At 41.8% G+C, this 69,401-nt stretch overlaps 2 protein-coding genes and 2 long non-coding RNA genes across 23 annotated transcripts; 2 read left to right on the forward strand and 2 right to left on the reverse strand.

Annotated features, from left to right (window-relative positions):
• Nucleotides 1-119: 119 nt before the first annotated feature.
• LOC146375365 (uncharacterized) lies at nucleotides 120-9,923 on the forward strand. Of its 11 annotated transcripts, none has more exons than XR_014801979.1 (6): nucleotides 343-609; nucleotides 2,449-3,221; nucleotides 3,708-3,838; nucleotides 5,885-8,960; nucleotides 9,058-9,179; nucleotides 9,322-9,923. XR_014801979.1 is itself a non-coding variant. In XM_084948792.1 (5 exons), exon 4 carries the CDS (start codon nucleotides 4,190-4,192, stop codon nucleotides 5,693-5,695), a length of 1,506 nt encoding a protein of 501 aa, XP_084804918.1. In that variant the 5' UTR covers nucleotides 120-236; nucleotides 530-609; nucleotides 2,449-3,221; nucleotides 3,708-4,189; the 3' UTR covers nucleotides 5,696-9,179; nucleotides 9,322-9,923. The 11 variants fall into 11 exon arrangements, 9 of the variants coding, with proteins under 9 accessions (XP_084804918.1, XP_084804925.1, XP_084804926.1 ...); XR_014801980.1 differs by having other exon boundaries at nucleotides 366-609; nucleotides 5,885-7,792; XM_084948792.1 differs by adding an exon at nucleotides 120-236 and having other exon boundaries at nucleotides 530-609; nucleotides 3,708-9,179.
• Nucleotides 9,924-18,550: 8,627 nt separating this feature from the next.
• On the reverse strand, nucleotides 18,551-22,799 carry LOC146375366 (uncharacterized). Of its 3 annotated transcripts, XR_014802112.1 has the most exons (5): nucleotides 22,549-22,799; nucleotides 21,363-21,474; nucleotides 20,479-20,636; nucleotides 19,988-20,045; nucleotides 18,551-19,038 (listed from the first exon to the last, which is right to left on the reverse strand). It is a non-coding gene; the product is annotated as an uncharacterized LOC146375366 (long non-coding RNA). The 3 variants fall into 3 exon arrangements; XR_014802113.1 differs by having other exon boundaries at nucleotides 18,551-20,045; nucleotides 21,370-21,474; XR_014802111.1 differs by having other exon boundaries at nucleotides 18,551-20,045.
• Nucleotides 22,800-36,977: 14,178 nt separating this feature from the next.
• Nucleotides 36,978-46,857, forward strand: LOC146375367 (uncharacterized). 7 transcript variants are annotated; one of them, XM_084948809.1, is made up of 6 exons: nucleotides 36,978-37,548; nucleotides 39,388-39,781; nucleotides 39,936-40,160; nucleotides 40,647-44,731; nucleotides 45,992-46,113; nucleotides 46,256-46,857. In XM_084948809.1, exon 4 carries the CDS (start codon nucleotides 41,129-41,131, stop codon nucleotides 42,632-42,634), a length of 1,506 nt encoding a protein of 501 aa, XP_084804935.1. In that variant the 5' UTR covers nucleotides 36,978-37,548; nucleotides 39,388-39,781; nucleotides 39,936-40,160; nucleotides 40,647-41,128; the 3' UTR covers nucleotides 42,635-44,731; nucleotides 45,992-46,113; nucleotides 46,256-46,857. The 7 variants fall into 7 exon arrangements, with proteins under 7 accessions (XP_084804935.1, XP_084804934.1, XP_084804933.1 ...); XM_084948808.1 differs by having other exon boundaries at nucleotides 36,989-37,548; nucleotides 39,388-39,820; XM_084948806.1 differs by having other exon boundaries at nucleotides 37,013-37,548; nucleotides 39,388-40,160; nucleotides 40,647-40,777; nucleotides 41,030-44,731.
• An 8,638-nt stretch (nucleotides 46,858-55,495) lies between these two features.
• LOC146375368 (uncharacterized) lies at nucleotides 55,496-60,010 on the reverse strand. 2 transcript variants are annotated; one of them, XR_014802060.1, is made up of 5 exons: nucleotides 59,494-60,010; nucleotides 58,315-58,419; nucleotides 57,424-57,581; nucleotides 56,933-56,990; nucleotides 55,496-55,983 (listed from the first exon to the last, which is right to left on the reverse strand). It is a non-coding gene; the product is annotated as an uncharacterized LOC146375368 (long non-coding RNA). The 2 variants fall into 2 exon arrangements; XR_014802059.1 differs by having other exon boundaries at nucleotides 58,308-58,419.
• Nucleotides 60,011-69,401: the final 9,391 nt, after the last annotated feature.

The following is a 69,401-nucleotide window of genomic DNA, read 5'->3' on the forward strand; positions in this document are numbered from 1 at the left end:
ATTGTTCATTTTCATTTACCATGTCAACATGTTTTAGAGCAACGTTTTCTGATTTTGAGCTCTTTTAGGTGTACGTCATCGTCCAACACGTTCTCACTCCCAACTCGTCAAACATGTGACGCATGGTCAGGCTCCCTCTGCTTCGCTTATGGACGCGCAGGGTACCCCCCTCGCGTCGGGAATTGACGTGAAGGCTCCTCCGATTGAAGAGATTGCTGCGGAAGTGCCTGTTGTCGGTATATTTAGACATTTTCCAAATCACATTGTAGTGACGTATACAGAACACAATAAATTATATAATGTAAACAACTACCTGAAAAACAGGTAGAACGATACTTTTCTATCGTTTATTGCATTTATGGAGGGAGTGATGTATGCTGGGTAATGGCACAGCTAGCTACTGGGTGACTTTATTCACCCGCTTCGGCTGTTATCAGTCCATACAATGGGCGTTATTAGCACAAATCAGTCCCATAGATATGGGCCATCTCCTGCTAGATTGTTCAGAAGGTTGTTCTCATCCATCCAGATGGAGGATCACTAACAGGAGCGTGGGAAGACTCCAGAATCCACTCTGGCTGGAATCCGGTGGATATGCAGTGTGTACAGGTAAGACCATTTAAACGGACAGCATTTATAGAATGACTATTAAAAGTCAGCGAGTGTCAGTAATGTTAATGTGGTTATCTTAGTAATACACCGAGTGCTAATATAACAGCTTTAAGATGCATTTGTAGATATTATTACGTGTTTTACCGTCTTTGTGGTGCTAGCTTAAAGTTACGGTGTAAACGTTAGCTTATATTGGAGGAAAGCTGTTACTGGTTAAACGATGTTAGCACAGAAATATTAGCTTCTGTCATGACTGATGAAGGTACTAGTTAATAAAGTTTCCAGTAAAGTGTTTAATCGCAGCCACAGACTGACAGCAAATATGTCGATTAGCTTCAGTGCATCTGTAATAAATATGTGCAAGTTTCAGTGCTTCGTTTAAACTGTATGATACTTATACTGACCCAGGGTCAGTGTAAAATACAATCCTAGCTGTGTGAACAAAGCCTGGCTCCTTTAATCCTGCATGACAAACCTCAGGATGCAGGTTATTATTACTCTTTCCTGCTGGCACACCTGTCACACCTGAGAGTCAGCTAGAAACGTACAGTGACGTGGACATCATGCAAAGACTGCCAGACTCTGTAATACTGCAAATGATCAGTGACTCAAGTTAACACTAAACTTTAAACGGCACCTCTGTGTCTCTGTGTGCTGAACATCTAGGATTGAGTCAGGCTGCATCAGCTGAAGCTGTTATTTGTATATATCAGTATTTTTTATTCAGGTGTGGGGAAAATACGTAAGACTGCAGTGAAGCGATGCACCAGATTAATCCCTGGCCAAAGCTATCGTACTTAAATCAGACTACTGATCCAGCCACATCAGCCTTTTGTGAGGTCTGTTTAAAGTAGACTAAAAGTGAACTGCAGGTTCCTGAGAGGTGGACTGTGAGCACAGAAACACATGTTCATACATACAGCTGCAGCAAACTTACATTAATTTTAAATAGATTTGTTACTCTGATGTCTGTCTCTGTGTTAGTCCTCTGACAGACTGGTGACCTGTCCAGGTGTGCTCTACCTATGACTACTGGGACAGGCTCTAGCCTTTTTAATAGAAATTTTCTGTTATTCTCATTTAAAGTATTTAAGTGCTTATGCATATGCTTAGTTGTGACACTGTTATAGACTGTTCAGTGAAAGTTTCTAAAACTAGATGAACTTACTTCAGCGTCAGCAGTTTGAGAAAACAACTCCCTTTACAGGTGCTGATAAGGCCAAGGGCACAAAACAGCTTAACCATTGATCGGTTAGGTTTCATAGCGAGGCACGTGAAGTGTGGTAGGATCAGTTTGTAACTTCCTCCCTCTTCCTTGGAATGCATAAAGGAGTAGGAGCACCACTTCTGCGGCAGCGCTGACATGACTGAACTGTGATGTTTGATGTGTGTTGGCGCAGTAATAAATAGCTTGATCACAGCTCTTTCTGTGTTGCAGACTTTATTTAAAAGATTCCACGACACCTCCCACCCTCCCACTGTGAACCTGAATTGAATATTCAGAAGACATTTGTTTAAATAGTTCTACAAATCTGAGCTGTTGGTGTGTCCTTGGATTGTGTGGTAATAATATTTGAGCCTGCAATCTTTCTTACTGAATCTCTACTATGAGTCATGTTACCTGAGATTAATTCTATGTTTACCTGTCAGCCTGGACGAATGTGCTGTGTGAAGGAAATTAAATTAAATCAGATCTGAACTGCTTACATTTGAGGAACCTGTTCATATTTAATTGAAATATGAACCAGTGGTTTTTTTGATTGCTGATTCCAAGAGAGTCTTTGTGGAAATCCTGTTTGGCTTTTTGTTATTTTAATTCTCTTCTCTGTTTTCCAGAACAGTTCTCCACAGTCGCTGTCCACATGGGTCAGTGGGACCAAGAAGCACTCTGCTAATGTGTGGACTCTGACCAGCAACATCCAGCAAGACCCAGACAGCGTTTTCTATCTCCCAGCTGGAGGTTTTTGTTTGTCTGTGACTGGAGAGTCAGATTTTTGTTGAGCTTCACACTTGCAGAGGTAAGTCAGTTTGCAGAGATCCCTCCCACCCGGGCTTTTATGTGCTAGATTTCTTATCTGAAAGAGTAATATTTCAGTGACTGCTGCTTATACCACAGGTTAATACACGCTACTGATCCCTGATAGGAGAATCATCAATTTTGGCAACAAAGAAGCCTGGTGGATGTTTGTTTACAGTCTGATGATGGGACATCATGCTCTGCATCTTCAAAGTTTGCCTCCTCATTATTATTCATACCCAGTAATGTGAAGTATGCTTATATCTACTATAACTGAACCAACCTGGTGCTCTTCATTTATGGAGGCTGTTGAGTCTGAATGTTGGATGTTGTGTATCTCGTGTTCTCTGGGCTTTGTTGTCCTCAGTCTTTTCGCAGGATCAGAAAACAAAACCAGGAGGCGCGTAAATGTTTCTTCTCCATGATGTTTCTTCAAATGTTTCTTCTGGATGATGATAAGACTGTGACACGGGATGCCACCTTTGGTCTTGTGATGAAGCAAAGCTCAGGAAGAAGTGTGATTAAATGGTACCCACATGTGTGCTGCTGAGAAGGATGTACAGGGGCACCTGCAGCCAAATCCAAGCTTCAGGTTAGTTGTAGTTGCAGAACGCTATAGGACTGAGACAGCTGAGGCATCAAATGTTTGATTAAACGGATGAAAAAGAGAAGTTTCTTCCCTATAATTATCACTTCTTAAAATCTGTAGCAACTTCAAGTCTGTCAGCATGCTGAGCATGCTCAGAATGTGACAATATATTTTTGTTCAATATTTAATTTCTTTCAGTTGCAATTGTTAAATGAAAAAAAAATAAAAATATATTCTTATAATTTAGCAAACTAATTTATCAAAAAATATATACATATATCTGTATTAGTTTTAATAAATTAATTTGACACCTGTATTGAAAATACCATATTGTATTCATACAGAATCAGTATGGTATCATTGTTTGTCTGCTCACTGATTGCTGAAACTAAGAGCTACTTTGATCTGTTAAGATCTAAAGTATCCAAAGTTGAGCTCTGATGTTTCTTCACCCCTGTGTGTGATATGTGATTTCCTACATGCTGGCAGAGCAGAGCGGCAGTTTGTGCTCACAGATGGTGACGGTGTGGAGAGACGGTGGTGTTTCCTCAGAAGAACCAGCAGAGTCACTTGCTGACTGATGTTCGTCTGCACTGCACAGAGGAAATCAACTGACCAAGGTTTGTCCAGTGACGTGTTATGAAATGTATATTTGTTTTATGCTTACAGTTATGTTTTTCTTGACAGAGGCTCTGCAGAGGTTAGACAAAGCAGAGAAAATATGTGCTTTACATTTTACTGTGATTTATTGAGATATTTGTTGCCTGATGTTCAGCAGGAATGGAGAAATAGAATCAAAGGGAGATGTTTTTGCTGTTTTTGTAATGATGTAAGTAAATCTTCAATATTATTTATTTGCTTGGTTATATTAGGAGTGTTTCTGAGTGAGGGGGAGAGGAGTCATCATCCAGGTAAAGTGACGTAGAGCTACACACAGCATAGTGGCATACGTGAACTCACAAGCATTTAGTATGTCACCACGGGCACAACAGAGATTGAGCAAAGTCTTAGAGGCCCCAAATCTAACATTCACACATGAAGGAGCAAACATGGCAGATTTATTGGGAGCAGGGGAACCCCATGACTGCGTCAGAAGAGCACAGGTTGAAGAAAAAATTAGAGAGGACCTGAAGGCAGAACCTATACCTGGAGCTGAGGACTGGTTCACTGATGGATGTTGCCACAGAGACGAAGAAGGACTGAAAGCAGGATATGCGGTAGTCTGCAGAGTAGGAGAGGAGTATCAGGTCAAAGAAGCAGGAAGAATTGGGGGACAGCAGTCGGCACAGAGAGCTGAAGTGATAGCCCTAGCTCGAGCCTTGAGATTAGCTAAGAATAGGAGAGTGAACATCTACACTGACTCAGCGTATGCATTCGGAGCAGCTCATGTGGAGCTGGCTCAATGGAAAAGAGCAGGATTCAGAACAGCAACCAATGCACCTATCTGCCACAAAAGTGAAATGGAGGAACTGGAAAAGGCCTTGGCTGACCCAGATGAAGTGAGTATCATAAAATGCAAAGCGCACTCACAAGGAACCAGCATGGTGGCAAAAGGAAACCAGAAAGCAGATGAAGCCGCAAAAGAGGCGGCAGACTACAAAGGACGGAAACAAATGATACAGGTAACTGCAGAAGAGGAAGTATCCACTAACATGACGGAGGAAGTCAAACAGGCTCAGGAGGAGGCATCCCCAGAGGAAAAGGGGGTGTGGAAAAACAAAGGAGCCTGGCAGGATGGACACTTGTGGAGGGGGCCAGACGGGCGCCCCGTGTTGACAGCCAAAATGGCAAAACAGAAGGTGGAGGAGGCCCACGGACTTGCCCACGTGGGGGTAGCACAGATGGAGAGAAACTTGTGTCATTGGTGGCATCCTGAGTTGAAAGAAATGATAAGGGAAAAGGCCAGGATGTGTTTAATCTGTGGCGCACACAATCCCAAGCCAGCGGTCAAACCGGAAGTGGGCTTCACACCGTACGAGCTGCAAACTGGGAGACAGTTTCCGGCCCCTTGGACGGTGGGCTCGGTGGGACAGGACACCAGAGGGAACAGGTCTCACGCAGACTATTGGAACGAGTTAAAGGCGCTGGTGTCCAGTTTCACCAAACAGGTGGCTTGTGAAAAGCCCACAGGAGGAGGAGAGGTCCCGGACGCAAAGGCAGTGTGGCTGAAGGTCATCAAACGCAAGTGGAAGGAACCCCGTTGGACTGGTCCATACGAGGTGTCGGCTCGGACAGCTACAGCGGTTCAACTGAGAGGGAAAGGCGACGCCTGGTATCACTGGACGCAGTGCGCAGCGGCGCACGAGGACTTGGTGGGGAGAAATCAATCTCCACCCAACACAGGTGAAACTCAGAGGCAGAATAAACCCTCACACCTGTGCAACGGGCCAACCGGTGGTCTACCCGGGAGGTCGAAGAAAGAAGAGCAGCCTAGGAGGAAGTCGCCGCGCCAGCGAAAGGGAGCGGCACCAAACTGAGCATCTAAAAAGGGCTTTGAACTTTTTGCTACAACATAACTTACACACAACACCATGCCATCACAACAATCAGATACTCGTGACGAGAAAAGAGTTCAAAAGGCTATCACAATGTTCAATAATACCATAGGTTTAATGTCGATGATGTTTTTAATCACAGCTATATGTTTTTTGGTTTATTTTTTGCAGGCCGACAAGGGAAAACTGTCTGAGCACGGAGGTCAGGCCGGCCCGGCGCTGTTTGATACGCCACTTACACCACTCGTGATCCTTAGTGACTTCAGGCCGTGGGCGAGAACGAAGCGCGAGGTCTCTGGTAAAAAGGATGAGTGTCTCAGCACATACGGTGGAGTAGAATTAGATTATGTTAAGGGTTCCACAACTTCTTTCACGTTTGATCTGTGTGATGTTTTTAATTGTCAGGATGTAAGCAGTAGCTGGAGGGGATATAATGTGTGGGTCTGTTGGGACTATTCAGTGAGTACACACTGCGAAAGGGGAAATCGGCCTTATGACAGCTGGTGCCGTAATTGGGATCAGGTAAGGGGTTACACTGGGGAAAATTGGGAACCGCCAGAATTAGGACCAGAAAATGAGCTTAAACTTCAAAGGGACTACAGCCCATCTAAAAATCTGTTAACCTTATCATTAGGTAATTGGCGTCGGGAAAAACCTGTATATCTAATCTTGGGGGTGGAAACAGCTGGGGTTGATCCAAAAGTGTTAATTAAAGTTAATTTTCTAGAAAAGACTAATCCCAGGTCGCCAGGTAGAGAAGAAATGACAACACACGTGATTCCCAATCCAATGAACTCTGTTGCATCTTTTACAGGGCAAGAGGGGAGCGGGTCGTCGGAGGCTGGACCAGAGGAACAGGAACCAAAAGTTAGACAAGTCGTTTCGGTGGACTACAGCACGTTAAAACCTCAAGATCTGATTGAACGCGCCACCGGGTTCAGTGACAGCAACATCTGGCTGGACTGGATGGCCCAAAACGCTAAAGAACAGAAAGTGTCTAACTGTGTAGCTTGTGCTTCCGCAAGGCCGCGCTTATTTACTGAGCCAGCACCGCTGCATCCAGAGGATCAGTGGGGCTATAACTGTATGTTGCGAATGACTAGAGAAGTTGTTAATACGGGGAACTGCACTGTGTTGTCCAGTCTATTTCCCCCTATTGACAAACTCACGCGAGCAGGACCGTTTATGCCCAGAAAAGATAACTATACGTGTTTTACTTTTTCCACAGATAAAGTTAAATATCGACTAGGGGAAATCGATCCAAATTGGTGTTCGGTCACCCGGACGGGTAGGACCACCAACAATGTGAGTGATGCAGCCACCGTAATTGGAACATGGGCTAGAAGCGGGCTGTATTACTATTGCGGGCATAGGACTCTTGTGGTTCGTGTTCCTGTGGGGAGCGTGGGTACATGCGCAATGGTGAGACTAGGGGCGCCACTTATGCTAATTGGAAACCAGGTAAAAGCGATTCCACAACACAACACGCGCACATTGGCAGCTAAACGCAAAAGACACATTTTAATGAAGACAGGCTTTGATGGCACACATGCATACGACCCTAGGTTGAATTCCCCCACCTGGATTGACTCCATTGGAGTGCCCAGGGGAGTTCCAAATGAATTTAAACTCGCTGATCAAGTAGCAGCCGGTTTTGAGAATATTCCAATAATCTCTGCTTTCTTTCCAGTGACCCCAAACAAGAACGTAGATAGGATAAATTATGTTCATTATAATGTGCTGAGACTCTCTAACCTCACCAAAGATGGCATGGAGGGGTTGGCGGAGCAGGTGGGTCCGACCTCGTTAATGGGCGTGCAGAATAGGATGGCCCTTGATATGGTATTGGCAGAAAAAGGGGGCGTCTGTTCCATGTTTGGCGATCAGTGCTGCACCTTCATTCCCAACAACACTGCTCCAGATGGCTCAGTGACTCGGGCTCTGGAGGGCCTAAAGAGCCTTTCTGAAACTATGCATGATCACTCAGGTATTGACAATCCGCTGGAGGGCTGGCTGACCTCAGTGTTCGGACGATGGAAGGGGCTTATTGTGTCGGTCATGCTGGCTTTATCTGTTTTGGTATGTATTATGGTTACCTGTTGTTGTTGTTGTCTCATTCCTTGTGCCAGAAGAGTGTTAGTGATGATGTTTAGGAGGGCAGTGGAGCCTAGAGTTATCACTCCAATGTCCATGATGCCGATGATGTACGTAGGACCTGCTGTGTAGGCCAAGGAGTGACATGACACAACTGTCAGTGTTGTGACCTCTGGATTCTCCAGAGGTCAACAGAGGGAATTGTGGGATAAAAGGGGTGTTCTTTTTCTTTTCTTTTATTATTTTGTTATTTTATCATCGGCATTATTGAAACCTCAGAATCATATAATCATAATCATATAAGAATCATATAAGCAGCCTTTAATTAACCTTTGATTAAAGCTTTTGACATTACATTGACATTTGTATTACAGTGATGGTTATAACCTCAGGTTGATTTTCCATTTACAAGTGCCAGAATAATCATATGCTCTTTCATTGCAGGTGTTACCATGATCATCTCATACATATTGCTGTTTGTTGCTCATTATAGAGTTGTGCTCAAATTAATAAGGGTTAAAAGCTACAGTCAGCGCGAATGTCTGGCTGATCTATGGAAGGGAAAGGCTTTGAGCATAGAAGGCCGCACGCGCTTACACAACACTGATATCATGTTATTCTTTGCGATTCTGTATTCAGTTATATCTTTTGTTATGTTTTAGTAGTGGCAATTGATTAAACAATATTCATTTAATATTACATAATTGATTTAGAGCATTACACACTGATCACCTTAACCAATCTGGAAATCCTTGTAGCTGCAATATTGTGTCTCCGCAGGGGACAGTTGGCTCCAGGAGATAGGCGGGAGTCAGTGCCTGTCCTCGGGAAGGAGAGAATGTTCTTTTTGCTGTGTTAAATAAAATGGTCAACATTGATTGTATTGCACCTGTCATACGCATGAAGGGGCGTTCTAATACCCTGATTTCATAAAACTATTGTGATGTGATTTTTGGGGTGAGATCTGATGCTGTCTGCGTACGGTGTCCATCTCCCACGCGTGTGATCATTAAAATCATCGTTTGACTCAACCCGGCCGGACCAGTGTTGTTATTGTGACTTTTCCTCTTGTATCCATCCCCAATATTTGAATCCGTAACAGTGGATACACTTGTCTCCCCTTTAAAGGAGACAATCCAAGTCATCCTTAAATGTTAGTGCTTTCAAATACACAAACAGGACAAAAATGAACATCCAACTTTGACTGTAATACAAAATAAATCTTTGCATGTGTGTTTTCAAACTCTCAGATGGGCAGCATATCAGTCTTGGACTGTCTAACCTGCCGGAGCAGCACTGAATGACCACCACACATGAGCATGTTCCTGCAACATTCAGCATCTGATCCTTCATCTGTGTGCTTCTGCTTTTGGTAAGTAGAGTTACCCAACTCCAGTAACTCTAAACACATGCCATCCATTTCTAACGGCCTGGTTACTTCCTGTCAGTTACTTTAGAAACCATGTGGTCACCTGACCTAACACTGTTTCTTCTTCTTCCCCTTAATGTTCAAGTGTCACATGTCAAACAGCTGGAGAGGAAACTACACCAGTGTACTGAGATGTTTCACCAACACGTGCCAGATGCTGTTCCTTCATGGTGACATCACCAGAGACAGCCCCACCCACCTCAGGACCTCGCCATTGATCATGATGATTATAATGATGACAGCGAGCGGAACTAAGACTGTAAAAATCCACGACCAGAATTTTTCTTTCTAATTATTAATGAATACTGAGAGCCTCTTTCTGTGTTTTGTCTGTTTTGGGGTTGTTGTTTTTTACCTCATTTGTTACTAACAAAGTTCACCAAACTCACACAGTTTACATTCTGTATGTTTCCATCTTTACCAGCCACACTCTAACTGCATTTAAGAAAATAATCCTTAGAAATCGTCGTTTTTCTCTTTTGTAATTGATGATAATTCAGTGAATATACTGCGCTGCTTCCTTTTATTGCATCACACATTGCTTTAAGTTTTTCAGTGTCCAGTTATTTTTTACTGCTGTTTGAATTCTCTGTATGTTTGACCCTGTAGACTGTTTGATGGACTGCTTGTCTTCCTGTTTGTTACCGCCGCCTGTTTTTTAATAAAGATTTGGATTTGTGACTTCAACACAGCCTCTGCGTGTCCTCCCTTTGTGTCCTCTTCCTCTGTGAATGTGTTGCATGTGTCACAGATTCATTTTATTAACAGCTTTCCCACAGTGAGTTGCATCAGCATTCATTCACAGCACATTTCAGAAGGATTCAGATTAATACAGTGATCTTACAGTCAGAATGATCCTGACAGAGTGCCACTGTAAATCATCTTTCATCAGGTAAATTTTAAAGTTCAGTATTTCAAAGCAGGAGTTATGAAGAATCATATTGGCATTAGGACTAATAATATGTACTTACAAAGTCAAAGTTTTTTTAATTATGCTAGAATATTGGAAGACAATCAACTTTTAGTGTTTTCCGCATATTAATTATTCTGAAATAGAGACGGTGACCCTAACTGTACAGAAGCACTAAACAACTGACAATCTAACAGACATCTTTGGCCTGAGCCGTCATGCACAGTGAGTCTGATCCTTTGCTGTGAGAGTCTGACAAGCATGTTTCTGGTCAGTTTGGAAGAAATAATATTACAATGTTGATCTTTCTTTCCAATATTCCTTCTCTTTTACAACATAAACTGTGATTGTTATGAAGGAAAGGAAGGCTCAGGGTTGAGTAATCAGCATCATGGGCTCATCCGATTAGGATAAGAATAAGCAGTCATCTAATCATTCACAGGGTTCTCCTTTTATTCTCAAATCAATAAAGCAAAGAAGGAAGGAAAGAAAGACACACATGGACTGCCAATGCTGAAAGAAAACAGAGAAGTTACTCATTACCTTAAACAATACATAAAATAAGAAAAACCAGAACAGAACCTCACCTCTGCTGCTGCCCCGTGTGGGAGTGAAGAAGGAGTGAGCCTAAAGTGAATGCAGTCCTTATATAATGTGTGACAGGTGAGTGCAATTAAGGACAAGCACCACACCCAATCAAAGGTGAGAGAACTAAACAAGGTGCATCTGGTGAAGTGAGTGGGTGTGCTGGGATGTGCTAAAAGGTGGGTCTCTACAACAGCCGCCCCCATATTTCTAGTGAGAAATATGTTGATATGATCAGGATCAGTCTTCGTCAGGAAGCGGGGGCAGGGGGATAAGACAGGAGACAGGGCGGATATAGGTTTTATCCTGTGCTAAGACTTCCACGGTTCTGATGCGTTCATCTGGGCTTTTCAGGAGGCGTGTCACTCTGCCTATGGGCCAGAGGGCACGTGGAAGGCGTGAATCCATGATCATTACGACAGAGTTCAGTGTGAGATCTGGGTTCTCCTTCTGCCATTTGTGTCTTCTTTGGAGGGATGGTAGATAGTCCTTTATGAAGTGCCGCCAGAAGTGATCTGCCAATATTTGTGCATGTCGCCATCGTCGTCGACCTAGGAGGTCAGAATCAGAATAGGATACTAAGGGAAGTGACGAATCATGTCGGCCCATAATGAGAAGGTTTGGGGTTATGGGATCAATATCCGCAATGTCTGAGGATACATAGCCTAGGGGTTTTGAGTTAAGAATGCCTTCAATCTCAATTAGGACCGTTCTTAAGACCTCTTCAGTGACCATTTGTGCACCAATGGTTCTCTTCAGAGCATTCTTCACAGAACGTATCTCCCTCTCCCAGGCTCCACCGAAATGGGGTGCATGCGGGGGATTGAATTTGAAATGGATTCTTTTAGTCATCAGGACCGGCTGTAGAGTCGGAGCAAGGTTGTCAAAAGCAGCCCGTAGTTCCTTATCTCCTCCTTTGAAGTTAGTTCCTTGATCACATATAATTTCCAGGGGTGTTCCTCGTCGAGAAATGAATCGTTGGAGGGCCATGAGGAAGGAGTCGGTATCCATGCTGTTTAGGAGGTCAAGATGTATACACTGAGTCGTGAGACATTTGAATATTATTCCCCACCTTTTCTCCGATCTGCGGCCGGTCTTGACCATGTATGGTCCAAAGCAGTCTATTCCTGTGGAGTAGAAAGGTGGTTTGAATAACCTAAGACGAGCAGCAGGCAAGTCGGACATTTTTGGAATGATGGGCTGTGCTCTCCATTTCTGACATGCAACGCAGCTATACTGATGCCTGCGTACGGCTTCCCTTCCTCTGAGAATCCAAAATTTCCGACGTAGTTCAGCAAAAAGTCTTTCTGAACCAGCATGATGCAGTTTGTCATCATAATCTTGTATGATCAGTTTGGTCACTGGATGAGCAGGATCAAGTACTATTGGGTGAATGACATTCAATTCCAAGTCTGGGCTTTGCCGTAGTCGGCCTCCTACATGGATAAGTCCAGAATTCCTGCACAACACTGGTGACAAACACAATAGACGGCTGTCGGATGAGAGGGGTTTGTCTGACTGTAAACGGGCTAAATCTTCACCGAAACTGTCCAGTTGTGCCTGACGAAGGATTTCTTGTTCTGCTGTTAGATAATCAGCTGCAGAAGGAATGTTACCCTTTTGGTTGGAGAGTGAACGAGCCGTGAAATCCAATAGCTCTTGATAGATTCTGAAGCTGGGTGTGTATGTATGGGAGGGTATACTGACAATACCAAAAAAGTAGGATTTCTTTAACTCAGTCTGATCATCATCAGGATGGAGATCTGTAACTGTGGGCCAGTTATTCGGAGGTTCATGCAGAAACGAGGGACCCTCGGTCCACCTGTTTGGGCTAAGGAACTCTTTCAGGGATTTACCTCTTGTAACATCATCAGCAGGATTTGTGGCTGAATTGATGTATCTCCAGTCTTGACTGTTTGTGAGGTTTTGAATTTCTGAGACTCTGGCTCCTACGAATACCTTGAAACGGCAGGAATCTGACTGAAGCCAGTGAAGTACAGTTGTTGAGTCAGTCCAAAGGGTGGTAGTTCTGACTGGTAAGGTGAGTTCTGTTTGTATGAGCTCACAGAGGCGTGCGCCTAGTAGGGCTGCGCATAGCTCCAGTCTGGGTATTGTTAAATTCCGTTTAGGAGCAACACGTGAGCGAGCTAACAAGAAACTCAGTTCCACATGACCTTCAAGATCATCTGATCTCAAATATGCGACAGCACCATATGCTCGCTCCGAAGCGTCACAGAAGATATGAATGTCTCGAACTGTGGTAGAAACATTCATTTCCTTAGAAGTATAGCAACGTGGGATGGCAATTTGTGGAAGATAACAAAGTTCTTCTTCCCAGGACTTCCATGCCTCTAAGAGGTTGTATGGAAGGGAAGGGTCATCCCAATCTCTCTCCTTTCTCCATAGCTCTTGCACCAAGGTTTTGGCGCGTGTTGTGAATGGGAGTAAGTAGCCTAATGGGTCATACAGACGAGCAAGTACTGCATAGATACGACGCATTGTGGTGGGGTGTGAGGCTAGAGTTCTGTATTTATAGGCAAACAAGTCAGTCTCACAATTCCACAATAATCCTAATGTGCGTTCATGTGGGCCAGATGGCTTGTCTTCAGTCAGGCAAAGTTCATTACTTGCCATTCTTACCTCAGATGGTAGATGGCTAATCACAACAGGATTATTGCTGGCCCACTGGCGAAGATCGAAGCCTCCTTCTGATAGATGGTTTCTTAATTTGTCTAGGAGTGTTCGAGCTAACTCTGCTGATGGAAAACTCTGCAAGCAGTTATCAACATAGAAACACTGCATTACTGAAGACTGCACATCTTTGTCAGATTGATATTCCTTCACATGTTTCTGCAGTGCATAGATTGCACAACAAGGGCTGCAGGTCGTACCGAAGGGGAGTACCTGCCACTCATACACTGAAGGGGGAGCTTCTTTGTTCATGTCACGCCACAGGAATCGGAGGAGTGGTTTATCAGGAGGCAGAAGACGGACTTGGTGAAACATGCCTTTGATGTCGCCACTTATTGCCACTGAATGTTGCCTAAAACGCAACAAAACACCGAGAAGTGTTGGCCCAAGGATTGGTCCTGGCAATAGGTACTTATTGAGACACTGACCTTGAAATGTGAAAGAGCAGTCAAAGACTATGCGATCTTTATTGTTGTGACTTGTCATATGATGAGGAATATACCAGGCTTCTTTGCTATTGTGCATCTCCTCCGGGCTAAGTTTAACTACATAGCCTGCTTGCTCCAATTTCAAAATCTGATCCTTGTAAGACATGGCTTTGTCAGGATCTTTAGCTAACCGAGCCTCAGTGTTGCGGAGTCTAGACATGACTACAGTTGGAGGGACATTCAAAGGAGGAAAGTTTGCCATCCGAAGAAGAGGAGTGGCGTAGCGATTAACACCATTGATCTCAACCCTTTTTGTGGCCTGTTCAAGGAGTTCCAGTGCCAGTTGATCTTGCTTTGATCGGATCACAGATTTCTCACTGTATTCAGGTAAAGTGTCTAGTTGCCATAGCTTCTCAACATGATAACGCAGTACGTCTGCAGATGAACTGAGAGATGTGAACAAACACTGCACATGCTCTGTACTGCTCTGGGGCTGAAAATCTGTGATCGGACCTTGAAGTGTCCATCCTAATTGGGTTTTAACTCCTGCAGGAGACCCATATGGTCCCTGTCTAGATGGAGCAGTAGGCGTGATGAGGTGAGTATGATCTGAGCCTATGAGCAGGAGTGGCGCTGCTTTATTAATAATGGGTAATGGGATACCGTGAAGATGCTTGTATCTCCGTTGGAGAGATGATACAGGGTAGGTGTGGTCTGAAAGTGCTAGGTGACTTGCAGTGAAGGCATTATTAATTGTGTAGGTTTTCTCTGGGTGTGCGATGGGTGAGATTTTGAAACTCACGGAAGAACCTTGAATAGTTTCAACTTCTTGACGGACAGTTCTAAGTGATAATCTCTCTGCTTCCCCAGTTAGGTTGAGATGCTGCGCCGCTGATGGTAGAAGAATGGTACGCTGGGAGCCATCATCAAGTACTGCATATGTTTCAAGAGTTCTTTTGCCATTTCGCAGGAGCACTTTCACAACCTTTAAAAGGACACTAGGACAATCACTAGGTCTATCAAAGTACAGTGTCCTCACTACAGGATTAGATTCAGTTGTAGATCTCTTATTTACATCACATAGGATCTGTAGATGTCGTCCCATACAGGTGGCACATGCTTTCCTCAGGTCACACTTTGCGGCCTGATGAGTCCTAGCACAACGCCAACACTGTTTGTTTGCTTTTATCCAGTTTATTTTCTCATCCTTTGTCTTCTGAATGAACTCGGGACACTTACTAATGTGGTGTTCAGGTGAGCGGCAATATGCACATGTTGCCTTAGTTGTTATGATCGGTTGTGCTGCCTGTACAGGATCATCAGATGTATTTGCCCCATGTAATATTGTTGTAAGTGGAGAGGTGTACTTACGGGCAGGTTGTGGCTGGTTGAAGGATGAAACAGGACTGGCCTTTCTGGGTTGACACTTGCATTCCATTTGCAACCAGGATGAGAACAAAGGCAAGGTATACGTTATTTCTCCCTGTTCCCTGTAAACGTGCCGTTTGAAGCGACTGAAATGCTCTGCAGGCAACTTCGCTAACAAGCGATCAACATGGGAGCCACAATCTAGTTCTGCACGTCCTTGTTCTCCCATAGTGCTAAGCAACCCAACTAAAGCCTGTACACGAAGAGCAAAATTATCAAGACTCTGACCATCACCTGCTCTGATAGGAGGCAGTTCCAGTATATTCTTTAGCTCTTTCAATGCCAGCTGTCTTGGTTGCCCATAACGCTCATCAAGGGCTTTGATGGCTTGAGTGTATGGGTCAGGAGCGTAGGAAAAGGCAAGAGCTAATCGTTTAGCTTGGTCTACTTTGAGGTGATCAAGAAGGACATGATATTTGAACTGCTCTGTCTCATGAGGATCAAGAAGGTTTGTAGGGGCCATCCGTAACATCCTGTATTGCATTTCGTCTTCTCTACTAAGGTCTGGAAACGAAGGACCTTCAAGCTTATATACATGTGTTCTCGTGCTAGAGGAGTGACCCGAGCTAGCAGTAACAGGTATCAAAGGTTTCTGTTCATGTGAGGCATTGGATGTAGCTGGTTGCTGCTCTAGAGGAGGGCAATACTTGTGGTCAGATATGCAAATGAGAGGTTGAACAGGGTCTTCAGCTAAAGGAACAGCAGGTTGAACACATGAGACCTGGTGGGGATCCTGCCGTGATAAGGCCAGGAAATCAAAGGGAGTCTCATCTTCTGTAGCAAGGACTGGTCTAGGTAAACCAGTTGAAGGGACTGCAGCATCTAATATTGTTGAATTAGGTAAAGGAGGGCTGGCAGCTGTAACTAAGCCAGACTGACGGCTAATCTGTGGGGGCTGGAAGGGTGATTGACAGGTTGCTGTATCAATCACTGGGAGCTGCTCATGTTGTTGATGTGTTTGAGGACTGGCTCGTAAACTGCATACAGAAGATCTGATTCCATCAGATGAGACAGTGCGAATTGAAGATCTGGAGCTACGAGAATGGGAAGGAGATGATTGAATCATAAATTGCCTAATCTCCCTCATCGTCGTCAGGAGTTCCCTCATGACCTCATCTTGGTTGGTAGGTAAAGGAGCAGGGCGGGTCTCTGGTTGACTTTCTGACTCTCCGACAGGATCCTGCAGCCCATGTGTGTCTTTGTCACTATGCTGGCATTCGGTTTGACTCTGTCTCACATGTAGCTCTTCTACTTCCATGATACTGAACGTCATACTGCTGCAGGTGGGCAGGAGGTCGACTATCACGACTGGATCTTCTCAAACCTTCAGTCAATGGCTGCTTTGAATCCATGACGCTAACACTGCTCCGGCTCGGAGGACCATGTTATGAAGGAAAGGAAGGCTCAGGGTTGAGTAATCAGCATCATGGGCTCATCCGATTAGGATAAGAATAAGCAGTCATCTAATCATTCACAGGGTTCTCCTTTTATTCTCAAATCAATAAAGCAAAGAAGGAAGGAAAGAAAGACACACATGGACTGCCAATGCTGAAAGAAAACAGAGAAGTTACTCATTACCTTAAACAATACATAAAATAAGAAAAACCAGAACAGAACCTCACCTCTGCTGCCGCCCCGTGTGGGAGTGAAGAAGGAGTGAGCCTAAAGTGAATGCAGTCCTTATATAATGTGTGACAGGTGAGTGCAATTAAGGACAAGCACCACACCCAATCAAAGGTGAGAGAACTAAACAAGGTGCATCTGGTGAAGTGAGTGGGTGTGCTGGGATGTGCTAAAAGGTGGGTCTCCACAACTGTGATCAAAGGTACTTATGTTCACAGCGTGTAATAATACTGACAGTCCAGGGCATTGTGGTCTGTTGAGCTAGGGTTAGGGTTAGCAATTCAGACATATGTAATCAATATTAAACGTCTCTGACGTGGGCCACTGTCCGCAGTGTTGGGAAATCCATACCAGGCTGGGACGAGTCAAGGTAGGTGAGCATCCACGAGAAGACACAGCAGATGCATCCTACTAATACTGACAGGACCAGGAGACTCCAGAAACCGAGCATCTTCTCTTCAGTGCCATCCTCTCCTGTCACCCTCTCTGCCCGCAGCTCTTTGAGTATGGGGTAGATAAGGGCGCAGAGAAACCCTTATTACTAATTTGTATTATAATTCAATTTTCATGAAATATTCATATTCAGTATTGGTCCTTATATTAATAACCACGTATCCACCCAGGCTCATGGTGGGGCAGGGCTCTGTCCTGGGATGCTTGAGTACAAGGTAATGTACACCCTGACCAGGTATCCAGTCTGTCAGAATTGTTTTCAATATTTGGTTCAAAAACATGAGTGACAACAAAAATCCAACTAGGATTCTTGCATATGATGAATGAAGTCTGTCTTTGACTGTATTGTCCAGCTGATCCATCAAACCCCCAGCAGGTGAACCTTATTCATGACATAACACGGCAACAATGTAAAAAATGAAACAGCAACAGTCTAAATGTAAAGTGCATTCTAAACTCCTCTTCAATAAATCATATGCAAAGAGTCATTCAGGACTGTAAAACGTGAACTACAGAACCCAGAGTCTTCATCATTAAATCTCTGGTTGCTTCATTTTTCTATCCTATATCAGATACTTTAAGGTTAGGTTAGGTAAACTTGCATTCTCATGGTGAGGCAAAGTGCTTTATGTGTGTGTGTGCGTGTCATGAACGGCTATAAAAGGCCTATAATTAAAGAACAAAGCGGGGTTTGAGTTCGAGTTGCGGCAGACTGTCACTACTTGTAAATGGAACGCAGCCTTCCTACGGCGGACAGCTAATAACAGGAATCGGACGCGGTCCACCCAAGTGCACAGCAACCACCATAGCAACCGCCTAGCATGACCTTAAAAACATATTCTGTCTTCGTAACTATCAAACACGTGAAATGATTTGCAAAGTGTTACAGCTGCAGAGAGCTATGACGGTATCTTTGGAAGCTGTTTACATAGCTAATAATATACGATGTAACCATGGAGACAGTCAGTCACGTGAGCTAGCGGTGCATGTTTACTACAGTGAATAAGGTGACTGCGTGCACAGCGTCCACACGCTGCAGGGGGTAAAGACATTACTTCAATATTGTTTTATATTGATATATATTTGCCTTCTGTTGACCATCACCTCAGGTTCACCATAACAGTTTCAGCATACAGATGCACACTGTCTAAATATGAACACATTCAAAACTCATGTCTCAGAAATAAGCACAGCTGTTCATGTTTGTCATTAGAGTTTTATTTGTAAGAAAATTATGAACTTCATATTGTGCATCAAATAAAAGAACATTTCACAACTCTGAGTCAACAGAAACAGGTAACAGAAATGTCTCTAATGTAGACTTGTACAGTGTAGTGTAAGCATTAAAAGATCATAAAGGAAACACTAACATTTATGTGAAACTAATTGTAATAAAAAAATGAACAGGTGGTTTATAGATGTAAAAGAAAGAATCTGAAAACAACACTTTTTTGGTCTAAGTGATCAAAGTAGAAAACAGAACTGATGTTCAAAAACAAACCGTAGCTGCACTAATATTACACATCTCCATTGTTGTGGTGAACAGACATGTTGCTTTTAAAACCACATGCAGTGTGTGACCGTGACTGTTCACTGAGACCATGAACGCCACTTCGCTGAAGCCTTCGCCTTCTTCTTCTTCTTCTAAATTGGAAGCAGAAGGAGCACGAGCTGCTTTGATCTACTGAAAGGAAAAAGCAGAACATCTGAGCTGAAACCAGTCAGCTGAAATCATTAAGACAGGAACAATCATTCAATGCAGTGTCTCAGGTGGCTTAGCCTGTTACAACTGTTGATACAAGCTAAATACGGTTAACACACAGTGTCAGGGAGCTCCAGTGTGGGAACTAGTGGCTTTAGGTTTGTAGTCATTTAACTTTCATCCATTCATTCATTTAATTCAGGAGGAAGAAATGTCAGGTTGATGCAGGCTGGTTACATGCATTTGGTCCCATGCTGTCTTTAACTAAATGACTTGGTTCATTTTATGGCTGGGCTGTATGTGGGGTTATATCATGTTATTTGGGCAGGAGTACCTGTCCTCTGTTAGACTTAGAAAGTTTCTCCATAAGTAGAGTTTCTAACTCTTATAGCACATCTGTGGCTGACAGCTTTTTGGTGGCTCTTTTTACCCCACACTGGTTGTGAGTGTGTAAATAGCCCCACTAGTTCTTTTGGGTTGCAGTTAACTTGGGAGGAAGAGGTAGGTCTGCCATGACTAGATGAATAACAATGATCTGGGATACATAAATTTCATAATGCATGCATATATCTCTATAAACCTGGCCTGAGGGCTGCCATTTTTTACATTCACTTATTTCTTTGTTGAATCTAAATAATGAATGTGTTACAGTTAAACTGACACTGATCAGTGTAAATGGCTCATTGGGACACAGAAACCTTTAAATTAAACCCTATCACCTGATATCGAGTGTCAAACAATATCAAAGCTGTAAAAGCTGTTTACAGTCAGAATTTATAAAACTATGATTGTAAATGAATTCAAACAAGTGAGCTTTTCTCTTTGTGCTGAATATCAACACTGTGATTTCTTAGACTGTAAGCTTTACTTTAGCACAACCAGTTGTAGAAGCTGCCACTCCAAATGTCTTTTGATAACAAGAAAAAAATACCTTTTCAGTCCACGGCCTGAAGTTCTTCTCTGACATCTTCTGCCATCAGCTTTGTCTGCTGGTTTGAAGACAATAAACCACAAAAAGATGATTTAGTCACTTTGTCTGCGTCATGCAGCTCGAATGTGTCGTGTAACGATGTTGAATAGCCGTCGTTATCCCTCTGCTGTGTCAGTAGGATTGTACTGTGCAGCATCTCATTGATATGTGAGGAATGCTAATGTAACACGATAACAGACGTCTGGTCTTACATCATTAAAACATAAAGGACAGGAGATATTTAGATATTTTTATATTTATATTACATTTTATAGCTGACGGATATTACTAAATAGATAGAATTTACTAAATAGCTGGATGAACATGAAAAATATGTCTATAATAACAAATGACCATGAGAGCCAGTAGAATTAATTCAACTGGACACTCAAAAGACGTCCTTAAATGCTCTTTAAGTGGCAGAACAAACGAACAAACAGTTAATTGCTTACTTGAGATGAAATCTGCTCAGCTACTTTGAAAACAGCTTCTAAGTGGTTCCTCCTTTAACAGGATGACTGCTCAGGGGTAAGGCCATCATGCAGTCCAGCAACCTTTATGGTTCTGCTTTGATTCACCAGGAACTATTAGGGAAACCTTCCAGCGCCTCCTGTGAAAGACACAGGCATAAACACACAAACATTTATTAACATGTTCCACAGTCTTCCAGTTTGATTTTCTCATCCTGTGGACAACAACGTACATGGATGCAGGTTTATTGTTAACTTTTGTAAGGTTTATTTAGTGAACATATCCAGCTGCAGCTCCACTGTGATCCTGAACTGGATAAGCACTTAAGAAAATGTGTCAATAAATGGACATACATCAACTTACTATATTTATCCAAACAGACGGGACCAATAATGCTTCACTGAGTTAGAGACTTTAACAGTCTCTTCTATGTAAGAATGTCTCGTGCTGATATACCTGCAAACTTGACAACAAAGGTTTTTCTGACTGCATGTAGCTGTCCTCTATGTCAGCTCACACATTTACATTCATGTCACACTTATTTCTGCTTTCCCATTTTATAATTATTACTTACATTTTGATTAGATACCTTGAGTTTGTAAATGATCAGATTACATAATTGGAATACAATGTATCCAATTCAGGGTTGCGGGAGGATGAAGCCTATCCCAGCTGATACAGGACAAAGACAGGCTGCCAGTTTATTGCAGGGCTAACACAATATGTGTAACAGAAAATCCACTTAAATGTTTGATATTTCTTATAATAATCATAATTATGACTATTATTTAAAGGTTTCTTTATAAATACATTTTGATTTTTTATAACCTCTAAAATATAAACCTGAGCTGTTTCAGATTCTGACCTCTGACCTCAGTGACCTGGCTGTGTCCTCACTGCAGCTCCCTCTTGGAAGTACGTCTGCTTCTTGTCTACCCCCAGTGTTGACCGCCTGCCCTTGATATCACGTACTGTACCTGAGGAACAAAAAAGGACAAACACTTGCCTTCATTTAAGAAGTACATTCATACAGAGGTAATCTATGGAAACACACTAGTTCAACCTTTGGGAGAAATCAGTTCCTGTGAAACATTTCTGTAAATGAACATCATGTGGAGAATGAATGAAATGAGTTCTTCAGGTGACTCAGCAGTCCCACACTGACAAATGAAATCTAGTTAAACTATTAAGCATATTTGCTCTTCTGAAATCTGTGTTAAACAACAACAAACATAAATTAGTAACAAAAATACAGCTGAGTAGAGGCTTTACAAGCCACCAGCAGCCACAATGCTAAATTTTAATATTCAAATGTTTCTGAGCCGTCTTCAACCTGCTTTTAACACATTAAAGTCCCACAGTCAATGCAGCCTGACTCAATCCTAGATGTTCAGCACACAGAGACACAGAGGTGCCGTTTAAACTTTAGTGTTAACCTGAGTCACTGATCATTTGCAGTATTACAGAGTCTGGCAGTCTTTGCATGATGTCCACGTCACTGTACGTTTCTAGCTGACTCTCAGGTGTGACAGGTGTGCCAGCAGGAAAGAGTAATAATAACCTGCATCCTGAGGTTTGTCATGCAGGATTAAAGGAGCCAGGCTTTGTTCACACAGCTAGGATTGTATTTTACACTGACCCTGGGTCAGTATAAGTATCATACAGTTTAAACGAAGCACTGAAACTTGCACATATTTATTACAGATGCACTGAAGCTAATCGACATATTTGCTGTCAGTCTGTGGCTGCGATTAAACACTTTACTGGAAACTTTATTAACTAGTACCTTCATCAGTCATGACAGAAGCTAATATTTCTGTGCTAACATCGTTTAACCAGTAACAGCTTTCCTCCAATATAAGCTAACGTTTACACCGTAACTTTAAGCTAGCACCACAAAGACGGTAAAACACGTAATAATATCTACAAATGCATCTTAAAGCTGTTATATTAGCACTCGGTGTATTACTAAGATAACCACATTAACATTACTGACACTCGCTGACTTTTAATAGTCATTCTATAAATGCTGTCCGTTTAAATGGTCTTACCTGTACACACTGCATATCCACCGGATTCCAGCCAGAGTGGATTCTGGAGTCTTCCCACGCTCCTGTTAGTGATCCTCCATCTGGATGGATGAGAACAACCTTCTGAACAATCTAGCAGGAGATGGCCCATATCTATGGGACTGATTTGTGCTAATAACGCCCATTGTATGGACTGATAACAGCCGAAGCGGGTGAATAAAGTCACCCAGTAGCTAGCTGTGCCATTACCCAGCATACATCACTCCCTCCATAAATGCAATAAACGATAGAAAAGTATCGTTCTACCTATTTTTCAGGTAGTTGTTTACATTATATAATTTATTGTGTTCCGTATACGTCACTACAATGTGATTTGGAAAATGTCTAAATATACCGACAACAGGCACTTCCGCGGCAATCTCTTCAATCGGAGGAGCCTTCACGTCAATTCCCGACGCGAGGGGGGTACCCTGCGCGTCCATAAGCGAAGCAGAGGGAGCCTGACCATGCGTCACACGTTTGACGAGTTGGGAGTGAGAACGTGTTGAATTAATAGTGAATTTAGACAAAATTAAACATCTGCTACTCTAACAGCCGTCTTTCTATACACACACATCCCTCTTTACAATTTAGTCCCAACAAAAAGTTACTTTGACGAGGTTTAAGCATTAAAAGCTCGCTGGTCAGTCATCTCCATGTGTTCTGTCCTTGGTCTTTCTCCCATTGCTCATCTTCTTAGCTTGGCCTGGATTTACTGAAGGGCTCCTAAATGTGGATTCCATTTATGTAAAATCATACTAACTCTTCACCACAATTACATATTTTAACTGTAGGCAACACTAACTAACTGTCAGAGAGCCTGACAGATGCTTACGGCACATCAGTTGACCAATCTAGTATTTGCCAAAGCTTCACAATGACATGTTTTTGTTCTTTTTGGTTTGTTTGTATAAAAGTCAACCCGACACACTGTTATGTTGATCACTCTGGACGAGTGTTTGTTTAAGCACCACACATATGGCTTTCATGGTTTGCCAACCTGTTCCCCAACTCTCCGGTTGGTCTTCTGCACATGCTCCTGCTCACTCTGGTCTCCGGCTTGACTATATAAAAAGGAAAACCTCGTTAGGAAGATCATCACCACCTGTCCCTGCAGCCTCCCTGGCACCGCCCCCTTGAGCTCACTGCATCACTCCTCCCCTGCGGCTGAGCCAGGGACCACACCTCCACCACAGTTTGGATTTCTAAATAATATTTATTGGGTGTTTATAATTCATGTAACCATTATCAGTTACAATTACCATCAATCTGCATTTTGTTATTATTCAATTCAGAACTGCCCAGACCAGACACAGTGACATTCCACCAGAATCCCTTTGATCTCTGATCTTCTTTATGACATCAGCACACTAAAACCCTTAAAGAGGGGAAAGGTTCTCATTCTTGTCAGTCTTTCAAAGATAGTGGAAGAATTCACTAGGCAGTTAAACTACTCGAAACTTCAGTTTCTGACACAGTTGACCGTATTTTTAAAAAATCTTTTAGTTAGTACAGAGATTTAACATCAACTTCAATTTGAAATATGAGTCTGTCAAATCCTGTTGTGTGCAACCTGAGAGCCGAGAACGAAAAACTTAACCAGCAAATCAAAGAGCTGAAAAATGAGAATAAAACTCTCAAACAACAAAGCTCTACCATACGTGACCTTAAAGTCGAGAACGCCGACCTTAAGGAGCAAAAAAGAGAGCTGATAAATGAGAACAAAATTCTCCAAAAAAACATTGAAGTTCTCTTCAAACGAAGTGGGTTCTCTAAAAACAAGAGGAAAAGAGACCTGCAACTAGAGAATGAAAAAATTCACTTCAAAATTCAAGACCTGGAATATTGGAACCAAATTCTAAAGGATTTAAACAGCTCCAAAACCAAAGAGATCCAGCAACAGAAAGAGGTGATGCAGGAAATGGAGGCAGAAATCAGAGAGTTGCAAAGCAGCAAGACAGGCTTGGTTATAAAAGTGGGAGACATGGAAAAGGACAACCAGTCTTTAAGAAAGGAAAATGATGTGACAATAAAACGCATGTGTGAGCTGAAAAGGGACTTTGAAAAGGAAAAAGATGACATGCAACAGGAAATACAGGCTGTTAAAAATAAACTCCATCAGGCAAACACAGCCTTTAAAGAGTTACAAGAGAGTGAAGAAAGAAAAAGGATCATGAATGAGGAAAACAAAACAACGGACAGTGAACAGCTCAGACAGACTCTGGAACTCCAATGCGTTGCACGTGAAATTGACATATCGAGGCATAACGAACTTCTTGAACAGGACCTCCAGGAGCTTTCCAAAAGGAGTGGTGATTCTCAAAAAGAACTGAAACCACACGATGAGGGTGTGAAAGGAGAATCACGGATCTTCAAAGCCACTGAGAAAGACTCCGAACATGATTTTAACGTGACCAACAGAGAAAAGGAGTTGTTGTGCCATGAATTTGAGGCACTGAAAAGAGAGCTTGAAGAGGTCAAGAAAAATCTGTGTGATGTACAGGAAGCCTTGAAAACAGAAGACATGGCGTTGCAAACCCAAGCTCAGACTCCCAAAGTTTCACAGGAAGAACATAACAATCTGATAAACAACTACGATGTCCAAGTTGACATACTCAAACAAGAAAATAAGGCCTTAGAAAATAAGGTTAGTGACCTTACCAAAAAGATGTGGAATGGACGGGAAGCGATGAGACAAATGGAAAAGAACTTTCAAGAACAAAGGAAGCTACTCGAAAATCTCCGAGGAGAATTCGAGGAAATTTAGCACAACTACGACTTTGGCCCTCCCTATTAAACCTGGTTAACGCAGGTTCAATTCATTTGATTTAATTGGCCCAAAATGAGTGACTGCACCCAGACACTCAGTAGCAAAAAAATTACAGAGATTCAAGAGAGAAAACTGTTTCTGCATAGACTCCTATAGTACTGCAAGTCGTGTCATCACTTGGTGTCCTGCATAGAGTGCAGGTTTAAGGTATTTACCTATCTTTCAGAATAAGAAGCTATGCTGCGTCAGGGGTTATAACAGCTGTGCCCCCCCCCAACCGGTCGAGGCAGATGGCCGCCCCTCACTGAGCCTGGTTCTGCCGAAAGTTTCTTCCTGTTAAAAGGGAGTTTTTCTTTCCCACCGTCACCAAGTCTAAGGAGCTTGGAGAAAAGCGCCTGGACTTCTTTAACTTAAAGAAGTCCAGGCGCTTTTCTTTCCAAGCTCCTTAGACTACTATGGCCTTGATGACTGATAACCTTCACAGACACTGTCATCAAGGGTTTGCTCACAGGGGATCATCTGATTGTTGGGGGGTTTTCTCTCTTATATTGTATGGTCTTTACCTTACAATATAAACAGCCGAGAAGCGGCTATTTTTGCGATCCGGTGCTTTAGAAATACATCTTAGCTGAACTGAACTCCATAACATCTGGACTGAAATGCCTACACACAACGGTAGGCATTTCAATCAAGAGCTCTGTCCAAAACGTTCAATGACAAGCATCAGCACCAGGATTGTTTTTTAGCTCAGCAACAGTTCATGTTCCATACCCAGTTTTTATTGTAACTGCAACTTTGTAAGACTGGGTTGGGAGATGTTCTTGTGGTGAGCTTTTATTCACATAATTGGTTTCTTTAATAGTGAAATAAAATAAATTTGTATAACTGGAAACAGCGTTCTCATGTCTGATTATCACATTGTATTCTTTAAACCATGTAACAGAATATATAATATATATAATTTACTCATAGTCATATTTATATCTAATGTGATTGAGTTTCCTCATCTCTACTTATGTGCTGATGTGTTCACTGAGGCCATTGTATGGTCCATTTTGGCTGCATTTCCATGTTTTAAACATGAAATTTGCTTATTTAAAGGGTGTCTCATGTATCTCTTATGCAGAAATATGTGTTGCCTAGCTGGACAAATGTAGCACAGGTCTACTATTATTGGCCTAATGTATTTTAACAATCATTTCAGCATCCAGATAATCTCTTTCATCATCTCTTTCGATGAATTTAGCCTGGTTGTCATGAAATAGGCATTTGAAACAATAACTACCAGTATCTTTGAATGTGTGTGATTTCACTAATCCTACACATTCTTTGCAAGACAACTGGGTGCTTTTATGTAAAGAATGATCTGAGAACACTGAGGCTAATGAAGTAACAAGAGAAACATAGTAAGTAGTCTTTCAGTTTGCATGATCAATTTTGATTATTGTTCATTTTCATTTACCATGTCAACATGTTTTAGAGCAACGTTTTCTGATTTTGAGCTCTTTTAGGTGTACGTCATCGTCAGTGATTACCCTAAGCCCAAAGCAACACCAAACATGGGCAACCAAAATGCATCATTTTGTTAGCATGTAATTGTTCTCCCAATTCTTATAAATCAGGAAACAACAAAAATAACAAGTTTAACTTACAGACATGAAACACTCCCCCACCCTGGAAAAAAGTCAATTTTGCCTTTTACAAAAATATAAGGTTAGTGTAATGTTAGATTTTGCATTAATACCTATGACTGAGACCTCAAAGGTAATTCCTCGACTGCTTCAGTAACAGCCTGGTTGATTTTAACAAGTTAAATAAATTTGCGGTCAATTTAGACTCAATTCAAAATCTCCTACTTGGGACGAACACTAAATGTAAATAGCTGACTTTCTAAATAAACCTATCCATCTTTGCAAGGTCAATTTTTGCTTTCACTAAATTCCAAATGTTTAGCCATAATTAGCTTAGCTGTCCTACTCTTGTTACTGCTCTTTCCTACTGCTGTTACAATCAAATGAACATCTCTGCAAAGATAAATTAGCTGAGACCTTAGGTTGATGGTAGTTACTAGCAAACACAGAAACTTACATACACTATATAGTACAGTTCTATGATACATCACCAAATAGAACAATTTGTGGCAATGCAGACAAGCAGAGAAACATGCACAACATTGCTTCAGTCTCATAGCTACATGCAGCACAGTCAGTCCACCAAATCATCAAGCACTTAAAGTACCATTACTCATTAAAGACAGAAGGAAAATCACACTGCAACTCGATACACCTGGACAAGAAGCAAACTGGTAAGAGGGCTGATTTTACATTGACAGTTTACATTCAGGACTACGCTGCTATTGCTTTTCTTTGTTGTAACTTTTAAACTTTTTAAAATTTCTCTTCCCATTCAAATGAATGGCAAAATCTTCAAATCTCTTCAAACCTACCCTACTTTGAAACTTAACTACTTCAGAGTATGCAATAAGGTTGATTGTGTTCATCTGGACGTTGTGTTTTCAGTGGGAGAAACGCTACGTCATTCATCCAAGTGACTTCTTCACTTTTACTCTCATTCACATTGCATTTTTGCTCGCAAATAATTTTCTAGTTCATGTTAGTATGTTATGTTTACAATGTCCACTGACATTTTTAAGCAAGCTACTGGAAAGCACACAAAGTATTCATGAATTGTATGTAAAATTATTTTGTGAAAAATAATTATTGTTTTTTCCATCTCCCTTCACTCTTTGGCTCACCTTGTTCTTCCTGATCTTGTACAATCTCTTTGTCCTCTCCCTCTGATTTGAATTGATTAGGTAAATTAATAGTGAATTTAGACAAAATTAAACATCTGCTACTCTAACAGCCATCTTTCTATACACACACATCCCTCTTTACAATTTAGTCACAACAAAAAGTTACTTTGACGAGGTTTAAGCATTAAAAGCTCGCTGGTCAGTCATCTCCATGTGTTCTGTCCTTGGTCTTTCTCCCATTGCTCATCTTCTTAGCTTGGCCTGGATTTACTGAAGGGCTCCTAAATGTGGATTCCATTTATGTAAAATCATACTAACTCTTCACCACAATTACATATTTTAACTGTAGGCAACACTAACTAACTGTCAGAGAGCCTGACAGATGCTTACGGCACATCAGTTGACCAATCTAGTATTTGCCAAAGCTTCACAATGACATGTTTTTGTTCTTTTTGGTTTGTTTGTATAAAAGTCAACCCGACACACTGTTATGTTGATCACTCTGGACGAGTGTTTGTTTAAGCACCACACATATGGCTTTTATGGTTTGCCAACCTGTTCACCAACTCTCCGCTTGGTCTTCTGCACATGCTCCTGCTCACTCTGGTCTCCGGCTTGACTATATAAAAAGGAAAACCTCGTTAGGAAGATCATCACCACCTGTCCCTGCAGCCTCCCTGGCACCGCCCCCTTGAGCTCACTGCATCACTCCTCCCCTGCGGCTGAGCCAGGGACCACACCTCCACCACAGTTTGGATTTCTAAATAATATTTATTGGGTGTTTATAATTCATGTAACCATTATCAGTTACAATTACCATCAATCTGCATTTTGTTATTATTCAATTCAGAACTGCCCAGACCAGACACAGTGACATTCCACCAGAATCCCTTTGATCTCTGATCTTCTTTATGACATCAGCACACTAAAACCCTTAAAGAGGGGAAAGGTTCTCATTCTTGTCAGTCTTTCAAAGATAGTGGAAGAATTCACTAGGCAGTTAAACTACTCGAAACTTCAGTTTCTGACACAGTTGACCGTATTTTTAAAAAATCTTTTAGTTAGTACAGAGATTTAACATCAACTTCAATTTGAAATATGAGTCTGTCAAATCCTGTTGTGTGCAACCTGAGAGCCGAGAACGAAAAACTTAACCAGCAAATCAAAGAGCTGAAAAATGAGAATAAAACTCTCAAAGAACAAAACTCTACCATACGTGACCTTAAAGTCGAGAACGCCGACCTTAAGGAGCAAAAAAGAGAGCTGATAAATGAGAACAAAATTCTCCAAAAAAACATTGAAGTTCTCTTCAAACGAAGTGGGTTCTCTAAAAACAAGAGGAAAAGAGACCTGCAACTAGAGAATGAAAAAATTCACTTCAAAATTCAAGACCTGGAATATTGGAACCAAATTCTAAAGGATTTAAACAGCTCCAAAACCAAAGAGATCCAGCAACAGAAAGAGGTGATGCAGGAAATGGAGGCAGAAATCAGAGAGTTGCAAAGCACCAGGACAGGCTTGGTTATAAAAGTGGGAGACATGGAAAAGGACAACCAGTCTTTAAGAAAGGAAAATGATGTGACGATAAAACGCATGTGTGAGCTGAAAAGGGACTTTGAAAAGGAAAAAGATGACATGCAACAGGAAATACAGGCTGTTAAAAATAAACTCCATCAGGCAAACACAGCCTTTAAAGAGTTACAAGAGAGTGAAGAAAGAAAAAGGATCATGAATGAGGACAACAAAACAACGGACAGTGAACAGCTCAGACAGACCCTGGAACTCCAATGCGTTGCACGTGAAATTGACATATCGAGGCATAACGAACTTCTTGAACAGGACCTCCAGGAGCTTTCCAAAAGGAGTGGTGATTCTCAAAAAGAACTGAAACCACACGATGAGGGTGTGAAAGGAGAATCACGGATCTTCAAAGCCACTGAGAAAGACTCCGAACATGATTTTAACGTGACCAACAGAGAAAAGGAGTTGTTGTGCCATGAATTTGAGGCACTGAAAAGAGAGCTTGAAGAGGTCAAGAAAAATCTGTGTGATGTACAGGAAGCCTTGAAAACAGAAGACATGGCGTTGCAAACCCAAGCTCAGACTCCCAAAGTTTCACAGGAAGAACATAACAATCTGATAAACAACTACGATGTCCAAGTTGACATACTCAAACAAGAAAATAAGGCCTTAGAAAATAAGGTTAGTGACCTTACCAAAAAGATGTGGAATGGACGGGAAGCGATGAGACAAATGGAAAAGAACTTTCAAGAACAAAGGAAGCTACTCGAAAATCTCCGAGGAGAATTCGAGGAAATTTAGCACAACTACGACTTTGGCCCTCCCTATTAAACCTGGTTAACGCAGGTTCAATTCATTTGATTTAATTGGCCCAAAATGAGTGACTGCACCCAGACACTCAGTAGCAAAAAAATTACAGAGATTCAAGAGAGAAAACTGTTTCTGCATAGACTCCTATAGTACTGAAAGTCGTGTCATCACTTGGTGTCCTGCATAGAGTGCAGGTTTAAGGTATTTACCTATCTTTCAGAATAAGAAGCTATGCTGCGTCAGGGGTTATAACAGCTGTGCCCCCCCCCAACCGGTCGAGGCAGATGGCCGCCCCTCACTGAGCCTGGTTCTGCCGAAAGTTTCTTCCTGTTAAAAGGGAGTTTTTCTTTCCCACCGTCACCAAGTCTAAGGAGCTTGGAGAAAAGCGCCTGGACTTCTTTAACTTAAAGAAGTCCAGGCGCTTTTCTTTCCAAGCTCCTTAGACTACTATGGCCTTGATGACTGATAACCTTCACAGACACTGTCATCAAGGGTTTGCTCACAGGGGATCATCTGATTGTTGGGGGGTTTTCTCTCTTATATTGTATGGTCTTTACCTTACAATATAAACAGCCGAGAAGCGGCTATTTTTGCGATCCGGTGCTTTAGAAATACATCTTAGCTGAACTGAACTCCATAACATCTGGACTGAAATGCCTACACACAACGGTAGGCATTTCAATCAAGAGCTCTGTCCAAAACGTTCAATGACAAGCATCAGCACCAGGATTGTTTTTTAGCTCAGCAACAGTTCATGTTCCATACCCAGTTTTTATTGTAACTGCAACTTTGTAAGACTGGGTTGGGAGATGTTCTTGTGGTGAGCTTTTATTCACATAATTGGTTTCTTTAATAGTGAAATAAAATAAATTTGTATAACTGGAAACAGCGTTCTCATGTCTGATTATCACATTGTATTCTTTAAACCATGTAACAGAATATATAATATATATAATTTACTCATAGTAATATTAATATCTAATGTGATTGAGTTTCCTCATCTCTACTTATGTGCTGATGTGTTCACTGAGGCCATTGTATGGTCCATTTTGGCTGCATTTCCATGTTTTAAACATGAAATTTGCTTATTTAAAGGGTGTCTCATGTATCTCTTATGCAGAAATATGTGTTGCCTAGCTGGACAAATGTAGCACAGGTCTACTATTATTGGCCTAATGTATTTTAACAATCATTTCAGCATCCAGATAATCTCTTTCATCATCTCTTTCGATGAATTTAGCCTGGTTGTCATGAAATAGGCATTTGAAACAATAACTACCAGTATCTTTGAATGTGTGTGATTTCACTAATCCTACACATTCTTTGCAAGACAACTGGGTGCTTTTATGTAAAGAATGATCTGAGAACACTGAGGCTAATGAAGTAACAAGAGAAACATAGTAAGTAGTCTTTCAGTTTGCATGATCAATTTTGATTATTGTTCATTTTCATTTACCATGTCAACATGTTTTAGAGCAACGTTTTCTGATTTTGAGCTCTTTTAGGTGTACGTCATCGTCAGTGATTACCCTAAGCCCAAAGCAACACCAAACATGGGCAACCAAAATGCATCATTTTGTTAGCATGTAATTGTTCTCCCAATTCTTATAAATCAGGAAACAACAAAAATAACAAGTTTAACTTACAGACATGAAACACTCCCCCACCCTGGAAAAAAGTCAATTTTGCCTTTTACAAAAATATAAGGTTAGTGTAATGTTAGATTTTGCATTAATACCTATGACTGAGACCTCAAAGGTAATTCCTCGACTGCTTCAGTAACAGCCTGGTTGATTTTAACAAGTTAAATAAATTTGCGGTCAATTTAGACTCAATTCAAAATCTCCTACTTGGGACGAACACTAAATGTAAATAGCTGACTTTCTAAATAAACCTATCCATCTTTGCAAGGTCAATTTTTGCTTTCACTAAATTCCAAATGTTTAGCCATAATTAGCTTAGCTGTCCTACTCTTGTTACTGCTCTTTCCTACTGCTGTTACAATCAAATGAACATCTCTGCAAAGATAAATTAGCTGAGACCTTAGGTTGATGGTAGTTACTAGCAAACACAGAAACTTACATACACTATATAGTACAGTTCTATGATACATCACCAAATAGAACAATTTGTGGCAATGCAGACAAGCAGAGAAACATGCACAACATTGCTTCAGTCTCATAGCTACATGCAGCACAGTCAGTCCACCAAATCATCAAGCACTTAAAGTACCATTACTCATTAAAGACAGAAGGAAAATCACACTGCAACTCGATACACCTGGACAAGAAGCAAACTGGTAAGAGGGCTGATTTTACATTGACAGTTTACATTCAGGACTACGCTGCTATTGCTTTTCTTTGTTGTAACTTTTAAACTTTTTAAAATTTCTCTTCCCATTCAAATGAATGGCAAAATCTTCAAATCTCTTCAAACCTACCCTACTTTGAAACTTAACTACTTCAGAGTATGCAATAAGGTTGATTGTGTTCATCTGGACGTTGTGTTTTCAGTGGGAGAAACGCTACGTCATTCATCCAAGTGACTTCTTCACTTTTACTCTCATTCACATTGCATTTTTGCTCGCAAATAATTTTCTAGTTCATGTTAGTATGTTATGTTTACAATGTCCACTGACATTTTTAAGCAAGCTACTGGAAAGCACACAAAGTATTCATGAATTGTATGTAAAATTATTTTGTGAAAAATAATTATTGTTTTTTCCATCTCCCTTCACTCTTTGGCTCACCTTGTTCTTCCTGATCTTGTACAATCTCTTTGTCCTCTCCCTCTGATTTGAATTGATTAGGTAAATTAATAGTGAATTTAGACAAAATTAAACATCTGCTACTCTAACAGCCATCTTTCTATACACACACATCCCTCTTTACAATTTAGTCACAACAAAAAGTTACTTTGACGAGGTTTAAGCATTAAAAGCTCGCTGGTCAGTCATCTCCATGTGTTCTGTCCTTGGTCTTTCTCCCATTGCTCATCTTCTTAGCTTGGCCTGGATTTACTGAAGGGCTCCTAAATGTGGATTCCATTTATGTAAAATCATACTAACTCTTCACCACAATTACATATTTTAACTGTAGGCAACACTAACTAACTGTCAGAGAGCCTGACAGATGCTTACGGCACATCAGTTGACCAATCTAGTATTTGCCAAAGCTTCACAATGACATGTTTTTGGTTTTTTTGGTTTGTTTGTATAAAAGTCAACCCGACACACTGTTATGTTGATCACTCTGGACGAGTGTTTGTTTAAGCACCACACATATGGCTTTCATGGTTTGCCAACCTGTTCACCAACTCTCCGGTTGGTCTTCTGCACATGCTCCTGCTCACTCTGGTCTCCGGCTTGACTATATAAAAAGGAAAACCTCGTTAGGAAGATCATCACCACCTGTCCCTGCAGCCTCCCTGGCACCGCCCCCTTGAGCTCACTGCATCACTCCTCCCCTGCGGCTGAGCCAGGGACCACACCTCCACCACAGTTTGGATTTCTAAATAATATTTATTGGGTGTTTATAATTCATGTAACCATTATCAGTTACAATTACCATCAATCTGCATTTTGTTATTATTCAATTCAGAACTGCCCAGACCAGACACAGTGACATTCCACCAGAATCCCTTTGATCTCTGATCTTCTTTATGACATCAGCACACTAAAACCCTTAAAGAGGGGAAAGGTTCTCATTCTTGTCAGTCTTTCAAAGATAGTGGAAGAATTCACTAGGCAGTTAAACTACTCGAAACTTCAGTTTCTGACACAGTTGACCGTATTTTTAAAAAATCTTTTAGTTAGTACAGAGATTTAACATCAACTTCAATTTGAAATATGAGTCTGTCAAATCCTGTTGTGTGCAACCTGAGAGCCGAGAACGAAAAACTTAACCAGCAAATCAAAGAGCTGAAAAATGAGAATAAAACTCTCAAAGAACAAAACTCTACCATACGTGACCTTAAAGTCGAGAACGCCGACCTTAAGGAGCAAAAAAGAGAGCTGATAAATGAGAACAAAATTCTCCAAAAAAACATTGAAGTTCTCTTCAAACGAAGTGGGTTCTCCAAAAACAAGAGGAAAAGAGACCTGCAACTAGAGAATGAAAAAATTCACTTCAAAATTCAAGACCTGGAATATTGGAACCAAATTCTAAAGGATTTAAACAGCTCCAAAACCAAAGAGATCCAGCAACAGAAAGAGGTGATGCAGGAAATGGAGGCAGAAATCAGAGAGTTGCAAAGCACCAGGACAGGCTTGGTTATAAAAGTGGGAGACATGGAAAAGGACAACCAGTCTTTAAGAAAGGAAAATGATGTGACGATAAAACGCATGTGTGAGCTGAAAAGGGACTTTGAAAAGGAAAAAGATGACATGCAACAGGAAATACAGGCTGTTAAAGATAAACTCCATCAGGCAAACACAGCCTTTAAAGAGTTACAAGAGAGTGAAGAAAGAAAAAGGATCATGAATGAGGACAACAAAACAACGGACAGTGAACAGCTCAGACAGACCCTGGAACTCCAATGCGTTGCACGTGAAATTGACATATCGAGGCATAACGAACTTCTTGAACAGGACCTCCAGGAGCTTTCCAAAAGGAGTGGTGATTCTCAAAAAGAACTGAAACCACACGATGAGGGTGTGAAAGGAGAATCACGGATCTTCAAAGCCACTGAGAAAGACTCCGAACATGATTTTAACGTGACCAACAGAGAAAAGGAGTTGTTGTGCCATGAATTTGAGGCACTGAAAAGAGAGCTTGAAGAGGTCAAGAAAAATCTGTGTGATGTACAGGAAGCCTTGAAAACAGAAGACATGGCGTTGCAAACCCAAGCTCAGACTCCCAAAGTTTCACAGGAAGAACATAACAATCTGATAAACAACTACGATGTCCAAGTTGACATACTCAAACAAGAAAATAAGGCCTTAGAAAATAAGGTTAGTGACCTTACCAAAAAGATGTGGAATGGACGGGAAGCGATGAGACAAATGGAAAAGAACTTTCAAGAACAAAGGAAGCTACTCGAAAATCTCCGAGGAGAATTCGAGGAAATTTAGCACAACTACGACTTTGGCCCTCCCTATTAAACCTGGTTAACGCAGGTTCAATTCATTTGATTTAATTGGCCCAAAATGAGTGACTGCACCCAGACACTCAGTAGCAAAAAAATTACAGAGATTCAAGAGAGAAAACTGTTTCTGCATAGACTCCTATAGTACTGCAAGTCGTGTCATCACTTGGTGTCCTGCATAGAGTGCAGGTTTAAGGTATTTACCTATCTTTCAGAATTAGAAGCTATGCTGCGTCAGGGGTTATAACAGCTGTGCCCCCCCCCAACCGGTCGAGGCAGATGGCCGCCCCTCACTGAGCCTGGTTCTGCCGAAAGTTTCTTCCTGTTAAAAGGGAGTTTTTCTTTCCCACCGTCACCAAGTCTAAGGAGCTTGGAGAAAAGCGCCTGGACTTCTTTAACTTAAAGAAGTCCAGGCGCTTTTCTTTCCAAGCTCCTTAGACTACTATGGCCTTGATGACTGATAACCTTCACAGACACTGTCATCAAGGGTTTGCTCACAGGGGATCATCTGATTGTTGGGGGGTTTTCTCTCTTATATTGTATGGTCTTTACCTTACAATATAAACAGCCGAGAAGCGGCTATTTTTGCGATCCGGTACTTTAGAAATACATCTTAGCTGAACTGAACTCCATAACATCTGGACTGAAATGCCTACACACAACGGTAGGCATTTCAATCAAGAGCTCTGTCCAAAACGTTCAATGACAAGCATCAGCACCAGGATTGTTTTTTAGCTCACCAACAGTTCATGTTCCATACCCAGTTTTTATTGTAACTGCAACTTTGTAAGACTGGGTTGGGAGATGTTCTTGTGGTGAGCTTTTATTCACATAATTGGTTTCTTTAATAGTGAAATAAAATAAATTTGTATAACTGGAAACAGCGTTCTCATGTCTGATTATCACATTGTATTCTTTAAACCATGTAACAGAATATATAATATATATAATTTACTCATAGTAATATTAATATCTAATGTGATTGAGTTTCCTCATCTCTACTTATGTGCTGATGTGTTCACTGAGGCCATTGTATGGTCCATTTTGGCTGCATTTCCATGTTTTAAACATGAAATTTGCTTATTTAAAGAGTGTCTCATGTATCTCTTATGCAGAAATATGTGTTGCCTAGCTGGACAAATGTAGCACAGGTCTACTATTATTGGCCTAATGTATTTTAACAATCATTTCAGCATCCAGATAATCTCTTTCATCATCTCTTTAGATGAATTTAGCCTGGTTGTCATGAAATAGGCATTTGAAACAATAACTACCAGTATCTTTGAATGTGTGTGATTTCACTAATCCTACACATTCTTTGCAAGACAACTGGGTGCTTTTATGTAAAGAATGATCTGAGAACACTGAGGCTAATGAAGTAACAAGAGAAACATAGTAAGTAGTCTTTCAGTTTGCATGATCAATTTTGATTATTGTTCATTTTCATTTACCATGTCAACATGTTTTAGAGCAACGTTTTCTGATTTTGAGCTCTTTTAGGTGTACGTCATCGTCCAACACGTTCTCACTCCCAACTCGTCAAACGTGTGACGCATGGTCAGGCTCCCTCTGCTTCGCTTATGGACGCGCAGGGTACCCCCCTCGCGTCGGGAATTGACGTGAAGGCTCCTCCGATTGAAGAGATTGCTGCGGAAGTGCCTGTTGTCGGTATATTTAGACATTTTCCAAATCACATTGTAGTGACGTATACGGAACACAATAAATTATATAATGTAAACAACTACCTGAAAAACAGGTAGAACGATACTTTTCTATCGTTTATTGCATTTATGGAGGGAGTGATGTATGCTGGGTAATGGCACAGCTAGCTACTGGGTGACTTTATTCACCCGCTTCGGCTGTTATCAGTCCATACAATGGGCGTTATTAGCACAAATCAGTCCCATAGATATGGGCCATCTCCTGCTAGATTGTTCAGAAGGTTGTTCTCATCCATCCAGATGGAGGATCACTAACAGGAGCGTGGGAAGACTCCAGAATCCACTCTGGCTGGAATCCGGTGGATATGCAGTGTGTACAGGTAAGACCATTTAAACGGACAGCATTTATAGAATGACTATTAAAAGTCAGCGAGTGTCAGTAATGTTAATGTGGTTATCTTAGTAATACACCGAGTGCTAATATAACAGCTTTAAGATGCATTTGTAGATATTATTACGTGTTTTACCGTCTTTGTGGTGCTAGCTTAAAGTTACGGTGTAAACGTTAGCTTATATTGGAGGAAAGCTGTTACTGGTTAAACGATGTTAGCACAGAAATATTAGCTTCTGTCATGACTGATGAAGGTACTAGTTAATAAAGTTTCCAGTAAAGTGTTTAATCGCAGCCACAGACTGACAGCAAATATGTCGATTAGCTTCAGTGCATCTGTAATAAATATGTGCAAGTTTCAGTGCTTCGTTTAAACTGTATGATACTTATACTGACCCAGGGTCAGTGTAAAATACAATCCTAGCTGTGTGAACAAAGCCTGGCTCCTTTAATCCTGCATGACAAACCTCAGGATGCAGGTTATTATTACTCTTTCCTGCTGGCACACCTGTCACACCTGAGAGTCAGCTAGAAACGTACAGTGACGTGGACATCATGCAAAGACTGCCAGACTCTGTAATACTGCAAATGATCAGTGACTCAGGTTATCACTAAACTTTAAACGGCACCTCTGTGTCTCTGTGTGCTGAACATCTAGGATTGAGTCAGGCTGCATCAGCTGAAGCTGTTATTTGTATATATCAGTATTTTTTATTCAGGTGTGGGGAAAATACGTAAGACTGCAGTGAAGCGATGCACCAGATTAATCCCTGGCCAAAGCTATCGTACTTAAATCAGACTACTGATCCAGCCACATCAGCCTTTTGTGAGGTCTGTTTAAAGTAGACTAAAAGTGAACTGCAGGTTCCTGAGAGGTGGACTGTGAGCACAGAAACACATGTTCATACATACAGCTGCAGCAAACTTACATTAATTTTAAATAGATTTGTTACTCTGATGTCTGTCTCTGTGTTAGTCCTCTGACAGACTGGTGACCTGTCCAGGTGTGCTCTACCTATGACTACTGGGACAGGCTCTAGCCTTTTTAATAGAAATTTTCTGTTATTCTCATTTAAAGTATTTAAGTGCTTATGCATATGCTTAGTTGTGACACTGTTATAGACTGTTCAGTGGAAGTTTCTAAAACTAGATGAACTTACTTCAGCGTCAGCAGTTTGAGAAAACAACTCCCTTTACAGGTGCTGATAAGGCCAAGGGCACAAAACAGCTTAACCATTGATCGGTTAGGTTTCATAGCGAGGCACGTGAAGTGTGGTAGGATCAGTTTGTAACTTCCTCCCTCTTCCTTGGAATGCATAAAGGAGTAGGAGCACCACTTCTGCGGCAGCGCTGACATGACTGAACTGTGATGTTTGATGTGTGTTGGCGCAGTAATAAATAGCTTGATCACAGCTCTTTCTGTGTTGCAGACTTTATTTAAAAAATTCCACGACACCTCCCACCCTCCCACTGTGAACCTGAATTGAATATTCAGAAGACATTTGTTTAAATAGTTCTACAAATCTGAGCTGTTGGTGTGTCCTTGGATTGTGTGGTAATAATATTTGAGCCTGCAATCTTTCTTACTGAATCTCTACTATGAGTCATGTTACCTGAGATTAATTCTATGTTTACCTGTCAGCCTGGACGAATGTGCTGTGTGAAGGAAATTAAATTAAATCAGATCTGAACTGCTTACATTTGAGGAACCTGTTCATATTTAATTGAAATATGAACCAGTGGTTTTTTTGATTGCTGATTCCAAGAGAGTCTTTGTGGAAATCCTGTTTGGCTTTTTGTTATTTTAATTCTCTTCTCTGTTTTCCAGAACAGTTCTCCACAGTCGCTGTCCACATGGGTCAGTGGGACCAAGAAGCACTCTGCTAATGTGTGGACTCTGACCAGCAACATCCAGCAAGACCCAGACAGCGTTTTCTATCTCCCAGCTGGAGGTTTTTGTTTGTCTGTGACTGGAGAGTCAGATTTTTGTTGAGCTTCACACTTGCAGAGGTAAGTCAGTTTGCAGAGATCCCTCCCACCCTGGCTTTTATGTCCTAGATTTCTTATCTGAAAGAGTAATATTTCAGTGACTGCTGCTTATACCACAGGTTAATACACGCTAGTGATCCCTGATAAGAGAATCATCAATTTTGCCAACAAAGAAGCCTGGTGGATGTTTGTTTACAGTCTGATGATGGGACATCATGCTCTGCATCTTCAAAGTTTGCCTCCTCATTATTATTCATACCCAGTAATGTGAAGTATGCTTATATCTACTATAACTGAACCAACCTGGTGCTCTTCATTTATGGAGGCTGTTGAGTCTGAATGTTGGATGTTGTGTATCTCGTGTTCTCTGGGCTTTGTTGTCCTCAGTCTTTTCGCAGGATCAGAAAACAAAACCAGGAGGCGCGTAAATGTTTCTTCTCCATGATGTTTCTTCAAATGTTTCTTCTGGATGATGATAAGACTGTGACACGGGATGCCACCTTTGGTCTTGTGATGAAGCAAAGCTCAGGAAGAAGTGTGATTAAATGGTACCCACATGTGTGCTGCTGAGAAGGATGTACAGGGGCACCTGCAGCCAAATCCAAGCTTCAGGTTAGTTGTAGTTGCAGAACGCTATAGGACTGAGACAGCTGAGGCATCAAATGTTTGATTAAACGGATGAAAAAGAGAAGTTTCTTCCCTATAATTATCACTTCTTAAAATCTGTAGCAACTTCAAGTCTGTCAGCATGCTGAGCATGCTCAGAATGTGACAATATATTTTTGTTCAATATTTAATTTCTTTCAGTTGCAATTGTTAAATGAAAAAAAAATAAAAATATATTCTTATAATTTAGCAAACTAATTTATCAAAAAAAATATACATATATCTGTATTAGTTTTAATAAATTAATTTGACACCTGTATTGAAAATACCATATTGTATTCATACAGAATCAGTATGGTATCATTGTTTGTCTGCTCACTGATTGCTGAAACTAAGAGCTACTTTGATCTGTTAAGATCTAAAGTATCCAAAGTTGAGCTCTGATGTTTCTTCACCCCTGTGTGTGATATGTGATTTCCTACATGCTGGCAGAGCAGAGCGGCAGTTTGTGCTCACAGATGGTGACGGTGTGGAGAGACGGTGGTGTTTCCTCAGAAGAACCAGCAGAGTCACTTGCTGACTGATGTTCGTCTGCACTGCACAGAGGAAATCAACTGACCAAGGTTTGTCCAGTGACGTGTTATGAAATGTATATTTGTTTTATGCTTACAGTTATGTTTTTCTTGACAGAGGCTCTGCAGAGGTTAGACAAAGCAGAGAAAACATGTGCTTTACATTTTACTGTGATTTATTGAGATATTTGTTGCCTGATGTTCAGCAGGAATGGAGAAATAGAATCAAAGGGAGATGTTTTTGCTGTTTTTGTAATGATGTAAGTAAATCTTCAATATTATTTATTTGCTTGGTTATATTAGGAGTGTTTCTGAGTGAGGGGGAGAGGAGTCATCATCCAGGTAAAGTGACGTAGAGCTACACACAGCATAGTGGCATACGTGAACTCACAAGCATTTAGTATGTCACCACGGGCACAACAGAGATTGAGCAAAGTCTTAGAGGCCCCAAATCTAACATTCACACATGAAGGAGCAAACATGGCAGATTTAATGGGAGCAGGGGAACCCCATGACTGCGTCAGAAGAGCACAGGTTGAAGAAAAAATTAGAGAGGACCTGAAGGCAGAACCTATACCTGGAGCTGAGGACTGGTTCACTGATGGATGTTGCCACAGAGACGAAGAAGGACTGAAAGCAGGATATGCGGTAGTCTGCAGAGTAGGAGAGGAGTATCAGGTCAAAGAAGCAGGAAGAATTGGGGGACAGCAGTCGGCACAGAGAGCTGAAGTGATAGCCCTAGCTCGAGCCTTGAGATTAGCTAAGAATAGGAGAGTGAACATCTACACTGACTCAGCGTATGCATTCGGAGCAGCTCATGTGGAGCTGGCTCAATGGAAAAGAGCAGGATTCAGAACAGCAACCAATGCACCTATCTGCCACAAAAGTGAAATGGAGGAACTGGAAAAGGCCTTGGCTGACCCAGATGAAGTGAGTATCATAAAATGCAAAGCGCACTCACAAGGAACCAGCATGGTGGCAAAAGGAAACCAGAAAGCAGATGAAGCCGCAAAAGAGGCGGCAGACTACAAAGGACGGAAACAAATGATACAGGTAACTGCAGAAGAGGAAGTATCCACTAACATGACGGAGGAAGTCAAACAGGCTCAGGAGGAGGCATCCCCAGAGGAAAAGGGGGTGTGGAAAAACAAAGGAGCCTGGCAGGATGGACACTTGTGGAGGGGGCCAGACGGGCGCCCCGTGTTGACAGCCAAAATGGCAAAACAGAAGGTGGAGGAGGCCCACGGACTTGCCCACGTGGGGGTAGCACAGATGGAGAGAAACTTGTGTCATTGGTGGCATCCTGAGTTGAAAGAAATGATAAGGGAAAAGGCCAGGATGTGTTTAATCTGTGGCGCACACAATCCCAAGCCAGCGGTCAAACCGGAAGTGGGCTTCACACCGTACGAGCTGCAAACTGGGAGACAGTTTCCGGCCCCTTGGACGGTGGGCTCGGTGGGACAGGACACCAGAGGGAACAGGTCTCACGCAGACTATTGGAACGAGTTAAAGGCGCTGGTGTCCAGTTTCACCAAACAGGTGGCTTGTGAAAAGCCCACAGGAGGAGGAGAGGTCCCGGACGCAAAGGCAGTGTGGCTGAAGGTCATCAAACGCAAGTGGAAGGAACCCCGTTGGACTGGTCCATACGAGGTGTCGGCTCGGACAGCTACAGCGGTTCAACTGAGAGGGAAAGGCGACGCCTGGTATCACTGGACGCAGTGCGCAGCGGCGCACGAGGACTTGGTGGGGAGAAATCAATCTCCACCCAACACAGGTGAAACTCAGAGGCAGAATAAACCCTCACACCTGTGCAACGGGCCAACCGGTGGTCTACCCGGGAGGTCGAAGAAAGAAGAGCAGCCTAGGAGGAAGTCGCCGCGCCAGCGAAAGAGAGCGGCACCAAACTGAGCATCTAAAAAGGGCTTTGAAGTTTTTGCTACAACATAACTTACACACAACACCATGCCATCACAACAATCAGATACTCGTGACGAGAAAAGAGTTCAAAAGGCTATCACAATGTTCAATAATACCATAGGTTTAATGTCGATGATGTTTTTAATCACAGCTATATGTTTTTTGGTTTATTTTTTGCAGGCCGACAAGGGAAAACTGTCTGAGCACGGAGGTCAGGCCGGCCCGGCGCTGTTTGATACGCCACTTACACCACTCGTGATCCTTAGTGACTTCAGGCCGTGGGCGAGAACGAAGCGCGAGGTCTCTGGTAAAAAGGATGAGTGTCTCAGCACATACGGTGGAGTAGAATTAGATTATGTTAAGGGTTCCACAACTTCTTTCACGTTTGATCTGTGTGATGTTTTTAATTGTCAGGATGTAAGCAGTAGCTGGAGGGGATATAATGTGTGGGTCTGTTGGGACTATTCAGTGAGTACACACTGCGAAAGGGGAAATCGGCCTTATGACAGCTGGTGCCGTAATTGGGATCAGGTAAGGGGTTACACTGGGGAAAATTGGGAACCGCCAGAATTAGGACCAGAAAATGAGCTTAAACTTCAAAGGGACTACAGCCCATCTAAAAATCTGTTAACCTTATCATTAGGTAATTGGCGTCGGGAAAAACCTGTATATCTAATCTTGGGGGTGGAAACAGCTGGGGTTGATCCAAAAGTGTTAATTAAAGTTAATTTTCTAGAAAAGACTAATCCCAGGTCGCCAGGTAGAGAAGAAATGACAACACACGTGATTCCCAATCCAATGAACTCTGTTGCATCTTTTACAGGGCAAGAGGGGAGCGGGTCGTCGGAGGCTGGACCAGAGGAACAGGAACCAAAAGTTAGACAAGTCGTTTCGGTGGACTACAGCACGTTAAAACCTCAAGATCTGATTGAACGCGCCACCGGGTTCAGTGACAGCAACATCTGGCTGGACTGGATGGCCCAAAACGCTAAAGAACAGAAAGTGTCTAACTGTGTAGCTTGTGCTTCCGCAAGGCCGCGTTTATTTACTGAGCCAGCACCGCTGCATCCAGAGGATCAGTGGGGCTATAACTGTATGTTGCGAATGACTAGAGAAGTTGTTAATACGGGGAACTGCACTGTGTTGTCCAGTCTATTTCCCCCTATTGACAAACTCACGCGAGCAGGACCGTTTATGCCCAGAAAAGATAACTATACGTGTTTTACTTTTTCCACAGATAAAGTTAAATATCGACTAGGGGAAATCGATCCAAATTGGTGTTCGGTCACCCGGACGGGTAGGACCACCAACAATGTGAGTGATGCAGCCACCGTAATTGGAACATGGGCTAGAAGCGGGCTGTATTAGTATTGCGGGCATAGGACTCTTGTGGTTCGTGTTCCTGTGGGGAGCTTGGGTACATGCGCAATGGTGAGACTAGGGGCGCCACTTATGCTAATTGGAAACCAGGTAAAAGCGATTCCACAACACAACACGCGCACATTGGCAGCTAAACGCAAAAGACACATTTTAATGAAGACAGGCTTTGATGGCACACATGCATACGACCCTAGGTTGAATTCCCCCACCTGGATTGACTCCATTGGAGTGCCCAGGGGAGTTCCAAATGAATTTAAACTCGCTGATCAAGTAGCAGCCGGTTTTGAGAATATTCCAATAATCTCTGTTTTCTTTCCAGTGACCCCAAACAAGAACGTAGATAGGATAAATTATGTTCATTATAATGTGCTGAGACTCTCTAACCTCACCAAAGATGGCATGGAGGGGTTGGCGGAGCAGGTGGGTCCGACCTCGTTAATGGGCGTGCAGAATAGGATGGCCCTTGATATGGTATTGGCAGAAAAAGGGGGCGTCTGTTCCATGTTTGGCGATCAGTGCTGCACCTTCATTCCCAACAACACTGCTCCAGATGGCTCAGTGACTCGGGCTCTGGAGGGCCTAAAGAGCCTTTCTGAAACTATGCATGATCACTCAGGTATTGACAATCCGCTGGAGGGCTGGCTGACCTCAGTGTTCGGACGATGGAAGGGGCTTATTGTGTCGGTCATGCTGGCTTTATCTGTTTCGGTATGTATTATGGTTACCTGTTGTTGTTGTCTCATTCCTTGTGCCAGAAGAGTGTTAGTGATGATGTTTAGGAGGGCAGTGGAGCCTAGAGTTATCACTCCAATGTCCATGATGCCGATGATGTACGTAGGACCTGCTGTGTAGGCCAAGGAGTGACATGACACAACTGTCAGTGTTGTGACCTCTGGATTCTCCAGAGGTCAACAGAGGGAATTGTGGGATAAAAGGGGTGTTCTTTTTCTTTTCTTTTATTATTTTGTTATTTTATCATCGGCATTATTGAAACCTCAGAATCATATAATCATAATCATAAGAATCATATAAGCAGCCTTTAATTAACCTTTGATTAAAGCTTTTGACATTACATTGACATTTGTATTACAGTGATGGTTATAACCTCAGGTTGATTTTCCATTTACAAGTGCCAGAATAATCATATGCTCTTTCATTGCAGGTGTTACCATGATCATCTCATACATATTGCTGTTTGTTGCTCATTATAGAGTTGTGCTCAAATTAATAAGGGTTAAAAGCTACAGTCAGCGCGAATGTCTGGCTGATCTATGGAAGGGAAAGGCTTTGAGCATAGAAGGCCGCACGCGCTTACACAACACTGATATCATGTTATTCTTTGCGATTCTGTATTCAGTTATATCTTTTGTTATGTTTTAGTAGTGGCAATTGATTAAACAATATTCATTTAATATTACATACTTGATTTAGAGCATTACACACTGATCACCTTAACCAATCTGGAAATCCTTGTAGCTGCAATATTGTGTCTCCGCAGGGGACAGTTGGCTCCAGGAGATAGGCGGGAGTCAGTGCCTGTCCTCGGGAAGGAGAGAATGTTCTTTTTGCTGTGTTAAATAAAATGGTCAACATTGATTGTATTGCACCTGTCATACGCATGAAGGGGCGTTCTAATACCCTGATTTCATAAAACTATTGTGATGTGATTTTTGGGGTGAGATCTGATGCTGTCTGCGTACGGTGTCCATCTCCCACGCGTGTGATCATTAAAATCATCGTTTCACTCAACCCGGCCGGACCAGTGTTGTTATTGTGACTTTTCCTCTTGTATCCATCCCCAATATTTGAATCCGTAACAGTGGATACACTTGTCTCCCCTTTAAAGGAGACAATCCAAGTCATCCTTAAATGTTAGTGCTTTCAAATACACAAACAGGACAAAAATGAACATCCAACTTTGACTGTAATACAAAATAAATCTTTGCATGTGTGTTTTCAAACTCTCAGATGGGCAGCATATCAGTCTTGGACTGTCTAACCTGCCGGAGCAGCACTGAATGACCACCACACATGAGCATGTTCCTGCAACATTCAGCATCTGATCCTTCATCTGTGTGCTTCTGCTTTTGGTAAGTAGAGTTACCCAACTCCAGTAACTCTAAACACATGCCATCCATTTCTAACGGCCTGGTTACTTCCTGTCAGTTACTTTAGAAACCATGTGGTCACCTGACCTAACACTGTTTCTTCTTCTTCCCCTTAATGTTCAAGTGTCACATGTCAAACAGCTGGAGAGGAAACTACACCAGTGTACTGAGATGTTTCACCAACACGTGCCAGATGCTGTTCCTTCATGGTGACATCACCAGAGACAGCCCCACCCACCTCAGGACCTCGCCATTGATCATGATGATTATAATGATGACAGCGAGCGGAACTAAGACTGTAAAAATCCACGACCAGAATTTTTCTTTCTAATTATTAATGAATACTGAGAGCCTCTTTCTGTGTTTTGTCTGTTTTGGGGTTGTTGTTTTTTACCTCATTTGTTACTAACAAAGTTCACCAAACTCACACAGTTTACATTCTGTATGTTTCCATCTTTACCAGCCACACTCTAACTGCATTTAAGAAAATAATCCTTAGAAATCGTCGTTTTTCTCTTTTGTAATTGATGATAATTCAGTGAATATACTGCGCTGCTTCCTTTTATTGCATCACACATTGCTTTAAGTTTTTCAGTGTCCAGTTATTTTTTACTGCTGTTTGAATTCTCTGTATGTTTGACCCTGTAGACTGTTTGATGGACTGCTTGTCTTCCTGTTTGTTACCGCCGCCTGTTTTTTAATAAAGATTTGGATTTGTGACTTCAACACAGCCTCTGCGTGTCCTCCCTTTGTGTCCTCTTCCTCTGTGAATGTGTTGCATGTGTCACAGATTCATTTTATTAACAGCTTTCCCACAGTGAGTTGCATCAGCATTCATTCACAGCACATTTCAGAAGGATTCAGATTAATACAGTGATCTTACAGTCAGAATGATCCTGACAGAGTGCCACTGTAAATCATCTTTCATCAGGTAAATTTTAAAGTTCAGTATTTCAAAGCAGGAGTTATGAAGAATCATATTGGCATTAGGACTAATAATATGTACTTACAAAGTCAAAGTTTTTTAATTATGCTAGAATATTGGAAGACAATCAACTTTTAGTGTTTTCCGCATATTAATTATTCTGAAATAGAGACGGTGACCCTAACTGTACAGAAGCACTAAACAACTGACAATCTAACAGACATCATTGGCCTGAGCCGTCATGCACAGTGAGTCTGATCCTTTGCTGTGAGAGTCTGACAAGCATGTTTCTGGTCAGTTTGGAAGAAATAATATCACAATGTTGATCTTTCTTTCCAATATTCCTTCTCTTTTACAACATAAACTGTGATTGTTATGAAGGAAAGGAAGGCTCAGGGTTGAGTAATCAGCATCATGGGCTCATCCGATTAGGATAAGAATAAGCAGTCATCTAATCATTCACAGGGTTCTCCTTTTATTCTCAAATCAATAAAGCAAAGAAGGAAGGAAAGAAAGACACACATGGACTGCCAATGCTGAAAGAAAACAGAGAAGTTACTCATTACCTTAAACAATACATAAAATAAGAAAAACCAGAACAGAACCTCACCTCTGCTGCCGCCCCGTGTGGGAGTGAAGAAAGAGTGAGCCTAAAGTGAATGCAGTCCTTATATAATGTGTGACAGGTGAGTGCAATTAAGGACAAGCACCACACCCAATCAAAGGTGAGAGAACTAAACAAGGTGCATCTGGTGAAGTGAGTGGGTGTGCTGGGATGTGCTAAAAGGTGGGTCTCTACAACAGCCGCCCCCATATTTCTAGTGAGAAATATGTTGATATGATCAGGATCAGTCTTCGTCAGGAAGCGGGGGCAGGGGTATAAGACAGGAGACAGGGCGGATATAGGTTTTATCCTGTGCTAAGACTTCCACGGTTCTGATGCGTTCATCTGGGCTTTTCAGGAGGCGTGTCACTCTGCCTATGGGCCAGAGGGCACGTGGAAGGCGTGAATCCATGATCATTACGACAGAGTTCAGTGTGAGATCTGGGTTCTCCTTCTGCCATTTGTGTCTTCTTTGGAGGGATGGTAGATAGTCCTTTATGAAGTGCCGCCAGAAGTGATCTGCCAATATTTGTGCATGTCGCCATCGTCGTCAACCTAGGAGGTCAGAATCAGAATAGGATACTAAGGGAAGTGACGAATCATGTCGGCCCATAATGAGAAGGTTTGGGGTTATGGGATCAATATCCGCAATGTCTGAGGATACATAGCCTAGGGGTTTTGAGTTAAGAATGCCTTCAATCTCAATTAGGACCGTTCTTAAGACCTCTTCAGTGACCATTTGTGCACCAATGGTTCTCTTCAGAGCATTCTTCACAGAACGTATCTCCCTCTCCCAGGCTCCACCGAAATGGGGTGCATGCGGGGGATTGAATTTGAAATGGATTCTTTTAGTCATCAGGACCGGCTGTAGAGTCGGAGCAAGGTTGTCAAAAGCAGCCCGTAGTTCCTTATCTCCTCCTTTGAAATTAGTTCCTTGATCACATAATTTCCAGGGGTGTTCCTCGTCGAGAAATGAATCGTTGGAGGGCCATGAGGAAGGGGTCGGTATCCATGCTGTTTAGGAGGTCAAGATGTATACACTGAGTCGTGAGACATTTGAATATTATTCCCCACCTTTTCTCCGATCTGCGGCCGGTCTTGACCATGTATGGTCCAAAGCAGTCTATTCCTGTGGAGTAGAAAGGTGGTTTGAATAACCTAAGACGAGCAGCAGGCAAGTCTGACATTTTTGGAATGATGGGCTGTGCTCTCCATTTCTGACATGCAACGCAGCTATACTGATGCCTGCGTACGGCTTCCCTTCCTCTGAGAATCCCAAATTTCCGACGTAGTTCAGCAAAAAGTCTTTCTGAACCAGCATGATGCAGTTTGTCATCATAATCTTGTATGATCAGTTTGGTCACTGGATGAGCAGGATCAAGTACTATTGGGTGAATGACATTCAATTCCAAGTCTGGGCTTTGCCGTAGTCGGCCTCCTACATGGATAAGTCCAGAATTCCTGCACAACACTGGTGACAAACACAATAGACGGCTGTCGGATGAGAGGGGTTTGTCTGACTGTAAACGGGCTAAATCTTCACCGAAACTGTCCAGTTGTGCCTGACGAAGGATTTCTTGTTCTGCTGTTAGATAATCAGCTGCAGAAGGAATGTTACCCTTTTGGTTGGAGAGTGAACGAGCCGTGAAATCCAATAGCTCTTGATAGATTCTGAAGCTGGGTGTGTATGTATGGGAGGGTATACTGACAATACCAAAAAAGTAGGATTTCTTTAACTCAGTCTGATCATCATCAGGATGGAGATCTGTAACTGTGGGCCAGTTATTCGGAGGTTCATGCAGAAACGAGGGACCCTCGGTCCACCTGTTTGGGCTAAGGAACTCTTTCAGGGATTTACCTCTCGTAACATCATCAGCAGGATTTGTGGCTGAATTGATGTATCTCCAGTCTTGACTGTTTGTGAGGTTTTGAATTTCTGAGACTCTGGCTCCTACGAATACCTTGAAATGGCAGGAATCTGACTGAAGCCAGTGAAGTACAGTTGTTGAGTCAGTCCAAAGGGTGGTAGTTCTGACTGGTAAGGTGAGTTCTGTTTGTATGAGCTCACAGAGGCGTGGGCCTAGTAGGGCTGCGCATAGCTCCAGTCTGGGTATTGTTAAATTCCGTTTAGGAGCAACACGTGAGCGAGCTAACAAGAAACTCAGTTCCACATGACCTTCAAGATCATCTGATCTCAAATATGCGACAGCACCATATGCTCGCTCCGAAGCGTCACAGAAGATATGAATGTCTCGAACTGTGGTAGAAACATTCATTTCCTTAGAAGTATAGCAATGTGGGATGGCAATTTGTGGAAGATAACAAAGTTCTTCTTCCCAGGACTTCCATGCCTCTAAGAGGTTGTATGGAAGGGAAGGGTCATCCCAATCTCTCTCCTTTCTCCATAGCTCTTGCACCAAGGTTTTGGCGCGTGTTGTGAATGGGAGTAAGTAGCCTAATGGGTCATACAGACGAGCAAGTACTGCATAGATACAACGCACTGTGGTGGGGTGTGAGGCTAGAGTTCTGTATTTATAGGCAAACAAGTCAGTCTCACAATTCCACAATAATCCTAATGTGCGTTCATGTGGGCCAGATGGCTTGTCTTCAGTCAGGCAAAGTTCATTACTTGCCATTCTTACCTCAGATGGTAGATGGCTAATCACAACAGGATTATTGCTGGCCCACTGGCGAAGATCGAAGCCTCCTTCTGATAGATGGTTTCTTAATTTGTCTAGGAGTGTTCGAGCTAACTCTGCTGATGGAAAACTCTGCAAGCAGTTATCAACATAGAAACACTGCATTACTGAAGACTGCACATCTTTGTCAGATTGATATTCCTTCACATGTTTCTGCAGTGCATAGATTGCACAACAAGGGCTGCAGGTCGTACCGAAGGGGAGTACCTGCCACTCATACACTGAAGGGGGAGCTGCTTTGTTCATGTCACGCCACAGGAATCGGAGGAGTGGTTTATCAGGAGGCAGAAGACGGACTTGGTGAAACATGCCTTTGATGTCGCCACTTATTGCCACTGAATGTTGCCTAAAACGCAACAAAACACCGAGAAGTGTTGGCCCAAGGATTGGTCCTGGCAATAGGTACTTATTGAGACACTGACCTTGAAATGTGAAAGAGCAGTCAAAGACTATGCGATCTTTATTGTTGTGACTTGTCATATGATGAGGAATATACCAGGCTTCTTTGCTATTGTGCATCTCCTCCGGGCTAAGTTTAACTACATAGCCTGCTTGCTCCAATTTCAAAATCTGATCCTTGTAAGACATGGCTTTGTCAGGATCTTTAGCTAACCGAGCCTCAGTGTTGCGGAGTCTAGACATGACTACAGTTGGAGGGACATTCAAAGGAGGAAAGTTTGCCATCCGAAGAAGAGGAGTGGCGTAGCGATTAACACCATTGATCTCAACCCTTTTTGTGGCCTGTTCAAGGAGTTCCAGTGCCAGTTGATCTTGCTTTGATCGGATCACAGATTTCTCACTGTATTCAGGTAAAGTGTCTAGTTGCCATAGCTTCTCAACATGATAACGCAGTACGTCTGCAGATGAACTGAGAGATGTGAACAAACACTGCACATGCTCTGTACTGCTCTGGGGCTGAAAATCTGTGATCGGACCTTGAAGTGTCCATCCTAATTGGGTTTTAACTCCTGCAGGAGACCCATATGGTCCCTGTCTCAATGGAGCAGTAGGTGTGATGAGGTGAGTATGATCTGAGCCTATGAGCAGGAGTGGCGCTGCTTTATTAATAATGGGTAATGGGATACCGTGAAGATGCTTGTATCTCCGTTGGAGAGATGATACAGGGTAGGTGTGGTCTGAAAGTGCTAGGTGACTTGCAGTGAAGGCATTATTAATTGTGTAGGTTTTCTCTGGGTGTGCGATGGGTGAGATTTTGAAACTTACGGAAGAACCTTGAATAGTTTCAACTTCTTGACGGACAGTTCTAAGTGATAATCTCTCTGCTTCCCCAGTTAGGTTGAGATGCTGTGCCGCTGATGGTAGAAGAATGGTACGCTGGGAGCCATCATCAAGTACTGCATATGTTTCAAGAGTTCTTTTGCCATTTCGCAGGAGCACTTTCACAACCTTTAAAAGGACACTAGGACAATCACTAGGTCTATCAAAGTACAGTGTCCTCACTACAGGATTAGATTCAGTTGTAGATCTCTTATTTACATCACATAGGATCTGTAGATGTCGTCCCATACAGGTGGCACATGCTTTCCTCAGGTCACACTTTGCGGCCTGATGAGTCCTAGCACAACGCCAACACTGTTTGTTTGCTTTTATCCAGTTTATTTTCTCATCCTTTGTCTTCTGAATGAACTCGGGACACTTACTAATGTGGTGTTCAGGTGAGCGGCAATATGCACATGTTGCCTTAGTTGTTATGATCGGTTGTGCTGCCTGTACAGGATCATCAGATGTATTTGCCCCATGTAATATTGTTGTAAGTGGAGAGGTGTACTTACGGGCAGGTTGTGGCTGGTTGAAGGATGAAACAGGACTGGCCTTTCTGGGTTGACACTTGCATTCCATTTGCAACCAGGATGAGAACAAAGGCAAGGTATACGTTATTTCTCCCTGTTCCCTGTAAACGTGCCGTTTGAAGCGACTGAAATGCTCTGCAGGCAACTTCGCTAACAAGCGATCAACATGGGAGCCACAATCTAGTTCTGCACGTCCTTGTTCTCCCATAGTGCTAAGCAACCCAACTAAAGCCTGTACACGAAGAGCAAAATTATCAAGACTCTGACCATCACCTGCTCTGATAGGAGGCAGTTCCAGTATATTCTTTAGCTCTTTCAATGCCAGCTGTCTTGGTTGCCCATAACGCTCATCAAGGGCTTTGATGGCTTGAGTGTATGGGTCAGGAGCGTAGGAAAAGGCAAGAGCTAATCGTTTAGCTTGGTCTACTTTGAGGTGATCAAGAAGGACATGATATTTGAACTGCTCTGTCTCATGAGGATCAAGAAGGTTTGTAAGGGCCATCCGTAACATCCTGTATTGCATTTCGTCTTCTCTACTAAGGTCTGGAAACGAAGGACCTTCAAGCTTATATACATGTGTTCTCGTGCTAGAGGAGTGACCCGAGCTAGCAGTAACAGGTATCAAAGGTTTCTGTTCATGTGAGGCATTGGATGTAGCTGGTTGCTGCTCTAGAGGAGGGCAATACTTGTGGTCAGATATGCAAATGAGAGGTTGAACAGGGTCTTCAGCTAAAGGAACAGCAGGTTGAACACGAGACCTGGTGGGGATCCTGCCGTGATAAGGCCAGGAAATCAAAGGGAGTCTCATCTTCTGTAGCAAGGACTGGTCTAGGTAAACCAGTTGAAGGGATTGCAGCATCTAATATTGTTGAATTAGGTAAAGGAGGGCTGGCAGCTGTAACTAAGCCAGACTGACGGCTAATCTGTGGGGGCTGGAAGGGTGATTGACAGGTTGCTGTATCAATCACTGGGAGCTGCTCATGTTGTTGATGTGTTTGAGGACTGGCTCGTAAACTGCATACAGAAGATCTGATTCCATCAGATGAGACAGTGCGAATTGAAGATCTGGAGCTACGAGAATGGGAAGGAGATGATTGAATCATAAATTGCCTGATCTCCCTCATCGTCGTCAGGAGTTCCCTCATGACCTCATCTTGGTTGGTAGGTAAAGGAGCAGGGCGGGTCTCTGGTTGACTTTCTGACTCTCCGACAGGATCCTGCAGCCCATGTGTGTCTTTGTCACTATGCTGGCATTCGGTTTGACTCTCTGTCTCACATGTAGCTCTTCTACTTCCATGATACTGAACGTCATACTGCTGCAGGTGGGCAGGAGGTCGACTATCACGACTGGATCTTCTCAAACCTTCAGTCAATGGCTGCTTTGAATCCATGACGCTAACACTGCTCCGGCTCGGAGGACCATGTTATGAAGGAAAGGAAGGCTCAGGGTTGAGTAATCAGCATCATGGGCTCATCCGATTAGGATAAGAATAAGCAGTCATCTAATCATTCACAGGGTTCTCCTTTTATTCTCAAATCAATAAAGCAAAGAAGGAAGGAAAGAAAGACACACATGGACTGCCAATGCTGAAAGAAAACAGAGAAGTTACTCATTACCTTAAACAATACATAAAATAAGAAAAACCAGAACAGAACCTCACCTCTGCTGCCGCCCCGTGTGGGAGTGAAGAAAGAGTGAGCCTAAAGTGAATGCAGTCCTTATATAATGTGTGACAGGTGAGTGCAATTAAGGACAAGCACCACACCCAATCAAAGGTGAGAGAACTAAACAAGGTGCATCTGGTGAAGTGAGTGGGTGTGCTGGGATGTGCTAAAAGGTGGGTCTCTACAACAGTGATCAAAGGTACTTATGTTCACAGCGTGTAATAATACTGACAGTCCAGGGCATTGTGGTCTGTTGAGCTAGGGCTAGGGTTAGGGTTAGCAATTCAGACATATGTAATCAATATTAAACGTCTCTGACGTGGGCCACTGTCCGCAGTGTTGGGAAATCCATACCAGGCTGGGACGAGTCAAGGTAGGTGAGCATCCACGAGAAGACACAGCAGATGCATCCTACTAATACTGACAGGACCAGGAGACTCCAGAAACCGAGCATCTTCTCTTCAGTGCCATCCTCTCCTGTCACCCTCTCTGCCCGCAGCTCTTTGAGTATGGGGTAGATAAGGGCGCAGAGAAACCCTTATTACTAATTTGTATTATAATTCAATTTTCATGAAATATTCATATTCAGTATTGGTCCTTATATTAATAACCACGTATCCACCCAGGCTCATGGTGGGGCAGGGCTCTGTCCTGGGATGCTTGAGTACAAGGTAATGTACACCCTGACCAGGTATCCAGTCTGTCAGAATTGTTTTCAATATTTGGTTCAAAAACATGAGTGACAACAAAAATCCAACTAGGATTCTTGCATATGATGAATGAAGTCTGTCTTTGACTGTATTGTCCAGCTGATCCATCAAACCCCCAGCAGGTGAACCTTATTTAAGACATAACACGGCAACAATGTAAAAAATGAAACAGCAACAGTCTAAATGTAAAGTGCATTCTAAACTCCTCTTCAATAAATCATATGCAAAGAGTCATTCAGGACTGTAAAACGTGAACTACAGAACCCAGAGTCTTCATCATTAAATCTCTGGTTGCTTCATTTTTCTATCCTATATCAGATACTTTAAGGTTAGGTTAGGTAAACTTGCATTCTCATGGTGAGGCAAAGTGCTTTATGTGTGTGTGTGCGTGTCATGAACGGCTATAAAAGGCCTATAATTAAAGAACAAAGCAGGGTTTGAGTTCGAGTTGCGGCAGACTGTCACTACTTGTAAATGGAACGCAGCCTTCCTACGGCGGACAGCTAATAACAGGAATCGGACGCGGTCCACCCAGGTGCACAGCAACCACCATAGCAACCGCCTAGCATGACCTTAAAAACATATTCTGTCTTCATAACTATCAAAAACGTGAAATGATTTGCAAAGTGTTTAAGTGTTACAGCTGCAGAGAGCTATGGCGGTATCTTTGGAAGCTGTTTACATAGCTAATAATATACGATGTAACCATGGAGACAGTCAGTCACGTGAGCTAGCGGTGCATGTTTACTACAGTGAATAAGGTGACTGCGTGCACAGCGTCCACACGCTGCAGGGGGTAAAGACATTACTTCAATATTGTTTTATATTGATATATATTTGCCTTCTGTTGACCATCACCTCAGGTTCACCATTACAGTTTCAGCATACAGATGCACACTGTCTAAATATGAACACATTCAAAACTCATGTCTCAGAAATAAGCACAGCTGTTCATGTTTGTCATTAGAGTTTTATTTGTAAGAAAATTATGAACTTCATATTGTGCATCAAATAAAAGAACATTTCACAACTCTGAGTCAACAGAAACAGGTAACAGAAATGTCTCTAATGTAGACATGTACAGTGTAGTGTAAGCATTAAAAGATCATAAAGGAAACACTAACATTTATGTGAAACTAATTGTAATAAAAAAATGAACAGGTGGTTTATAGATGTAAAAGAAAGAATCTGAAAACAACACTTTTTTGGTCTAAGTGATCAAAGTAGAAAACAGAACTGATGTTCAAAAACAAACCGTAGCTGCACTAATATTACACATCTCCATTGTTGTGGTGAACAGACATGTTGCTTTTAAAACCACATGCAGTGTGTGACCGTGACTGTTCACTGAGACCATGAACGCCACTTCGCTGAAGCCTTCGCCTTCTTCTTCTTCTTCTAAATTGGAAGCAGAAGGAGCACGAGCTGCTTTGATCTACTGAAAGGAAAAAGCAGAACATCTGAGCTGAAACCAGTCAGCTGAAATCATTAAGACAGGAACAATCATTCAATGCAGTGTCTCAGGTGGCTTAGCCTGTTACAACTGTTGATACAAGCTAAATACGGTTAACACACAGTGTCAGGGAGCTCCAGTGTGGGAACTAGTGGCTTTAGGTTTGTAGTCATTTAACTTTCATCCATTCATTCATTTAATTCAGGAGGAAGAAATGTCAGGTTGATGCAGGCTGGTTACATGCATTTGGTCCCATGCTGTCTTTAACTAAATGACTTGGTTCATTTTATGGCTGGGCTGTATGTGGGGTTATATCATGTTATTTGGGCAGGAGTACCTGTCCTCTGTTAGACTTAGAAAGTTTCTCCATAAGTAGAGTTTCTAACTCTTATAGCACATCTGTGGCTGACAGCTTTTTGGTGGCTCTTTTTACCCCACACTGGTTGTGAGTGTGTAAATAGCCCCACTAGTTCTTTTGGGTTGCAGTTAACTTGGGAGGAAGAGGTAGGTCTGCCATGACTAGATGAATAACAATGATCTGGGATACATAAATTTCATAATGCATGCATATATCTCTATAAACCTGGCCTGAGGGCTGCCATTTTTTACATTCAGTTATTTCTTTGTTGAATCTAAATAATGAATGTGTTACAGTTAAACTGACACTGATCAGTGTAAATGGCTCATTGGGACACAGAAACCTTTAAATTAAACCCTATCACCTGATATCGAGTGTCAAACAATATCAAAGCTGTAAAAGCTGTTTACAGTCAGAATTTATAAAACTATGATTGTAAATGAATTCAAACAAGTGAGCTTTTCTCTTTGTGCTGAATATCAACACTGTGATTTCTTAGACTGTAAGCTTTACTTTAGCACAACCAGTTGTAGAAGCTGCCACTCCAAATGTCTTTTGATAACAAGAAAAAAATACCTTTTCAGTCCACGGCCTGAAGTTCTTCTCTGACATCTTCTGCCATCAGCTTTGTCTGCTGGTTTGAAGACAATAAACCACAAAAAGATGATTTAGTCACTTTGTCTGCGTCATGCAGCTCGAATGTGTCGTGTAACGATGTTGAATAGCCGTCGTTATCCCTCTGCTGTGTCAGTAGGATTGTACTGTGCAGCATCTCATTGATATGTGAGGAATGCTAATGTAACACGATAACAGACGTCTGGTCTTACATCATTAAAACATAAAGGACAGGAGATATTTAGATATTTTTATATTTATATTACATTTTATAGCTGACGGATATTACTAAATAGATAGAATTTACTAAATAGCTGGATGAACATGAAAAATATGTCTATAATAACAAATGACCATGAGAGCCAGTAGAATTAATTCAACTGGACACTCAAAAGACGTCCTTAAATGCTCTTTAAGTGGCAGAACAAACGAACAAACAGTTAATTGCTTACTTGAGATGAAATCTGCTCAGCTACTTTGAAAACAGCTTCTAAGTGGTTCCTCCTTTAACAGGATGACTGCTCAGGGGTAAGGCCATCATGCAGTCCAGCAACCTTTATGGTTCTGCTTTGATTCACCAGGAACTATTAGGGAAACCTTCCAGCGCCTCCTGTGAAAGACACAGGCATAAACACACAAACATTTATTAACATGTTCCACAGTCTTCCAGTTTGATTTTCTCATCCTGTGGACAACAACGTACATGGATGCAGGTTTATTGTTAACTTTTGTAAGGTTTATTTAGTGAACATATCCAGCTGCAGCTCCACTGTGATCCTGAACTGGATAAGCACTTAAGAAAATGTGTCAATAAATGGACATACATCAACTTACTATATTTATCCAAACAGACGGGACCAATAATGCTTCACTGAGTTAGAGACTTTAACAGTCTCTTCTATGTAAGAATGTCTCGTGCTGATATACCTGCAAACTTGACAACAAAGGTTTTTCTGACTGCATGTAGCTGTCCTCTATGTCAGCTCACACATTTACATTCATGTCACACTTATTTCTGCTTTCCCATTTTATAATTATTACTTACATTTTGATTAGATACCTTGAGTTTGTAAATGATCAGATTACATAATTGGAATACAATGTATCCAATTCAGGGTTGCGGGAGGATGAAGCCTATCCCAGCTGATACAGGACAAAGACAGGCTGCCAGTTTATTGCAGGGCTAACACAATATGTGTAACAGAAAATCCACTTAAATGTTTGATATTTCTTATAATAATCATAATTATGACTATTATTTAAAGGTTTCTTTATAAATACATTTAGATTTTTTATAACCTCTAAAATATAAACCTGAGCTGTTTCAGATTCTGACCTCTGACCTCAGTGACCTGGCTGTGTCCTCACTGCAGCTCCCTCTTGGAAGTACGTCTGCTTCTTGTCTACCCCCAGTGTTGACCGCCTGCCCTTGATATCACGTACTGTACCTGAGGAACAAAAAAGGACAAACACTTGCCTTCATTTAAGAAGTACATTCATACAGAGGTAATCTATGGAAACACACTAGTTCAACCTTTGGGAGAAATCAGTTCCTGTGAAACATTTCTGTAAATGAACATCATGTGGAGAATGAATGAAATGAGTTCTTCAGGTGACTCAGCAGTCCCACACTGACAAATGAAATCTAGTTAAACTATTAAGCATATTTGCTCTTCTGAAATCTGTGTTAAACAACAACAAACATAAATTAGTAACAAAAATACAGCTGAGTAGAGGCTTTACAAGCCACCAGCAGCCACAATGCTAAATTTTAATCTTCAAATGTTTCTGAGCCGTCTTCAACCTGCTTTTAACACATTAAAGTCCCACAGTCAATGCAGCCTGACTCAATCCTAGATGTTCAGCACACAGAGACACAGAGGTACCGTTTAAACTTTAGTGTTAACCTGAGTCACTGATCATTTGCAGTATTACAGAGTCTGGCAGTCTTTGCATGATGTCCACGTCACTGTACGTTTCTAGCTGACTCTCAGGTGTGACAGGTGTGCCAGCAGGAAAGAGTAATAATAACCTGCATCCTGAGGTTTGTCATGCAGGATTAAAGGAGCCAGGCTTTGTTCACACAGCTAGGATTGTATTTTACACTGACCCTGGGTCAGTATAAGTATCATACAGTTTAAACGAAGCACTGAAACTTGCACATATTTATTACAGATGCACTGAAGCTAATCGACATATTTGCTGTCAGTCTGTGGCTGCGATTAAACACTTTACTGGAAACTTTATTAACTAGTACCTTCATCAGTCATGACAGAAGCTAATATTTCTGTGCTAACATCGTTTAACCAGTAACAGCTTTCCTCCAATATAAGCTAACGTTTACACCGTAACTTTAAGCTAGCACCACAAAGACGGTAAAACACGTAATAATATCTACAAATGCATCTTAAAGCTGTTATATTAGCACTCGGTGTATTACTAAGATAACCACATTAACATTACTGACACTCGCTGACTTTTAATAGTCATTCTATAAATGCTGTCCGTTTAAATGGTCTTACCTGTACACACTGCATATCCACCGGATTCCAGCCAGAGTGGATTCTGGAGTCTTCCCACGCTCCTGTTAGTGATCCTCCATCTGGATGGATGAGAACAACCTTCTGAACAATCTAGCAGGAGATGGCCCATATCTATGGGACTGATTTGTGCTAATAACGCCCATTGTATGGACTGATAACAGCCGAAGCGGGTGAATAAAGTCACCCAGTAGCTAGCTGTGCCATTACCCAGCATACATCACTCCCTCCATAAATGCAATAAACGATAGAAAAGTATCGTTCTACCTGTTTTTCAGGTAGTTGTTTACATTATATAATTTATTGTGTTCCGTATACGTCACTACAATGTGATTTGGAAAATGTCTAAATATACCGACAACAGGCACTTCCGCGGCAATCTCTTCAATCGGAGGAGCCTTCACGTCAATTCCCGACGCGAGGGGGGTACCCTGCGCGTCCATAAGTGAAGCAGAGGGAGCCTGACCATGCGTCACACGTTTGACGAGTTGGGAGTGAGAACGTGTTGAATTAATAGTGAATTTAGACAAAATTAAACATCTGCTACTCTAACAGCCATCTTTCTATACACGCACATCCCTCTTTACAATTTAGTCACAACAAAAAGTTACTTTGACGAGGTTTAAGCATTAAAAGCTCGCTGGTCAGTCATCTCCATGTGTTCTGTCCTTGGTCTTTCTCCCATTGCTCATCTTCTTAGCTTGGCCTGGATTTACTGAAGGGCTCCTAAATGTGGATTCCATTTATGTAAAATCATACTAACTCTTCACCACAATTACATATTTTAACTGTAGGCAACACTAACTAACTGTCAGAGAGCCTGACAGATGCTTACGGCACATCAGTTGACCAATCTAGTATTTGCCAAAGCTTCACAATGACATGTTTTTGTTCTTTTTGGTTTGTTTGTATAAAAGTCAACCCGACACACTGTTATGTTGATCACTCTGGACGAGTGTTTGTTTAAGCACCACACATATGGCTTTCATGGTTTGCCAACCTGTTCACCAACTCTCCGGTTGGTCTTCTGCACATGCTCCTGCTCACTCTGGTCTCCGGCTTGACTATATAAAAAGGAAAACCTCGTTAGGAAGATCATCACCACCTGTCCCTGCAGCCTCCCTGGCACCGCCCCCTTGAGCTCACTGCATCACTCCTCCCCTGCGGCTGAGCCAGGGACCACACCTCCACCACAGTTTGGATTTCTAAATAATATTTATTGGGTGTTTATAATTCATGTAACCATTATCAGTTACAATTACCATCAATCTGCATTTTGTTATTATTCAATTCAGAACTGCCCAGACCAGACACAGTGACATTCCACCAGAATCCCTTTGATCTCTGATCTTCTTTATGACATCAGCACACTAAAACCCTTAAAGAGGGGAAAGGTTCTCATTCTTGTCAGTCTTTCAAAGATAGTGGAAGAATTCACTAGGCAGTTAAACTACTCGAAACTTCAGTTTCTGACACAGTTGACCGTATTTTTAAAAAATCTTTTAGTTAGTACAGAGATTTAACATCAACTTCAATTTGAAATATGAGTCTGTCAAATCCTGTTGTGTGCAACCTGAGAGCCGAGAACGAAAAACTTAACCAGCAAATCAAAGAGCTGAAAAATGAGAATAAAACTCTCAAAGAACAAAACTCTACCATACGTGACCTTAAAGTCGAGAACGCCGACCTTAAGGAGCAAAAAAGAGAGCTGATAAATGAGAACAAAATTCTCCAAAAAAACATTGAAGTTCTCTTCAAACGAAGTGGGTTCTCCAAAAACAAGAGGAAAAGAGACCTGCAACTAGAGAATGAAAAAATTCACTTCAAAATTCAAGACCTGGAATATTGGAACCAAATTCTAAAGGATTTAAACAGCTCCAAAACCAAAGAGATCCAGCAACAGAAAGAGGTGATGCAGGAAATGGAGGCAGAAATCAGAGAGTTGCAAAGCAGCAAGACAGGCTTGGTTATAAAAGTGGGAGACATGGAAAAGGACAACCAGTCTTTAAGAAAGGAAAATGATGTGACGATAAAACGCATGTGTGAGCTGAAAAGGGACTTTGAAAAGGAAAAACATGACATGCAACAGGAAATACAGGCTGTTAAAGATAAACTCCATCAGGCAAACACAGCCTTTAAAGAGTTACAAGAGAGTGAAGAAAGAAAAAGGATCATGAATGAGGAAAACAAAACAACGGACAGTGAACAGCTCAGACAGACCCTGGAACTCCAATGCGTTGCACGTGAAATTGACATATCGAGGCATAACGAACTTCTTGAACAGGACCTCCAGGAGCTTTCCAAAAGGAGTGGTGATTCTCAAAAAGAACTGAAACCACACGATGAGGGTGTGAAAGGAGAATCACGGATCTTCAAAGCCACTGAGAAAGACTCCGAACATGATTTTAACGTGACCAACAGAGAAAAGGAGTTGTTGTGCCATGAATTTGAGGCACTGAAAAGAGAGCTTGAAGAGGTCAAGAAAAATCTGTGTGATGTACAGGAAGCCTTGAAAACAGAAGACATGGCGTTGCAAACCCAAGCTCAGACTCCCAAAGTTTCACAGGAAGAACATAACAATCTGATAAACAACTACGATGTCCAAGTTGACATACTCAAACAACAAAATAAGGCCTTAGAAAATAAGGTTAGTGACCTTACCAAAAAGATGTGGAATGGACGGGAAGCGATGAGACAAATGGAAAAGAACTTTCAAGAACAAAGGAAGCTACTCGAAAATCTCCGAGGAGAATTCGAGGAAATTTAGCACAACTACGACTTTGGCCCTCCCTATTAAACCTGGTTAACGCAGGTTCAATTCATTTGATTTAATTGGCCCAAAATGAGTGACTGCACCCAGACACTCAGTAGCAAAAAAATTACAGAGATTCAAGAGAGAAAACTGTTTCTGCATAGACTCCTATAGTACTGAAAGTCGTGTCATCACTTGGTGTCCTGCATAGAGTGCAGGTTTAAGGTATTTACCTATCTTTCAGAATTAGAAGCTATGCTGCGTCAGGGGTTATAACAGCTGTGCCCCCCCCCAACCGGTCGAGGCAGATGGCCGCCCCTCACTGAGCCTGGTTCTGCCGAAAGTTTCTTCCTGTTAAAAGGGAGTTTTTCTTTCCCACCGTCACCAAGTCTAAGGAGCTTGGAGAAAAGCGCCTGGACTTCTTTAACTTAAAGAAGTCCAGGCGCTTTTCTTTCCAAGCTCCTTAGACTACTATGGCCTTGATGACTGATAACCTTCACAGACACTGTCATCAAGGGTTTGCTCACAGGGGATCATCTGATTGTTGGGGGGTTTTCTCTCTTATATTGTATGGTCTTTACCTTACAATATAAACAGCCGAGAAGCGGCTATTTTTGCGATCCGGTGCTTTAGAAATACATCTTAGCTGAACTGAACTCCATAACATCTGGACTGAAATGCCTACACACAACGGTAGGCATTTCAATCAAGAGCTCTGTCCAAAACGTTCAATGACAAGCATCAGCACCAGGATTGTTTTTTAGCTCACCAACAGTTCATGTTCCATACCCAGTTTTTATTGTAACTGCAACTTTGTAAGACTGGGTTGGGAGATGTTCTTGTGGTGAGCTTTTATTCACATAATTGGTTTCTTTAATAGTGAAATAAAATAAATTTGTATAACTGGAAACAGCGTTCTCATGTCTGATTATCACATTGTATTCTTTAAACCATGTAACAGAATATATAATATATATAATTTACTCATAGTAATATTAATATCTAATGTGATTGAGTTTCCTCATCTCTACTTATGTGCTGATGTGTTCACTGAGGCCATTGTATGGTCCATTTTGGCTGCATTTCCATGTTTTAAACATGAAATTTGCTTATTTAAAGGGTGTCTCATGTATCTCTTATGCAGAAATATGTGTTGCCTAGCTGGACAAATGTAGCACAGGTCTACTATTATTGGCCTAATGTATTTTAACAATCATTTCAGCATCCAGATAATCTCTTTCATCATCTCTTTCGATGAATTTAGCCTGGTTGTCATGAAATAGGCATTTGAAACAATAACTACCAGTATCTTTGAATGTGTGTGATTTCACTAATCCTACACATTCTTTGCAAGACAACTGGGTGCTTTTATGTAAAGAATGATCTGAGAACACTGAGGCTAATGAAGTAACAAGAGAAACATAGTAAGTAGTCTTTCAGTTTGCATGATCAATTTTGATTATTGTTCATTTTCATTTACCATGTCAACATGTTTTAGAGCAACGTTTTCTGATTTTGAGCTCTTTTAGGTGTATGTCATCGTCAGTGATTACCCTGAGCCCAAAGCAACACCAAACATGGGCAACCAAAATGCATCATTTTGTTAGCATGTAATTGTTCTCCCAATTCTTATAAATCAGGAAACAACAAAAATAACAATTTTAACTTACAGACATGAAACACTCCCCCACCCTGGAAAAAAGTCAATTTTGCCTTTTACAAAAATATAAGGTTAGTGTAATGTTAGATTTTGCATTAATACCTATGACTGAGACCTCAAAGGTAATTCCTCGACTGCTTCAGTAACAGCCTGGTTGATTTTAACAAGTTAAATAAATTTGCGGTCAATTTAGACTCAATTCAAAATCTCCTACTTGGGACGAACACTAAATGTAAATAGCTGACTTTCTAAATAAACCTATCCATCTTTGCAAGGTCAATTTTTGCTTTCACTAAATTCCAAATGTTTAGCCATAATTAGCTTAGCTGTCCTACTCTTGTTACTGCTCTGTCCTACTGCTGTTACAATCAAATGAACATCTCTGCAAAGATAAATTAGCTGAGACCTTAGGTTGATGGTAGTTACTAGCAAACACAGAAACTTACATACACTATATAGTACAGTTCTATGATACATCACCAAATAGAACAATTTGTGGCAATGCAGACAAGCAGAGAAACATGCACAACATTGCTTCAGTCTCATAGCTACATGCAGCACAGTCAGTCCACCAAATCATCAAGCACTTAAAGTACCATTACTCATTAAAGACAGAAGGAAAATCACACTGCAACTCGATACACCTGGGGTCCGTTCTTCGTACCTCGCTTACTACATCCAAGATCAAATGACACATCCAAGATCAAATCATCGCGCCAACTTTGAGCTCGCTATTCCGGTTCTCCGAACACACCTGTTGTTGACGATTAGTACAGCTGGATGAAGTAATGTGAGATCACTGGGTGGCTTAAAAGGGGCTACGCATCGATAGTAGAAACATTGATCGGCAACCCTTTGATTGGTCGGCGAAAATGTCGAAGGAGCGCGCTCAGTATTTTTCGGCAGCAGAGCAAGAACTCTTGATTGAGGGATTTCAGGATTTTCAGAGTTTAATTAAAACACAAGGGAACACTGCAAAGGCTGCAAAAGCAAGGAGAGAGGGCTGGCAGAAAGTTGCTGACAAATTAAACTTGTAAGTAATTTATTATATTATATTATATTACATTATATTATATTATATTATATTATATTATATTATATCATATTATATTATATTACATTATATCCTCTTTCACATTAGAGCCACAACAGGACCCACTAGAACATGGGAACAAGTAAAAGTGAAATATAAGAATATTCTACAGAATGGTAATATTTATCACTTATATTGCTTTTAGTCTCTTGAAAAGAGACCCTGAAATAATCTGTTTGTTTGTTTATAACAGCAACCAAGAAAAGGGCAGAGCAAAAAAAGACAGGTGGTGGTCCTGCACCCCCTCGTCACACCCCGGCAGAGGAGCTGGCCCTAGGGTTGAATGCCACCAGACCCATTGTTGAGGGCATCCCTGGGGGCAGCTCTTCCTTAGACCAGCAGCCGGGGTGCAGTAGCAGCAGCACCTTCATAACTGGTAAATGAGCTCATAATTCTATTTGTACAATGTAAAATATTTGGTTGTTGCCTTAATTAAAATGCTTGACCTTGCGTGATACAGTATATATGATTTTTTTCCTGGCAAATGATGACTGGCTTTTTTTTTTTGATGAGACAGAAAAAGATGCTCAAATAAATTTCAATGAAAAATATGTTTTGTCATGTTTTTAATATTCGAAATTGTGTTGCACAATTCTGTCCCATGCAGCTCTGCCACTAGGTTGGTCCAAGTGCACTGGCTGGAGGTCATCATCAGGCTGCACCTCCACCACAGGAGTCCTCTCCTTTCTGATGGTGGCAATGTTGTGCAGTACGGCACATGCAACAATAATGTCACATGCCCTGTCAGGTGCAACCCTCAGACTTTTCAGACACTGAAATCTTCCCTTTATTTGCCCAAAGGTCATTTCAATGCATGCCCTTGTCCTGGCTAGAGCTGCATTGTAGCGGGTTTGTGGCCCAGGGTTGGGGTCAGGGAACGGTGTCATGAAGTACTGCCTGCATGCATAACCCCTGTCTCCAAGGAGAATCCCATCGTAGGCCCCTGTGTAATGGAGAAATGCTGTTATGTTAGGCCCAAAATAAGTATGAAATATCAAAATAAGTCTCTTTTTCTTACCACGCTCAAATAATGTGCATAACCCTGACTCTCTGAAAATGTTTGAGTCATGCACTGATCCGGGCCATTTAGCTTCCACATTTGTGATATGGCACATAGAGTCACACACCATCTAAGAGATTTCATTATATGTGAACACACTCCTTTTCATTATATATTACCATCTAAAATATTAGTATTACTCACCTGCACATTTATACTGTGAACCCCCTTTCGATTGACAAAATCCCCTTCATTGGGGCCTGGGGGGGCCTTGATCGCAATGTGTGTGCAGTCTATGGTACCAATCACATTAGGGAAGCCTGCGGACAATCGAGCTATAGTTACAGACATAGGTCATGATTGCATCACATTCATTATCGAATTTAATGTACCTGCAATAGAAAAAAAGCCCTGTTTGACAACCTGTGGTCTTAAGTGGCTTGGAAAAACCACAAACACACCCAGGAAATGCTTGAGTGCCAGGTATACTTTGCGAATGGAACGGCAGACAGCACTTTTGCCAATATTCTCTGCGTCTCCAACAGCGTACAGAAACGTGCCACTCGCAAAGAAACGCAAGGCAATGCACACAGTTTGTGCAGTTGTTAATGCCCGACTACGGTGAGTGGAACTCTTAACATAGGGATCCAACAAGTTGGTTAAGTAAATAATACCCTCGCGGGAAAATCGATATCTCTCTATGAGCACACTGTCGCGCTGAGCTAAAGGATCCTGTCTATCCCGCAATATACGCTAAATTCTGAAAACTCTCCTTATCAATCTTGCACCTTCCGCAATGGGTTGCTCGTGTACAAACGGACAGGACATGGCTGCGACAGACTTCCCAAATCCACCTTAGCTTTTATAGCCGTGGTCTCTCATCTTGATTACACGAAGTAATTTACTATTACTACTCTAAAATATGAATTACATCTGAAATAATCAAATACATGAAATAGAATGTTTAATAGTACATTTCCCTTTTTTTTAGGAAATGACCCGTATGTATCTGTATGAAATCAATAAAAGAATCAAATACTGCATTATCTTTAGTTACACTGATAATATTTATTTATGGAAAAACAGTGGAAAAATATCGCTGTTGCTTTCGTATAAATGAAGCGGACAAACCAGAGTGGCCGCGATCTAATCCTGTTTACATAAAGTAAGCCTGCTCCCAAGCAGGTTTACGCTTACGGATCTGTTGCTATGACAGCAAGTCCCGGATGAGCTTCGGAGAACCGAACGATCCAAGATCACGCGAAATCGTCAACAATCAAATCCAGCTAACTTACTTAGCGAGGTACGAAGAACGGACCCCTGGACAAGAAGCAAACTGGTAAGAGGGCTGATTTTACATTGACAGTTTACATTCAGGACTACGCTGCTATTGCTTTTCTTTGTTGTAACTTTTAAACTTTTTAAAATTTCTCTTCCCATTCAAATGAATGGCAAAATCTTCAAATCTCTTCAAACCTACCCTACTTTGAAACTTAACTACTTCAGACAACACGTTCTCACCAGCAGTAGAAAAAAGTGATACAAAGCAGAAATCAAATCATGCAAAACATTAAAAAAAACATGTACTCTAGTTCCTAGGTCCCTTTGTTAAAATATATGAGACGTTTCATACACATTTCATACACAATCATTTTGTATTTTGGTTCAGAAAATTAAGAAGAACTGTGATATTTCCTTGAAGTGATGCTGTGACTTTTTGTCAATAGTTAAAGAATTACACATTTTACAAAGAGCAGTATTAATGATTTATAGAACGTAATTTCCTAACACATTACTGACCTTAGTTTTTAGACCTAAATATTTCTTCACACGGGCACTTAACCTCCTAGGACCTGCCGTCCACATATGTGGACATCACATTTTGGGATGTCTAGACCAAAATACAAAATTTTACTCTACAAGGGCCTGATAACCACTTATAAGGACAATATACTGCAAATGTTCTATTGAAATTTAAAACAAATGTCCTCATATGTTGATCTTATGTTTGTCAGAGATAAAATCAGGTAAAAAAAAAAATCTGTAAATTCTTTGTTTTTATATTCATCAGGTCCCAAACAGCCCAAATAGCAAAGAGAATTTAAAAATGCTGCCATGAAAGAGTTTGGGTCTTAGGAGGTTAAACTGAAGGAAAAAATCCGATGATGAGTGGTGAGCGCTTCAGTTTGTCACAAAGTGGAATGAATGTGATTGGTTGAACAGGTGTTCTTGCTCTGTGTTCTGTTTGTTGCGTTTCCATCAGCGTCAGAGACTCAGCAGCAGATTAGAATCAAGTATCATAACATTTATACATTTAATAAATACACGCATGTTCTCGCGACAATGCGACGCACTGTATGCTCTTCATTCAGTGATTTTAGTACAGCAGGCTTCACACGGTGCACATATAAAACATATTTCTCCTGAACAGAGCCGCTTGCTGTGAAAACGTGGAGCTTCCAGCTGATTTTAAACCTGAACGATCAAACCTGCTCCAACAGTTTGAGTTTTTCTTCTCTCAGCTGTCCTGCTGGAAAACTATCAGCACAGCTGATGAACGACCGTTTTTTAGTTTCAGAGATATGAGGGATATTTCCCAAAATCTGACCTGTATCGATCCTCCACTCAGTGTCCGTTGTTACCATGGTTACTGCACACGCTGCTGTGAATTAAACAGCTGACGCTGAGGTAACTCCCGGCGAGTGTTTACGTTTTCATTACAAAATAATTATCTGACTTGACTTAAGTTAACTTGGATAACTTAAGTTAGGGAGTATCAGAGCTAACGTCAACGTGAGCTGTTTCCTCGGAAATCTCGACTCGTGTTGACGTTCGAACGACAAACTGGTAAGAACTGCACATCACTACACTGAAATATACAGGCCAAAGGTTACGCGAAAACAGGCCTCCGTGAGGACCTCGGACTCCCCCTTTCTTCTAGTCCTCCTACCTCCTTCTGTTCCTTTCTCCTGCTCCTCGCAGGTGAGTGCTTAGCCTTATGGGCCTCGGGTTACGCGTAAACCGGCCTTCGCGAGGACCGGGGATGCTCTCTACTCCACGATTACTATGGGGTCAAAGTGTACCCACGATGGGGTATTTCGCAACCCCAATGCACATTCGTAAGTTACGATGGCAAACACTGGGGTCTGGAGGGACCCCGAACTGCCGGAGGAAACAACTCTCAACTTCACATCATCATCATCATCATCAATGTCTCCTTCTCGGCAGTGTTCGCGTAAACCGGCCTAAGTGAGGACTTCGGACTCTCCCTGCCTCCCCGTCCTGCGACCTCCTTCTGCTCCGTTCTCCTGCTCCTCGCAGGTGAGCGCTTTGCCGGATGGGCCTTGGGTTACGCGTAAATGGGCCTAAGTGAGGACCTCGGGCT

This window comes from Perissodus microlepis, chromosome 13 (genome assembly GCF_051167445.1).
Source record: "Perissodus microlepis isolate ML-2025 ecotype Zambia chromosome 13, ASM5116744v1, whole genome shotgun sequence".
Lineage (NCBI taxonomy): Eukaryota > Metazoa > Chordata > Actinopteri > Cichliformes > Cichlidae > Perissodus > Perissodus microlepis.

Coding starts and splice junctions, on each gene's coding strand:
- LOC146375367 (XM_084948809.1), top strand. CDS start 41,129: ATGTCACCACGGGCACAACAGAGATTGAGCAAAGTCTTAGAGGCCCCA.
- LOC146375365 (XM_084948792.1), top strand. CDS start 4,190: ATGTCACCACGGGCACAACAGAGATTGAGCAAAGTCTTAGAGGCCCCA.